Below are 72,089 nucleotides of genomic sequence, written 5' to 3' on the forward strand. Positions count from 1 at the left end.
TTTCACAGGCTGCCAAACCTTCAAGTCAAGTGCTTTCAAAGGGCCGCACAGTCGCTGAGTTAAACCTTCACGCAACCTTATAAGTCGGGCCTCACATGACCAATCGTCGTTTTAACTTTAACAAGTTCAGGGTCTGTATAAGATTGACTGTCAAAAGTACGGCGAGTCATTCCAGTCAATCTGGGCGGAGTGGCAGACTTAAAAAGGCAGGATAACCCGGGTTTTTAGGTGAATACACCTGGCTTCCAAGCCTATTACAAGGGTCATAAAAACTCTTGTCCATTGAACAAAGAGCCTCCAAGTAATATTTCATTCCAGGCGTACAAGCCGGATCAATAGGGTAATCATAGTTATGCTCAATGAGCAGGAAACCCCCAAGTATTTTGTAATCATGGCGTACAAGCCGGATCAAGAGGGTAGTCATAGCTATGCTCAATGAGCAGGAAGCCCCCAAGTGATCATAATAAGATGAGCCCATAAGGCAGGATACCCATGTTTGAACCGCACAACATGGCACCAAGTTTTCTTTGGCAACCTTTAATTTTTCTAAGAACTCAAACTTGCGAGAGATGAATTATTTTTGAACCGGAATTCTAAACTGGATATTGAGAGCTTCAAAGCTTTGTGAGAGACAAATTTCTCTTGAGCCGGATTTTAAACCAGGATCCTTCATTTTAAGCCAGAAATTCTCTGACGGCCCTTTAAGTTTCATCAATATAGCAATAACCTCTGGGACTGGGTTATCTACCCTCCAATGACCCGGAGTTCTTGAATCCGCTCAAACTAGCAACATTTACTGGGTCATGTCATCATAGCCCCCGAGTCTTAAGACTACTCGAGGAGTGGGCTTGAGACTCTCCATACTTGACCGTGATATGAACCAACATATAGTTGAATAGCGGATTGCTGAAATATGTTGAATCTCGACGGGTTATAAATGACCCTATCCATTGATCCATCCGATGTAGGCAAGGGCCATAGTTTGATGGTCTCCTTTGCAATGATGAATTCTGCATAAGGATTTGCACAAACGAGAGTAATTGTTCTTGAAGAAAAATAATATGTACTAATAAAATAGATTTAGAGGGATATCACCTGATTTGTCCGGACGACAGATGATCCATATGTAATGTCCGTAGATAACCTTTCAGTACTGTTACTGAATTCCCTTTGAGGAGGCGGATTTGTGGACTATGGGGACATCTACACCCTATATGAGAAAAAAAATAGTAATTCAACAAAAATTCAAAAATCCCTGAAAATAGTTTTGAAATAAACTTGACCTTCTATTGTACTCGTGAGAAAAAATCCACAAAAAAATACTTCCTTTGACTTCTTTTCAAAAAAGACAAATTTTTGGCTAAAATAGTGTGAATAGTGACCTATAATAGCAAATAGATCAACTTTTGCTTTTTTTGTAAAAAAATATATACTAGTGCAAAAGTAAGTCAAGTGTTTTCCCAAAATATTTCAAACCTATTTTGACTTTTTATTAAAGTATTTTATAAAAATCCCCATATAGGGTGCATATACAACTAGGAACACGAGTGTATTTCCCTTCCCTTTGATCCATATGAATCGAGATTATTTTTACGTTGACCCGCTAGAGGATCCTGCCAGATACTGCCACAGCTCCTTTTTACCCACTGGGTCAACTCCTCCTCCTTTATTTTTCTTGTCTACACAAGATGAGCAGCGCAGAGCATAGAGCAGAGCAGCATGGGCAAAACCGGCAACGTGGAGGCAGCTGAACATGTGAGTAGTAAAGTAGCTTGGCGGCTCGGGACCACATGCACGGCGACTTGGCAGCGGCAAGGTGACTTAACGGGGCGGGGAAAAGATCGGTGAAGGATCCCAGCGATTTTGTGCAGAGGCAAGGCTGACTCAACATGCGGGCGGCTCGAAACAGCCACAACGGAAGCCCGCGTCGGAGGCAGCGACTTGGGCCTGCGAGGTTTGAAGGCGGCCGTAGCGGAGGCAACCCGGAGCGGCACTAAACGAGGTGCAACAGCGGCTTGGCCAGGGTGGCTTGATGGCTCAGCAGCGGCGGCTCTCCTGCTGCAGAGACGGAGGCAGGGGAGGCCCAAAGGCGACTCAGACAGACGGCGAGCGCGAAGCAGATCAGCAGTGGCGAAACTCAGCAGTGGTGGAGGAATTAGGCCCGCAGTGGCGGGTGGCTCACAGTACTGGGCGACTCGACCGGGCGCCTCAGGTAGCAGCAAGGGAGACCAACCGCGGGCGTAGCAGCACGAGGCCGAGCAATAGCTACGGAAGGCAGTAACCCGCCATCAGTGGAGATTTGAGGTAGGCGGCGGCTCGGGGCTGGAGCGGCTCGGAGTGGAGCAAAACAGAGGCCCAGCAAAGAGAAGCGGCGACTCGGTTGCCATACCCGGCACAGATGGAACGAGAGGCTAGCAACGATGACTCAAAAGCGCGATGGCGCGGGTCCAGGGCGGCTCGACAGGCGACTCTGTGGCAGAGGAGGTGCTCGAGGGCGTGAACCAGCGGCGGCCCTCGGACGGCGGCGGCTTACGCAAATAAGCGAGCCGACAGTGCGCAGGGGGGCGGCCGGCGGCTCAGCAAGGCCGAGCAAAAGGGCCGCTCAAGGCCGTGAAGGCAAACCAGTGAAGCAATAGCAAGGCCATGGTGGCTCCAGACGGGCGGCTGTTGCAGACGTGACCCGCCCAAGCGAGTGAGGTAGGGCCGCGACGAAGGCGGCTCGAGATAGATGAGGTGACCCAGAGGTCGAGTCAGCGCCAGGGCACAGCCGTCCGGGTCAAGCTCGGAGGAGAAGCCTGAGACGAGTGATTTGCCCGAGGCGGCTCAGAACCGCGTGAGGGCGAATTCAAGGCCGATTTGGGAGCCCGCAGAGTCCCGCGGATTGATGCCTTGACGAAAACAGAATCTGAAAACTGAGTCCGGCAGGTTGACGCAAAATCAGATGCGAGCACCAGCAGCTCAGGAGCGCACTGGCGGCTCACGGACGAGCTACGACGGCAGTTTAGGCAAACAGCAACTTGGAGGCGACTTAGCGCGAGACCGGATCGAATCTGCGTCAGCAGGTACGAGCAGAATCAACGGGCATGACCCGGCGGAGCAGAGAACAGAATCCGCGGGCGAAGCAGAGTGTGTACCACTGGCGAGACCAAAACAGAGCCGGCATGAGGCGGCGCCGAAAATTAATACGGACGTGGCTGATTTTTGTCTCAGCTCGCTAGGCGACCAGTGTAGCAGATGTCGATTCGTCCTCGGATTCGACGGATCGCCGGGTCATTTGAGAGCAACCCTAATTTTTCTTTTAACGCAGATCTCGCAGATTGCAAATGCAGACCCTTCCAAACCGGTTCTTCTTCATCCGAAAATTCATGAACTTCTTGAAACCCTGGGAAAGATCCCTCCAAAAACTCAACACCACCATGCGCAAGCCCCACGGTGGGCGCCAACTGTCGTGGATTTGTCACGGCAAATGTCCTTAGTGTGAGGACTTGTCGTGAGGCCAATGCAACTAGGTAGTAGCCTGAACGGATCAGAATCGAGAGAAGCGTGGTGGATTAACACACAAGACAAGGGTTTAGACAGCTTCGGGCCCTGGGAAACATCATCCGGTAACAGCCCTACATGCTGTTTGAGGCTAGGTCTCATTATGCTCATGAGGGAGTCGCCGCATAAACCGGCTCTCCTCTAATTGTGTCTAGCCTTTAAGATTATCTCTCCTCTCTTGAGGTGCCCCGCCCCTCCTTATATAAGTTGGAGGGGTGGGTTATATGTAGAGTCCTAGTCGGATTAAGACTTAAAACTATTCTGACTTCTCATCACGGGCTTCTCTCCATGGGCTTCTTAACGTCATGGGCTTCTTAACGTCTCAGGCATATTAACCCCAGACGACTCTGTCTGCCGGGTTATAACTGTTTGTCGAGTCATAACTGTCTGCCGGGTCATAACCATCTGCCAGGTTATAACTATTTGTCGACTTACAATTGTCCGTCGGGTTAAAGACTATCTGCCGGCTTACAACTGTGTGTCGGGTCAAAGACTATCTGCTAGTTTACAACTGTCTGCCGGGTCAGAGACTATCTGCCGGCTTACAACTATCTGTCGGGTCTCACCAGCCGGGTTAGCATCTGAGATGACTTAAGCCTCAGGGCGTCTTATCCTTATGAGCCGGGTCTTGGTCGTGGGGTATATCCCCAACACACTTGGTACATCTTCTACGCTTTGTGTGCTGATCAACTTGAATCACTATTTGTACATAGTTTTGATCAACCTTTAATCTTTCCAACTCTCTCCATTAAGATGATGTCTTGAAGGAGAACATGAATGTTCACACAATCTTCTTCTTCAAGACATGCTTGCAATAAGCTCAACTCACACATGATCAATCTTCGGATAAATCCTTAATAGAACCTTGGTCAACACATAAACTCCTTGAAACCAACAGATTGACTTCAAGAAAAACCTATGGACAAATCCTTCAAATATAGCTGAAGGCAACCATTAGTCCATAGAGGATGTCATCAATTACCATAACCAAAAATGGGGGCACCACGTGTCCTTTCAGGAAGGAACAAGCTAGACCAATACCAGATCTTGAAGTACTCTCTAGCTACACACTCGGTCTTACCCCTCCGAGAGGAACAAGCTTGAACAGTACCAAATGCTCAGGTGCACTCGGGTCACTGGGTCACACAAGCACCCCCAGGAGGAACAAGCTTGACCAGTACCAAATGCTCAGGTGCACTCGGGTCGATGGGTCAGACAAGCACCCCTAGGAAGAACAAGCTTGACCAATACCAAATATTGAAGTACCCCTGACCTATCCTCACTCGGTCGACCCATGAGTCAACAATGAAGAAGATAAAGGACAACAACACAAGATGGCCGCTTCATTCAGCTGACTTCTGAGTCAGCAATGAAGAAGGCTCTACCTATCATCTCGCCAATACACGAGTGTCGTCGAGCGACAATTCTAAAGACTACCATCAGTCGCCGGTAGTCTCGGGGACTACACCCAGTGGGTGCACTCAGCGTGCCCCCACTGGAAAGTGACTCGTTGATGGAGCTAAAAAAACAGCCTAAGGGCGAAATGACCAATAAGTTCTAAGACTACTGATGCGGCTTGAACTACGTCGGAATTTCCCAAAAGAGGAAGGGATGATGCAGCACATCGACGGTAGGTATTTCCATCAGTGACGAGGCCAAGGTTATCGAACCAGTAGGAGAATCATGCAACACTACGTAAATGGTACCTGCACACAAAGAACAAATACTTGCAACCCGACATGTTAAAGGGGCTGTCAATCCCTTTCGGGTAACGGTGCCAGAAATTGTCACATGGACGGGAGAAAGTTGTAATAAATTGATAAATGCAAATAAAATTCAGCGAGGTATTTTTGGGTTTTTGATAATATAGATCTGAAAATAAAAGTTGTAAATAAATAAAGAGGCAAATAGCAAAATAGATCTGGAAGTAAATGATGAGAAAATAGACCTGAGGGCCGTAGATTTCACTAGTGGCTTCTCTCAAGAAAAATAGCATACGGTAGGTAAACAAATTATTGTTGGGCAATTGATAGAACTTCAAATAATTATGACGATATCCAGGCAATGATCATTATGTAGGCATCACGTCTAAGATTAGTAGACCGACTCCTGCCTGCATCTACTACTATTACTCCACACATCGACCGCTATCTAGCATGCATCTAGTGTATTAAGTTCATGGAAAAACGGAGTAATGCAATAGAACGATGACATGATGTAGACAAAATATATTCATGTAGGAATTAGACCCCATCTTGTTATCCTTAATGGCAACGATACATACATGTCGTTTCCCCTTCTATCACTGGGATCAAGCATCGTAAGATCGAACCCATCACCAAGCACCTCTTCCCATGGTAAGAAAAATCGATCTAGTTGACCTAACTAAACCAAACATTCGAAGAAGAAATACGAGGCTATAAGTAATCATGCATATAAGAGATCAAAGACTCAAATAACTTTCATGGATAAAAACAAAGATCTGATCATAAACTCAAAGTTCAACGGATCCCAACAACCACACCGCAAAAAGAGTTACATCAAATAGATCTCCAAGAGACCATTGTGTTGAAAATCAAAAGAGAGAGAGGAAGCCATCTAGCTACTAACTACAGACCCGTAGGTTTACAATGAACTACTCATGCATCATCGGAGAGGCACCAATGAGGATGATGAACCCCTCTATGATGGTGTCAAGATTGGATCTGTGGTTTCTGGAACTTACGGTGGCTGGAATTGATTTTCGTTGCCTCCCCTAGGGTTTCTGGAATATTGGGGTATTTATAGAGCAAAGAGGCAGTGCAGGAGGCGGCCGAGGTGGGCACAACCCACCTAGGCGCGCCTGGGCCCCTGGGCACGCCCTGGTGGGTTGTGCTCCCCTCGGAGCCCCCCTTAGGTACTTTCTTGGCCCATCGTGTGTCTTTTGGTCCAGAAAAAATCACCAAAAAGTTTTGCTGCGTTTGGACTCCGTTTGGTATTGATTTTCTGTGAAGTAAAAAACAAGCAAAAAACAGCAACTGGCACTGGGCACTATGTCAATAGGTTAGTCCCAAAAAATGATATAAAGTTGCTATAAAATGGTTGTAAAACATCCAAGAATGATAATATAACAGCATGGAACAATAAAAAATTATAGATACATTGGAGACGCATCAGCATCCCCAAGCTTAATTCCTGCTCGTCCTCGAGTTGGTAAATGATAAAAACAGAATTTTTGATGTGGAATGCTGCCTAACATGTTCATTACATATTCTTTTCTTTGTAGCATGGACATTTGGAATTTTATATGATTCAAAGCAATAGTCTAGTTTTGACATGAAGATTTCAATACTCAAGCATATCAACAAACAACCATATCTTTCAAAATATCAACACTAAAGCAAGTTATCGCTAGCCCATTATGCATAATCATTGATCCATTCATGAAACACACTCGCATATTAGCTATACCCAATGCTCAAGTACGATCATAGTGCCCCTTAGATGGTGCTTTGTAAGAGAAGATGGAGACTCAAATAAAAATAAAAATGCATAAAGTAAAATAGAAAGGCCCTTCGCAGAAGGAAGTAGGGATTTGTAGCGGCGCCACAGCTCAAAGCGAAAAAGATAGAGATAATTTTTTTTGGGTAGCATGCCTTTCCTGTCAACAAAAAAGATCGAGTAGTTCCCAATACTTTCCATGCTAGATATATCATAGGCGGTTCCCAAGCAGCAAATAAAGTTTATTCCTTTTTCCACCATACTTTCACATTCCACGGCTAACCGAATCCACATGTGCCGTCCATACCAACACTTTCCAAGGAGTTTATTATTTGACAACATAAAGTTAATTCATTTTTCATTTCGGGACTGGGCATCCCTAATACCTTTGTCGTACTCTCGTGCAATGACAAGTGAATAAACACTCATCTTGAGAATAACACATCTAGAATGGGAAAAATATCAGCCACCCACTACCGTTTCATTAGTGATACGAGCACACAAAAGTGAAATTTATTTTGTAATTTAGAGATGGCACATACAAATTTTCTTAGAACGACAAAAAAATACCGCATATGGGTAGGTATAGTGGACTCATGTGGCAAAACTGGGTTTAAGGATTTGGATGCACAAGTAGTAATCATACGTAGTGCAAGTGAAGGCTAGCAAAAGATTGAGAAGCATCCAACCAAGAAACAAAAAATCTCATAAGAGAGCATTAAGCATAACTAACACCGAATAATGCACCACAAGTAGGATGTAATTTCATTGCATAACTATTGACTTTCGTGCTTGCATAGGGAATCACAAACCTTAACACCAATATTCTTACTAAAACATAATTACTCATTAACATGGCTCACATATCACTATAAACATATTGCAAAACTATTACAAAGAACCAAGTTTATTTTGTCCAATGATCTTCATGAAAGTTTTTATTATATCCCTCTTGAATATCTATCACTTTGGGACTAATTTCATATGTTTCTTTTGATAGCTCAAACAAATCTAAGTGAAGAACATGAGCATAAAAAATTCTTCTCTCAAAATAATTTAAGTGGAGCAAGAGAGAATTTCTTAAATTTTTTGCTAACTCTCAAATAAATCTAAGTGAAGCATGAGAGCATTTCTTCAAAAATAATAAAGCACACCGTGCTCAAAAAGATATAAGTGAAGCACTAGAGCAATTCCATAGCTCATAAAGATTTAAGTGAAGCATAGAGAGCAATTATAACAAGTCATAGCAAATTTTGGCTCCCTCAAATAGGTGTGTCCAGCAAGGATAGGTGACACAAAATAAAAAGCAAAACAAGCAAAGACTCATATCATACAAGACGCTCCAAGCAAAACTCATGATATGTGACGAATAAAAATATAGTTCCAAGTAAAATACCGATGGTCGTTAGAAGAAAGAGGGGATGCAACTCGGGCATCCCCAAGCTTAGTTGCTTTCTTCTCTTTTAGATAATATCTTGGGATGCCATAGGCTTTTCTTACTCCTCATTCCTTCATCCATCATGATCTCACCCAAAACTTGAAAACTTCAATCACACAAAACTCAACAAAACTTTCGTGAGATCCATTAGTATAACAAAGCAAATCACTATTATAAGTACTGTTTCAAACCCATTCATATTTTATTCTTGCATTATATCTAATGTATTCCAACTTTACTATAGCTTATACCCTCCAATACAAACCATAGATTCATCGAAATAAGCACACAACGCAAAGAAAACAGAATCTGTCAAAAACAGAACAGTCTGTAGTAATCAGGGAACTTCGTACACTTCTGTAACTCCAAAAATTCTGAAAAATTAAGACAATGTGAGCAATTTGTATATCAATGTTGTGTAAAAAATTCAGAGCAAAATCAAGTTTCTGTGATTTATGAAAATTATTTTACTGGGTGCAAAAGTTTCTGTTTTTCAACAAGATCAAAGCAACTATCACCCAACATGATCCTAAAGGCTTCGCTTGGCACAAACACTAATTAAAACACAAAATACACAATCATAACAGAGGCATAATTGTGCAAACACTCAAGAACAGAAAGAGAAGACAAAAATAAATTCTATTCATTGGGTTGCCTCCCAACAAGCGCTATCATTTTACGCCCCTAGCTAGGCATAATGCAAAGATCTAAGTGTTGTCATCTTTGTTTCCACTTCCCTTGGAAGTGTTTTTGTCAGGTGGTTTTGCAAAGACAACATAAAACACCTCATCCATAGAGACTTTAGCACTATTAAGTTGCTTATCATCGCATCCCCTTTGATTTCCGGCAACAATCCAAGAATAGTGTTGATTAACATTATTGAAAACTTGCTGGATTATGTATAAAACAGAGACTTCCTTTTAAAATTCTCATAAAAAAATTGATTATTTCCAAGCAAGTGTCTTAACATATAATCACTATTACAAAGGATCTCATCTATTACCCTTTTTTCACGGTTCGTACCATAAAAATCAAAGATCTCCCTAGCTTCTCGTATTATATAGTCAAATTTATTCATAAGAACAAGGGTAGCCAACTTTTTAGCTTTGGGATTCTTTGTAACACGTAACTCATAAAACAATCTTTGCAAGGTAGGATGAGTACGGATGAACTTGTTCTCAAGTTTCAGAACTAGTGCTGAAATAGCTTCTGCATGTGATTTTGTTCTTTTAAGTATAATAGTTGTTGGGGAACGTAGCAAAAATTCAAAATTTTCCTACGTGTCACCAAGATCTATCTATGGAGAAACCAGCAACGAGGGGAAGGAGTGTGCATCTACATACCCTTGTAGATCGCTATGCGGAAGCGTTCAAGAGAATGGGGTTGATGGAGTCGTACTCGTCGTGATCCAAATCACCGATGATCCTAGTGCAGAACGGACGGCGCCTCCGTGTTCAACACACGTACAGCCCGGTGACATCTCCTACGCCTTGATCCAGCAAGGGGAGAAGGAGAGGTTGGGGAAGACTCCATCCAGCAGCAGCACAACGGCATGGTGGTGGTGGAGGAGCGTGGTACTCCAGCAGGGCTTCGCCAAGCATCGCAAGAGACGAGGAGGGAGAGGGGTAGGGCTGCGCCAAGAAGGAGAGGAACTCGTGTGTATTGGGCAGCACAAACCTCAAGTATATATAGGGGGAGGGGAGGGGCTGCGCCCCCATCTAGGTTTCCACCCCTAGGGGTGGCGGCCAGCCCTAGATCCCATCTAGGGGGGCGGCCAAGGGGGGAAGAGAGGGAGGCGCACCACTAGGTGGGCCTTAGGCCCATCTGAGCCTAGGGTTTGCCCCCTTCCACTCTTCCTTGCGCCTTGGGCCTTGGTGGGGGGCGCACCAGCCCACCTGGGGCTGGTCCCCTCCCACACTTGGCCCATGCAGCCCTTCGGGGCTGGTGGCCCCACTTGGTGGACCCCCGGGACCCTCCCGGTGGTCCCGGTACGTTACCGATAAACCCCGAAACTTTTCCGGCGACCAAAACAGGACTTCCCATATATAAATCTTTACCTCCGGACCATTCCGGAACTCCTCGTGACGTCCGGGATCTCATCCGAGACTCCGAACAACATTCGGTAACCACGTATATCTATTCCCTATAACCCTAGCATCATCAAACCTTAAGTTTGTAGACCCTACGGGTTCGGGAACCATGCAGACATGACCGAGACGTTCTCCAGTCAATAACCAACAGCGGGATCTGGATACCCATGTTGGTTCCCACATGTTCCATGATGATCTCATCGGATGAACCACGATGTCGAGGATTTGATCAATCTCGTATACGATTCCCTTTGTCTAGCGGTACGATACTTGCCCGAGATTCGATCGTCGGTATCCCGATACCTTGTTCAATCTCGTTACCGGCAAGTCTCTTTACTCGTTCCGTAACACATCATCCCGTGATCAACTCCTTGATCACATTGTGCACATTATGATGATGTCCTACCGAGTGGGCCCAGAGATACCTCTCCGTCACACGGAGTGACAAATCCCAGTCTCGATTCGTGCCAACCCAACAGACACTTTCGGAGATACCCGTAGTGCACCTTTATAGCCACCCAGTTACGTTGTGACGTTTGGCACACCCAAAGTATTCCTACGGTATCCGGGAGTTGCACAATCTCATGGTCTAAGGAAATGATACTTGACATTAGAAAAGCTTTAGCATGCGAACTACACGATCTTGTGCTATGCTTAGGATTGGGTCTTCTCCATCACATCATTCTCCTAATGATGTGATCCCGTCATCAACGACATCCAATGTCCATGGTCAGGAAACCGTAACCATCTATTGATCAACGAGCTAGTCAACTAGAGGCTTACTAGGGACATGGTGTTGTCTATGTATCCACACATGTATCTGAGTTTCCTATCAATACAATTCTAGCATGGATAATAAACGATTATCATGAACAAGGAAATATAATAATAATCAATTTATTATTGCCTCTAGGGCATATTTCCAACAGTCTCCCACTTGCACTAGAGTCAATAATCTAGTTCACATCGCCATGTGATTAACACTCACAGGTCACATCGCCATGTGACCAACATCCAAAGAGTTTACTAGTGTCGCTAAACTAGTTCACATCATCATGTGATTAAGACTCAATGAGTTCTGGGGTTTGATCATGTTTTGCTTGTGAGAGAGGTTTTAGTCAAGGGTCTGCAACAATCAGATCCGTATGCACTTTGCAAATCTCTAGGTCATATTATAAATGCTGCTTCCACGCTCCACTTGGAGCTATTCCAAATGGATTCTCCATTATACGTATCCGGTTTGCTACTCAGAGTCATTCGGATAGGTGTTAAAGCTTGCATCGATGTAACCTTTTACGCCGAACTCTTTATCACCTCCATAATCGAGAAACATGTCCTTATTACTCCAAGGATAATTTTGACCACTATCTAGTGATCCACTCCTGGATCACCTTTGTCCCCTCTTGCCAGACATGTGGCAAGGCACACATCAGGTGCGGTACTCAGCATGGCATACCGTATAGAGCCTATGACAAAAGCATAGGGGACGGCATTCGTCCTTTCTCTTTCTTCTGCCGCGGTCGAGCTTTAAGTCTTAACTTCATACCTTACAACTCAGGCAAGAACTCCTTCTTTGACTGATCCATCTTGAACACCTTCAAGATCATGTCAAGGCATGTGCTCATTTGAAAGTACCATTAAGCGTTTTGATCTATCCTTATAGATCTTGATGCTCAACGTTCAAGTAGCTTAATCCAGGCTTTCCATTGAAAAACACTTTCAAATAACCCTATATGTTTTCCAGAAATCCTACGTCATTTCTGATCCATAATATGTCAACAACATATACTCATCAGAAATTCTATAGTGCTCCCACTCACTTCTTTGGAAATACAAATTTCTCATAAACTTTGTATAAACCCAAAATCTTTGATCATCTCATCAAAGCGTACATTCCAACTCCGAGATGCTTACTCCAGTCCTTAGAAGGATTGCTGGAGCCTTGCATACTTATTAGCATCTTCCAGGATTGACAAAACCTTTCGGTTGTATCACATACAACCTTTCCTCAAGAAAATCGTCGAGGAAACAATGTTTTGACATCCTATCTGCAAGATTTCATAAATAATGCAGTAATCGCTAATATAATTCCAACAGACTCTTAGCATCGCTACGAGTGAGAAAGTCTCATCGTAGTCAACTCATTGAACTTGTCGGAAAACATCTTAATGACAAGTCGAGCTTTCTTAATGGTGATACTTACCATAATTGTCCGTCTTCCTTTTAAAATCCATATGTACCTAACAGCCTTACGACCATCAAGTAGTTCTTCCAAAGTCTACACTTTGTTTTCATACATGGATCCTTTCTTGGATTTTATGGCCTCGAGCCATTTATCGGAATTCAGGCCCACCATTGCTTCTCCATAGCTCGTAGGTTCATTGTTGTCTAGCAACATGACTTCCAAGACAGGATTACGCACCACTCTGAAGTAGTACGCATCCTTGTTATCCCACGAGGTTTGGTAGTGACTTGATCTGAAGTTTCATGATCACTATCATAAGCTTCCACTTCAATTGGTGTAGGTGCCACAGGAACAACTCCCTGTGCCCTGCCACACACTAGTTGAAGAGACAGTTCAATAACCTCATTAAGTCTCCACCATCCTCCCACTCAATTCTTTCGAGAGAAACTTTTCCTCGAGAAAGGACCCAATTCTAAAAACAATCCCTTATTGCTTTCGGATCTGAGATAGGAGGTATACCCAACTGTTTTGGGTGTCCTATGAAGATGCATTTATCCGCTTTGGGTTCGAGCTTATCAGCCTGAAACTTTTTCACATAAGCGTCGCAGCCCCAAACTTTTAAGAAATGACAGCTTAGGTTTCTCTAAACCATAGTTCATATGGTGTCATCTCATCGGAATTACGTGGTGCCCTATTTAAAGTGAATGTGGTTGTCTCTAATGCCTAACCCATAAACTATCATGGTAATTCGATAAGAGACATCATGGTATGCATCATATCCAATAGGGTGCAGTTATGATGTTCGGACACACCATCACACTATGGTGTTCCAGGCTGTATTAGTTGTGAAACAATTTCCACAATGTCTTAATTCTGTGCCAAATTTGTCATTCAGATATTCATCTCTATGATCATATCATAGATATTCTTGTCACGACGATCTTTCAACTTCACCCTAAAATTACTTGAACCTTTCAATAATTCAGACTCGTGATTCATCAAGTAAATATACTCAACATCTACTCAAATCATCTGTGAAGTAAGAACATAACGATATCCACTACACGCCTCAGCACTCATTGGACTGCACACATCAAAATGTATTACTTCCAACAAGTTGCTTTCTAGTTCCATTTTACTGAAAACGAGGCTTTCAGTCATCTTGCCCATGTGGTATGATTTTGCATGTCTCAAGTGATTCAAAATCAAGTGAGTCCAAACGGTCCATTTGCATGGAGTTTCTTCATGCATATACACCAATAGACATGGTTCGCATGTCTCAAACTTTTCAAAAACCGAGTGAGCCCAAAGATCCATCAACATGGAGCTTCTTCATGCGTTTTATACCGATATGACTTACGTGGCAGGGCCACAAGTAGGTGGTACTATCATTACTATCTCATATCTTTTGGCATGAACATGTGTATCACTACGATCGATATTCAATAAACCATTCATTTTAGGTGCAAGACCATTGAAGGTATTATTCAAATAAACAGAGTAACCATTATTCTCCTTAAATGAATAACCGTATTCCGATAGACATAATCCAATCATGTCTATGCTCAACGCAAACACCAATCTTGATGGTAGAGGGAGCGTACGATATTTGATCAACCTTGGAAATACTTCCAACACATATCATCATCTCACCTTTAGCTAGTCTCCGTTTATTCCGTAGCTTTTATTTCGAGTTACTAACACTTAGCAATCGAACCGGTATTTAATACCCTGGTGCTACTAGGAGTACTAGTAAAGTACACATTAACATAATGTATATCCAATATACTTCTATCGACAGCCTTCTCATCTACCAAGTATCTAGGGTGATTCTGCTCCAGTGGCTGTTTCCCTTATTACAGTAGCACTCAGTCTCGGGTTTGGGTTCAACCTTGGGTTTCTCCACTAGAGCAGCAGCTGATTTGCCGTTTCATGAAGTATCCCTTCTTGCCCTTGCCCTACTTGAAACTAGTGGTTTCACTAACCATCAACAATTGATGCTCCTTCTTGATTTCTACTTTTGCGGTGTCAAACATCACGAATATTTCAAGGATCATCATATCTATCCCTGATATGTTATAGTTCATCACGAAGCTGTAGAAGCTTGGTGGCAATGACTTTGGAGAAACATCACTATCTCTGGAAGATCAACTCCCACTCGATTCGAGTGATTGTGGCACTCAGACAATCTGAGCACAAGCTCAACGATTGAGCTTTTCTCCCTTAGTTTGCAGGCTAAGAAAATCGTCGGAGGTCTCATACTTCCTGACGTGGGCACGAGCCTGAAATCCCAATTTCAGCCCTCGAAACATCTCATATGTTCCGCGACGTTTCGAAAACGTCTTTGGTGCCTCAACTCTAAACCGTTTAACTGAACTATCGTGTAGTTATCAAAATGTGTATGTCAGATGTTCGCAGCATCCACAGACGACGTTCGAGGTTCAGCACACTGAGCGGTGCATTAAGGACATAAGCCTTCTATGAAGCAATGAGGACAATCCTCAGTTTACGGACCTAGTCCGCATAATTGCTACTATCAACTTTCAACTAAATTTTCTCTAGGAACATATCTAAACAGTAGAACTGAAGCGCGAGCTACGACATAATTTGCGAAGACCTTTTGACTATGTTCAGGATAATTAAGTTCATCTTATGAACTCCCACTCAGATAGACATCCCTCTAGTCATCTAAGTGATTACATGATCCGAGTCAACTAGGCCGTGTCCGATCATCACGTGAGACGGACTAGTCAACATCGGTGAACATCTTCATGTTGATCGTATCTTCTATACGACTCATGTTCGACCTTTCGATCTTCTGTGTTCCGAGGCCATGTCTGCACATGCTAGGCTCGTCAAGTCAACCTAAGTGTTTGCATGTGTAAATCTGTCTTACACCCGTTGTATGTGAACGTTGGAATCTATCACACCCGATCATCACGTGGTGCTTCGAAACAATGAACTGTCGCAACGGTGCACAGTTAGGGGAAACACTTTCTTGAAATTATTATGAGGGATCATCTTATTTACTACCGTCATTCTAAGTAAACAAGATGCATAAACATGATAAACATCACATGCAATCAAATAATAGTGACATGATATGTCCAATATCATATAGCTCCTTTGATCTCCATCTTGGGGCTCCATGATCATCTTGTCACCGGCATGACACCATGATCTCCATCATCATGATCTCCATCATCGTGTCTTCTTGAAGTTGTCTCGTCATCTATTACTTCTACTACTATGGCTAACGCTTTAGCAATAAAGTAAAGTAATTACATGACGTTTAAGTTGACACGCATGTCATAAATAAATAAAGACAACTCCTATGGCTCCTGCCGGTTGTCATACTCATCGACATGCAAGTCGTGATTCCTATTACAAGAACATGATCAATCTCATACATCACATATCATTCATCACATTCTTCTTGGCCATATCACATCACATAGCATACCCTGCAAAAACAAGTTAGACGTCCTCTAATTGTTGTTTGCATGTTTTACGTGGCTGCTATGGGTTTCTAGCAAGAATGTTTCTTACCTACGCAAAGACCACAACGTGATATGCCAATTGCTATTTACCCTTCATAAGGACCCTTTTCATCGAATCCGATCCGACTAAAGTGGGAGAGACAGACACCCGCTAGCCACCTTATGCAACTAGTGCATGTCAGTTGGTGGAACCAGTCTCACATAAGAGTACGTGTAAGGTCGGTCCGGGCCGCTTCATCCCACAATACCGTCGAAACAAGATTGGACTAGTAACGGTAAGCATATTGAACAAAATCAACGCCCACAACTACTTTGTGTTCTACTCGTGCATAGAATCTATGCAATAAACCTAGCTCTGATACCACTGTTGGGGAACGTAGTAGAAATTCAAAATTTTCCTACGTGTCACCAAGATCTATCTATGGAGAAACCAGCAACGAGGGGAAGGAGTGTGCATCTACATACCCTTGTAGATCGCTAAGCGGAAGCGTTCAAGAGAACGGGGTTGATGGAGTCGTACTCGTCGTGATCCAAATCACCGATGATCCTAGTGCCGAACGGACGGCACCTCCGTGTTCAACACACGTACAGCCTGGTGACGTCTCCTACGCCTTGATCCAGCAAGGGGAGAAGGAGAGGTTGGGGAAGACTCCATCCAGCAGCAGCACAACGGCGTGGTAGTGGTGGAGGAGCGTGGTACTCCAGCAGGGCTTCACCAAGCATCGCAAGAGACGAGGAGGGAGAGGGGTAGGGCTGCGCCAAGAAGGAGAGGAACTCGTGTGTATTGGGCAGCCCAAACCTCAAGTATATATAGGGGGAGGGGAGGGGCTGCGCCCCCATCTAGGTTTCCACCCTAGGGGTGGCGGCCAGCCCTAGATCCCATCTAGGGGGGCGGCCAAGGGGGGGAGAGAGGGAGGCGCACCACTAGGTGGGCCTTAGGCCCATCTGAGCCTAGGGTTTGCCCCCTTCCACTCTCCCTTGCGCCTTGGGCCTTGGTGGGGGGGCGCACCAGCCCACCTGGGGCTGGTCCCCTCCCACACTTGGCCCATGCAGCCCTTCAGGGCTGGTGGCCCCACTTGGTGGACCCCCGGGACCCTCCCGGTGGTCCCGGTACGTTACCGATAAACCCCGAAACTTTTCCGGCGACCAAAACAGGACTTCCCATATATAAATATTTACCTCCAGACCATTCCGGAACTCCTCATGACGTCCGGGATCTCATCCGGGACTCCGAACAACATTCGGTAACCATGTATATCTATTCCCTATAACCCTAGCGTCATCGAACCTTAAGTGTGTAGACCCTACGGGTTCGGGAACCATGCAGACATGACCGAGACGTTCTCCGGTCAATAACCAACAGCGGGATCTGGATACCCATGTTGGTTCCCACATGTTCCATGATGATCTCATTGGATGAACCACGATGTCGAGGATTCGATCAATCCCGTATGCGATTCCCTTTGTCTAGCGGTACGAAACTTGCCCGAGATTCGATCGTCGGTATCCCGATACCTTGTTCAATCTCGTTACCGGCAAGTCTCTTTACTCGTTCCGTAACACATCATCCCGTGATCAACTCCTTGATCACATTGTGCACATTATGATGATGTCCTACCGAGTGGGCCCAGAGATACCTCTCCGTCACACGGAGTGACAAATCCCAGTCTCGATTCGTGCCAACCCAACAGACACTTTCGGAGATACCCGTAGTGCACCTTTATAGCCACCCAGTTACGTTGTGACGTTTGGCACACCCAAAGTATTCCTACGGTATCCGGGAGTTGCACAATCTCATGGTATAAGGAAATGATACTTGACATTAGAAAAGCTTTAGCATGCGAACTACACGATCTTGTGCTATGCTTAGGATTGGGTCTTGTCCATCACATCATTCTCCTAATGATGTGATCCCGTCATCAACGACATCCAATATCCATGGTCAGGAAACCGTAACCATCTATTGATCAACGAGCTAGTCAACTAGAGGCTTACTAGGGACATGGTGTTGTCTATGTATCCACACATGTATCTGAGTTTCCTATCAATACAATTCTAGCATGGATAATAAACGATTATCATGAACAAGGAAATATAATAATAATCAATTTATTATTGCCTCTAGGGCATATTTCCAACAGTAGCATCATCAAGAGTTAAATTTCCGACACAATTGAAAAATTCTTGGATATGTTCTTTTCCCATAATATTCTCTTGCCCCAAAACAAAAGTTTTAGCATCCAGATTGCTAGATCGTCCAATTTTAGGAGTTAGGCCATCATCAGTTTCTGCCATGCCAAAGTGACTCATGGTGACAAATTCAAGCAAATATGAGATATGACGAGAAAACGGCGAACGAAAAAGAGGGCGAATAAAACGACAAAATTTTATGAAGTGGGGGAGAGGAAAATGAGAGGCAAATGGCAAATAATGTAAATTGCAAGGAGATGAGATTTGTGATTAGGAACCTGGTATATGTTAATGATGTCTCCCCGGCAACCGTGCCAGAAATTGGCGAGTGGCCGGGAGACTATCTTGACTTGATCCTCCCCGGCAACGGCGCCAGAAATTCCTTTTGATGCGGCTTGAACTACGTCGCTATTTCCCCAAAGAGGAAGGGATGATGCAGCACAGCGAAGGTAGGTATTTCCCTCTGTGATGAGACCAAGGTTATCGAACCAGTAGGAGAATCACGCAACGCTATGTAAACGGTACCTCACACAAAGAACAAATACTTGCAACCCGACGTGTTAAAGGGGTTGTCAATCCCTTTCGGGTAACGGTGCCAGAAACTATCACGTGGATGGGAGAAAGTTGTAATAAATTGATAGATGCAAATAAAATTCAACGAGGTATTTTTGGGTTTTTGATAATATAGATCTGAAAATAAAAGTTGCAAATAAATAAAGAGGCAAATAGCAAAATAGATCTGAAAGTAAAGGATGAGAAAATAGACTCGGGGGCCGTAGATTTCACTAGTGGCTTCTCTCAAGAAAAATAGCATATGGTGGGTAAACAAATTACTGTTGGGCAATTGATGGAACTTCAAATAATTATGAAGATATCGAGGCAATGATCATTCATGATATAGGCATCACGTCCAAGATTAGTAGACCGACTCCTGCCTGCATCTACTACTATTACTCCACACATCGACCGCTATCCAGCATGCATCTAGTGTATTAAGTTCATGGAAAAATAGAGTAATGCAATAAGAACGATGACATGATGTAGACAAGATCTATTCATGTGGGAACTAGACCCCATCTTGTTATCCTTAATGGCAACGATACATACGTGTTGTTTCCCCTTCTGTCACTGGGATGAAGCACCGTAAGATCGAACCCATCACAAATCACCTCTTCCCATGGCAAGAAAAATCGATCTAGTTGGCCTAACTAAACCAAAGATTCGAAGAAGAAATACGAGGCTATAAGTAATCATGCATATAAGAGATTAAAAGACTCAAATAACTTTCATGGATAAAAACAAATATCTGATCATAAACTCAAAGTTCATCGGATCCCAACAAACACACCGCAAAAAGAGTTACATCAAATAGATCTCCAAGAGACCACCGTACTGAGAATCAAAAGAGAGAGAGAGAGAGAGAGAGAGAGAGGAAGCCATCTAGCTACGAACTACGAACCCGTAGGTCTACAATGAACTACTCACGCATCATCGGAGAAGCACCAATGAGGATGATGAACCCCTCGTGATGGTGTCTAGGTTGAATATGTGGTTTCTAGAACTTGCGGTGGCTGGAATTGATTTTTGTGGCCTCCCCTAGGGTTTCTGGAATATTGGGGTATTCATAGAGCAAAGAGGCGGTGGGGGAGGCGGCCGAGGTGGGCACAACCCACCTGGGCGCGCCTGGGCCTCCAGGCGCGCCCTGGTGGGTTTTGCTCCCCTCGAAGCCCCCCTCATGTACTTTCTTGGCCCATCGTGTGTCTTCTGGTCCAGAAAAATCACCAAAAAGTTTCGCTGCGTTTGGACTCCATTTGGTATTGATTTTTTGCGAAGTAAAAAACAAGCAAAAAACAGCAACTGACACCGGGCACTATGTCAATAGGTTAGTCCCAAAAAATGATATAAAGTTGCTATAAAATGATTGTAAAACATCCAAGAATGATAATATAACAATATGGAACAATCAAAAATTATAGATAGGTTGGAGACGTATCAACTACCGCCTACTGTTCCAGTCAACGGTAGCCTCAGGGACTACACCCAGTGTGTGTACTTAGCGTGCCCCTACTGGATCTTGTCCACTTGGCTATGCTCCGGCTAGACTCCGAGTGAATATAAAAAGAAAAGCACATGAAAAAGGTTCAAAGACTCATGCCAACAGGAGCCTCGGGGACCACACCCAGTGGGTGCACTCAGCGTGCCCCCACTAGATCCTGAACACCCAATGGGTTTGCCCTGCACCAACCCACCGACAGAAATCTTACCCAATGAGAAAAGAAAAACTTCGACTAGAAATCATACTCATAATGGTACTTACTCGGACGTTGGTCTGCAGCGCCGCGCTGGCGTCATAAGCCTCCTTCGGTCGGTCGCACATCAGCCCCACATGGATCAGCGCCTCCTTGCTCGCCCCCACCTGATCTTTAGGGACATGGTATAGGGGGAAGGAGGTAGCTGGGGTCGATGGAGCCGCAGGCGTCGGCCTCGGGGCCGGAATCACCGCTGCCTCACTCGGAGGGGTCTGGGTAGACCCTGCAGGCGGCACCACCGCTGGCGAAGACGCTGAGCCACCTTGAGCCAAAGGACTCAGCCGCACAGTCTTGGCAGCAACGACCTTCGACGGAGAGGTACGGGCCACTCGGCTAGGGGAGGCGTCCAACATGGGTGTGTCAGCACTCAGTGCTCCCTCCTTGACGGCATCTGGATTGGGAAGTTCGGCCCTCCCATCATCGTCCAGCTGGATGACCTTGGGTGGAGCTACACGAATTTACGAACCAAGAGATCATTAGAATTCTGTCGGAGAAGGCCTGGCTTGCGGGCGTAACATACCTTTGGAAGTGGCAGCTTCCGCCGCATTAGCGTCATTCGGGCCTGGCTTGCGGGTGTGCGGGTCCGCTAAAGTCGTCGAGGTGTCATTGTTGCGGAAGTCAGAGAACACTCGGTCAGCAACCGAACCAACACAAAAATAAACAAGGGATTGACTAGGGCACTCACGGCGAGCCCACGGGCACTGCCACCTTGATCCGAGGCACCGCGACCTTTCGAGGCTTGGAGGAGATCTTCTTGGGCAACTTGGACTGCTTCTCCGCCGAGCTCTCAGCCTCGGCACGAGCGTGCTTCGTGCTTCGAGCTCCGTGTCGACCGACCAGAGGCAGTCGGTTGCTGAGCTGCACTCGTCTTCCCCTTGGGGTCATGCAATGCCTTGGAGCGGGGTTCCTTGGGAGCCTCATAGGACGGAGAGTGACTTCGCCTCCTCTCCCTCCTCAGAGCTCTCCTCATCACTCTCCTCCTCGTCATCACTCTCGTCGTTGTTGGATTCCTTTGAGTACCGTTGCTCGGTGTCACTCGTCAAGTCTTCGGGTGACCGGTCCACCTCTGGGATCTTGGAGATCATCTTCAGGAAGTCCTGAAGGGTAAGTTCATCACAACAATAAAGTTAGGTACACATAAAATGACGCACGCATGGACCGACTGAGCATCACGTACATACCTCTAGGGGTTGCAAGTCTTTGGAATATGGAGGCACCCTCCTAGTCCCCCTTGGGTTGTCTCGGGCGCAAGTGATGGCCTTGATCTTGGCCCCCACGTCCGTCTCGGCAAGCTCTTCAGGATGCACTCGGGTGGGATCACTCGGCCCCTCATACACCCACATCGGATGAGCCCTGGCCTGCAATGGCTGGATTCGCCAAGTGAGAAATGCCTCCAGCAAGTCCATCAGGTTGACACCGGCGTTCACGATGCTAATGAGGGCAGTGGACAAGATGTCGACCTCCGCCTTATCCTCCTTCGCCACAGAGACTGATGGGGAGCCCTCACTCTCTCCGAGGAGTACGGTGGAAGACCTGACCGGGTGCTGATGCTGGGGACATCCCTGCAGTAGAACTAGGCGCCCTGCCATCCCTTGACGGAGTCAGGGAAACTCATTTTTGGGAAAGATCTCCCTCCACGAACCTAGATGCCCAGACCCCCGCACAACTAGGTGGCGTTGGTCTTCTCACCAATCGGCGAGTCTTTCTTGACGGTCATCGATCGACAAGTGAAGATATACTTGAAGAGGCCCCAGTGGGGTGGCAAACCCAAGAAGTTCTCGCAGAGAGAGACAAAGGCCGAGAGGTAGATAATGGCGTTGGGAGGAAGATGATGAAGTTGTGCTCCGAAATAATCAAGAAACGCCCGAAGAAAGGGTGGGGAGGCATGGAAAAACCCCACTCAACGTGGGTGCAGAGCAGGACGCGCTCGTCCTCCTGAGGCACTGGCTTGACCTCCCCCGCGCCCGAATGACGCCACCTTTCATGCGGGATCAGACCCTTTTCCGCAAGCTCCTCCAGTCGTCGGGCCGAGACGCGTGACGGGATCCAGCCTCCTGCCCGTGCCGCCGCGCCAGAGCTAGAGGAGGAAGACTTCCCCGCCTTCTTCGCTTTCTCTGCCTTGGCCGTGGAATCCCTCGCCATCGCTGCACACTCGAGAGGAGGAAGGAGGCGGAGGAGGCGGAGTGAGGAGAAGGGGATCTGAGGCCCGGAGCTCTGCCCCCAAATCTTTTATACCTCCAGACAAAATCTTCAGCCATATCTCCCACCGCGAATCCCCGGATCAACGGCCCACACGGCAAGGCTTTGCACAGGGCAGACGCGACACGTGGCAGGGATCGTGTGCACAAATCGAGGAGCCACTCCCCCACTTTCCCACTAACGCATGACGTTACCGCTTCAGCGCGTGAACACGTAAATTCAAATCCCGAGTTTTCCAGACGAATCAATCCGATTGATCACCAGCGGTTCCTTTCCTAAAAGGACGCGTGTTAGTCCGACCGACTACCCTCTGCGGGGACCCGTGCACTCGGCCACGTTAAGCACCCGACTGAAGTCTTCATTAGGATCGTTATGTGACGAGCTTGATGCCCCTCCGTGGGTTCACTTGGCCCTCTCAGTAGGCTCCAAGGCGCATGACTCATAAACCTGGACTCATAGGAGGCCTGCGCTGGCGTTCCCCTGGGATAAGGAGTGCCATCTCTCTGGAGAGTCAAACCACACGCCGGCATTGCCACTCGAGTTGTGATGGCATGCCCTCACTCGGCCCCCTAGTCTATCTCCTCCGAGAGACAAAACGAATGCCGCCGAGTTTTTTCTCGATGATCAATAACACCCAGTCATTTGGGTAAACCTAAAGTCCAGAATCCGTTTTGTTTTCATCTAAGGAAAAAACAAACCATGGTACAAAAACATATTTCGAGTGCCCCTGCAGCACTCGGACTCAACCAAAGGGCCGGTCTGTTTGTCCTACGAAATCCCAACCGATTTAGGCGGCTAATGATGTGGTCACCTATTACAGGTAGGGTCAAGGACCCATCATTTGGGACCCACATAGGGCCCATCACCATCATAGGTAGGTCCCTGGACCATGCCAACATTCGGATGCATACATCAGGAGGTTCACTCAGACGGCTCTGTGGCACTCGGACGATCACGTGTCACTCGGCTGATGGACCACCACTCGGACGTAGAGGACATGATGGCATTGTAGGAGCTGCAACGGTCGAGGAATCCTAAGTCATCCACTAAATAGAGTTATAGCTACCGTTACCTGTAACTGTTGTAGTAGAGGCTCATTACACTAGTAATTGTCTCATTCAATGACATTAATTGCCTCGGCGGCGTGGGAGACATGGGGCTGCAGCGCACTCTATATAAGCCGCACCCCTCTCCATAGCCGGGCACGTTCAATCTCTGTAACCATATCCATCAAATCAAAGCAAGCCTCAAGGCATGAGACGTAGGGATTTTACCTCCGCCGAGAGGGGCCTAAAATCGTTAAACACCGAGTGTTACACCTACGCTGTAGCTAGTCTCTGCCCCTTATTCATGACCCTAGTACTCATCGTCAGGATCATAACTCCGACACGTGCCGCCTTGACCGGGCATGGATTCACGCGCGGCGTCGATTCACACAGCGATTGCTTGCTTGTGCACGGCACGCGGGCCGCCATCAATCGCTATTCACATAACTCCCCCTACTCGCCGCTATAAAACCGTCCTACATCGGTGCGCCGCAGCAATCGCCTTCCATCCCCAATCCTTGCCCTCCCTCGCTCTCCGGTGTTATCCCCCTGTCAATGGTGCTACTTGTGAGCTACGTTGGGATTTCCCCGAAGAGGAAAGGATGATGCAGTATAGTAGAGATAAGTATTTCCCTTAGTTAAGAATCAATGTTATCAATCCTATAGGAGAACCACGCGAAACCTCGTTAGCAGCACCTACACACAAAAGAGCAAATACTTGCATCCAACGCGATCAAGGGGGTTGTCAATCCCCTTGGCGGTTGTTTGCAAGAATCAAATCTGATAGTGATAGATAGGTAAAATAAAACACAAAATAAAATAACGGTAAATAAATTACAGCAAGGTATTTTTGGATTTAATACATGATAAAGGTAGACCCGGGGACCATAGTTTTCACTAGAGGCTCAATTGATAGAAACGCGCATATTTATGACGATATTGAAGTCAATGATCATGTATATAGGCATCACGTTCGAGACAAGTAGACCGACTTCTGCCTGCATCTACTACTATTACTCCACCCATCGACCGCTATCCAGCATGCATCTAGGTTATTAAGTTCATGAAAAACGGAGTAACGCCTTAACCAAGATGACATGATGTAGATAAAGTAAACCCAAGCAATATGAATAAACCCCATCATTTTCCCCTTAATGACAACAATACAAATACATGCCATGTCCCCTTCTGTCACTGGACTGAGCACCGCAAGATTGAACCCATTACAAAGCACCTCTCCCATGCAAGATAAATCAATCTAGTTGACCAAACTAAACGGATAGATCAGAGAGGAATACAAAACTATAATAAACATGCATAAAAGAATTCAAAGGAGACTCAATTAATATTCATGAATAATCTGATCATAAACCCACAATTCATCGGATCCCAACAAACACACCACAAAAAAATTACATCGAATAGATCTCCAAGAACATCGAGGAGAACATTCTATTGAAGATTAAAAAGAGAGAAGAAGTCATCTAGCTACTAGCTATGGACCCGTAGGTATGTGGTAAACAATTCACACATCATCGGAAGGGCAGCAAGGTTGATGTAGAAGGCCCTTCATGATTGATCCCCCCTCCGACAGAGTACCGAAAAAGGCCTCCAGATGGGATCGCGGAAGAACAGAAACTTGCGGCGACATATTTTGGGTGGCTCTCTGATATGTTGGGAATATTTGAGAATTTATAGAGGTGGAATTATGTCAAGAGGTGCCACGAGGGGCCTACAAGGGCACGCCTACCCCCTGGGGCACGGCTCCTGAGCTTGTCACTCCCTCATGGCTCTTCAGGTCTTCTTCCGAACTTTCTATGATCCCTTCTAGTCCAGGAAAAATTAATCCACAGACTCTATTTGATATTGATTTTCCGAAAAGCCAAAAACAAGCAAAAGACAGCAAGTGACACTGGGCACTAGGTTAATAGGTTAGTCCCTAAAAAATGATATATAATCACATATAAAACATCCAAGATTGATAATATAATAGCATGAAACAATAAAAAATTATAGATACGTTGCAGACGTATTAGACGGGGATGGCATGCCTCAACCTCACGCTCGAGGAGGCGGACGAGCCCGTCCACTAACGCATCCCCGCCGCGCCGAACGTGCGGCTGCCGTCGAGGTGACGCCTCAGCGTCGACGACGTGCTAGTGCCGCCGGTGGGCACCCACCTCTTCACGCGCGCCATTGGGCTGTACCGGGCGGGACTGCCGGCGGAGATGCTGCAGGACCCCCGGTACGCCATCAACATCCTGCACTGTCCAGACCTGCTCGCCAAGGAGCACGAGCTGCGGCCGCCGATGAAGCACAACCGACGGCGCCGCCACGAGCTTTGGGACGGCCGCACCTTTGAGGAGGTGGTCGCCCCGTACCGCGCACAGGCGGCCACGGGCGCCCTGCCAGCCCCGCCCGGCCCCGACTACCAACTCTTCTGCCGTGACAATGATAATGGGCAACGGGTTTTCGCCTGGGGGCGGTGGCTGGGCAAGCGCTCTATTTTTTTAGTTGTATTGGGTGGGCGGACGTACGATTGGCGGGTATTCTATACGACTTGTGAAATGACCCCTTGCCCTTTATACGTTTTTTGGGTGTGTGTGTGTGGGGAGGGGTTTGTACCAGAGCGCGTCTCATACGTATATTGGTGAAACTGTTGAGTATCATTGTTATTATGAAAACATAGGATAGCGTAGAATTTATTCCACCTTGCCTTGTACTCCAAGACGACCTTGTACTCCTATATATATGCCCACGAGGCTCAAACAATACAACAACGATTTCCACCAAACCCCTCTCTCCCTTCTAACAGAAACCAACTCTTTTACGTGCAGTTTGCGTACAGCCGAAAAGTACTCGGCCGGCTCGACAACAGCAGAAGTGCTCTCGACAGAAAGAACTCGTTTAACGAGGGACCTGGGCCAACAACCACAACCGATGAGCTCCAAAGTAAAGTCCTGCCAAAGGAATGAAGAAGCAAGGTACATGTGAATTTGCCATCGAAACTTGATTCACAAATGATCTGATTGCTCTTTGTTCGAAAAACAAACATGTTCTGATTGCTCTTTGTTAGAAAGGAGAGAGGGATTTGGTGAATAGTTCGATGTATTGCTTGAGCCTCGTGGGCATATATATAGGAGTACATGATCTATTTGGAGTACAAAGCAAGCCAGAATAGTTACTAGTCTAACCCATGTTTCCTAATACAATCACATTACTCAACACTCTTTGTTGAAAAACAAACATTTTCTGATTGCTGGCCATGAGGGTTAACTTGTCGTATAAACTATAAAGAAACATGATTCATATCATCAGATGTTAAATTAGTCAACCACTTCCTGTTTATATCAATTAATTAAAGAGACTTGAATCTGAGAAGGAGCATTGATTACCGAATTATCGTTTCAGATAACAATGACTATTTTTTTGTTGTAATTTTACATTGCGAGTCACGCCTGCTTTCGACATATTTCTCTTTCGGTTTGAAAAAATCTTGCCCCCTAGTTGCTGGTCACGCTCCGCCACTGCCAACATGGGAGACCGGGATAAGAGCATCTTCCCCGTATTCTATTCCGGAGCCGCCATTTCCCCAGCAGTGCGCCATGCCTTGGAACGCCTTGCAAGCAACGACAAGCAGGCAAGGCTCGGGCTCCCCCCACGTCCACGCACTCCCGTCTCCCGGCGCGCGACCCGCCGCACCCACTCGCACCGCCCCCCTCGCCGCGAACCGCCACTGACGCCCGGGCCCGCCAGACGAGACAAAACAATGGGCCCCGCGCGCAGCGCCAGCCTTTTCCCAGCTAAAGGGCGAGGCGAGTCCAGATTTCGTTCGCAGCGCCCGAGCCCGGCACCCGCAGCAACGGAAACAACGGCCCTGGGGGAGAGACAGAGAACCGGCCGGAGAAATATAAAGAAAACAGGCCGCGCGACGGGAGCCACCACGCCATTACTTCGGCGCCCCGCCCCGCCCCGCCCTCCTCCAACCGCCAGCCCCCCTCCCCCCGATCTCGCCGCGCGATCTCCGACCGCCCGCCGAGCCCCCGCGGGAGGAGCTTCGAGCCCGCGCCCCCGGCGTCCCATGGTGGGTCCGGCACATCGGGGCCGCGAGATCTAGGGTTTTCGCGCCGCGGCGGGAGCGATGGGGCGCCGGAAGGCCACGGCGGCGGGGCCGGCTCGGGGCTCCTCGAGGGCCGACCACAGCGTAATCTCCGGTGAGATCCGCGCCTCCGTTTTTTCTCTTTGCGTGTGTCGTGGTGCCAATGCGTTGCCATTCTTCTGTATGAAGCTAGCTGCTACCGGCCGTAATCGTAGTTGGATTTGGAATGGGGCTGTAGCTGTCCGGCTGAGCTGGGGCGGGGATGCCCGCGGAGGGCAAGTGCTAGACGTCAGCTATTTGTCAGTGTTAGCATGGTGATGTCATTTATTAGCAGGATGCCAATTTGCTCGGATTTAAATGTGGCCTGCGCACTGTCACATAGCGTGTACGTGGTACATCATGATTTTGTTTTATCAGCGTTTGTGAGCGCAGAGTTTCAGTATGAACCTGCACATTATGTGTGCACATGCGCTATTATAGCTGCATATATTTGAGTAATGAGGTAGAAGTGTTAAAAGAAAAATCACACTCGTATTTTATGGAAAGTTAGTATATATACTCTGATTGGATGTCTGTTTCCTTCAGTACTTGATACATCAAGTTTGTATCTGAGGCGAAGCATTAATTTAGGATCACGGGAACGGGAGTCAGTGATTTACAGGCGGCTGGCAGCCCACCTAGGCACTAGGAGCCACCCTCTCGCATTGCCGCCTAGGTGCCTGTGGCCTTAGCTCACATACGTGCTAAGCGGGGTACCATGCAGCATCATTTCACTTGTGATAAAACCTGGTTGCACTGCAAATGACTTTGTTACAACTCAAACCAATGTGTTCATAATTTGACAACCATTTTGTGGTTTCTTCGATTCAGTGACGTCTAGCAGGGAATGCTGGATATCTAAGTTGGTTCTGAATTCCATACCATTAAATTTTTTGAACTTGGCTGCATTGCAAATACTCAAACCAGAGAAAAGCTAATCAAGTCCTTCCAATTTACTATTTGGTTGCATGTGACTACTATATCATGTTAAAGAGCTTTGCCATGTCTACTTCTCAACTGCTGTGCCTGTATCGTTCCTCCTTACATAGCAAATCAACTTGTGAGTTCAAAATAAAGTTTACATTCCATTTATCTAATGACTGGCTAGACAAATAATTTTCTGTCTGGTTAATGAAAAAACCGTTTACATTCCATTTATCTTCTTTGTTGACTCAAAATCTGCCAGCTTGGTATCTTCTACCCGATACATGTTGCTTTAGTTAGATCCGTCATAGTAACACGGCTTCTTAAAGTTGGGTATTGTATTTAACAAATTTGAAGTTGACATACTGTGTTTTGTATCCTAACTGTTTGTTTATTTTCAGAAATCCGGGAGAAACATAAATTGGAATTGGAGAATTTGACGCTGACAAAGCACCCATTCAGGACATTGCACTTCTTCAATTTAGCTATGTTGCAATACTTGAAAAGATCAGTAGCATATATCCTGAGTAAAAGAGCTTTGTTTGTTCTCCTAATTGTTATGGTGGTAATTCCTGGAGTTGCACTTCTGGTTACCGATGGTCTGCACAAAAAGGTGTGGGCAACTTTACTACATTTGTGGAGTATACTGACATAATAACAGTTGATAGTGCATTTTGTAAACTACATGAGTGCTAACGTTTGTTTTCTGATTTCTATGCAGCATGTGCAGGAGTTCCTTAATTATGCTAGATTTGTGTTGTGGTGGGTTTCATTAGGTGTGGCCTCTTCAATCGGACTAGGCAAGTGTCATTAACTTCTCTCAAGATTATGTAGTGTGATCACATATAATAAAGGAGGCGCAAATGAATCATGTGTTAACATAGTTAATTTATCCTTTTTGTCCTACAAATACTTTACCTTTTATAGCTAAACAGTTAAACCATACCGTCTGGTGGCTGAAGCATCTAGTGAACATGAACCAGCTCGCTAGAAACTATTTTTTAAAGTTGGCACATCCTTTATTTTTAGTTATAATATCATTAGTTATTTCTGTGTTAGTAAAAAGTAAATACCAGCAGCAAAATTATAATATATGGACCTTATTTGACCTTGAGAAAAAAAGGCTAAAGGTCCGCGAAAATTGGAGAGCTGTATTGCCAAGTTGTATAGTAGAAGTTAGAAGTTCTGACATTTTAGGGTGTTGGGTTTAAGTTTTTGCAGTGACTGTGTGTGGCACTAAGACATCTTGGAGGTTGACTACCTCATGATATATCACTAATATCGTGCTCTTTTGCACCCAAAGAAAGACACTGTTACCATATTCATGTTTCTAGCAGAATATGTGGATATTTGGAATTGTCAGATGGTTTTGAGACATTATTTAGGCAAAATGTCAGAACAATATTTGGTCATCTTAGAGACTTAGGCATGATAAACCAACTATAAGTTACTTTTGTATACTTTCTTAGTTAGCAGTTGTCTTGTGCTGTAGTACATGATAGGTTCCCCTTTATCATATGCCAAGACATGTAACAATGAATGCTGCCAAGTGTTAAATTTGGAAAATAGAACTTTGAAGTTTATTTGTTTGCCTGGAGTAAGGAGTTCGTTTTTGAAAATTGATGGATTAGTATTTGAAATGCAGGTTCAGGTTTGCATACCTTTGTGCTGTATCTTGGGCCCCACATTGCTCTCTTCACTATTAAGGCTGTTCAATGTGGCCGTGTTGATTTGAAGACCGCTCCATATGATACCATACTGCTTAAACAGGCGCCATCATGGCTTGACAAGAAGTGTTCGGAATTTGGATCGCCCATGTACCCTTCATCAGATCATTCAGTGATGATCCCAGTTATTGATTTACTCCCTCAGGTTCAGCTGGAAGCTGTTCTTTGGGGTATCGGGACAGCACTTGGCGAGCTCCCTCCTTATTTTATATCACGAGCTGGTAATTGTTGAATGCATTTTGTTCTGAAGTAATTGTGATATTCTGTTAGATACTTTACAGCTGTACAGTATATTATATTCAATCTATGTGCAGATAATATTAGTTCTTTCTGTATTGTTTCTTAACTGATTTCCCTTGAACACTACCTGTAGTGCCTACTTTTTACTGTACTATGTAACATGTGTGTGTGCCATCAGCCCATCATTATTATATCCATTTAGCTTTTGTCCCTACAAACATCATAAAAACATTCATCGACATTGTCAATCTGCAAACATCATAAAAACATCATTGTCTCACATAGAGAACGGGCCGAGCGGCGTAACAAAAATAAAAAAGGACAGCTCCATGTAGAGAAGTTGTGCTGCTGTGGAAGCTAATCAGCATGAAACTATAACATTCATATATAATTAGCTTCATTGGGGAGTGGTTGTTACAGACACTCATCGACACTGACTGATGCTGACGAAACTGAACAAAACACTAGTTCAACAGGGATAAGATGCAACAGGGGGTGAGTACAAAAACTCAATCTGCATCTGGTGGACTCCTAACGATAACACACGCTCCCAGATCCTACACACACTTTTGTCTACTGGGTGTTCGCACCCAGGTACATTAGCAGCACAATACTAGTATGGTGGCCATCAGGTTGGTGCACGCTATCAGTAGACTAGCAGCAGCCATGACTTGGGATGATCAGCCTAGAACGTGATCTGTGTGCAGATCTGCTGGCATGTGCGCGGCAAGCCTGCTGGTTGACGTGTGGTGCTGAGTGGCATTGGGGGTTGTAGCCCTTGTGATCTGGACAGCGGGATCCAGGCGTGTGGGCGTGCGTTGGGAGTACCGCCGGCGCTGGGAATCTTGCTCGGCATCCTCTGACGAGAGCACGAGCGACTGCGGGGACGGCTAGACAGAGGAGTGGCGGGGTGGGGCAGAGCAGAGGGAGGCGGGGGAGGAACGCGTCTACCCAGCACCAACAGGATCCATGTCGTTGTCGCCGGAGTAGGGCGGCGTCGGAAGGCGGGGGAGGAACGCGTCTACCCAGCACCAACAGGATCCATGTCGTCGTAGCCGGAGTAGGGTGGCGTCGGGAGGCGCGGGCGGCGTTAACGGGGAAACCCTATTTCACAGGAGGAGAGGGCCGAGAGGATCGTTCGGGTTGATACATGGGGGGATAAGGGCAGTGGCATTTCCTTCGTAATTGTGCGCAAGTGGGAGGACAAGGGGATATACCAGTTTGTTTTTAAGTGACTGCTCGCAGGAAGTAGCTGCTAAAAGCCACAAAATAACTGGCCCTTTATTGTTGGTAAACAGTACTGGTTTCATTCTCAGTAGTGAGATACAATACAACTTCTGAGACTGTTTGTTACTATAGTCGTGTCTTATGAAACTCTCTTTATTCTTGTTTGTTCTCTTTCCTTGCATGCTGGAGTTGATTATTTAAGGGCTATTTATATGGTCGAATGTTAAACTCTAGAAATTATTTTGTAGCAAACCATAGCTTGCGCGTTCTTGAAATCTGCAACCTTCTTATCTCAAGGTTCATTTTTTAAGCTGTCCATACTGAGCAAGTGATCTCTGATGTTGCAGCTCGTTTGTCAGGAAGTGAGTTAGAAGCTGTCAAGGAGCTAGATGTTGCTCCTTCGTCAGAAGATGGTCCAATAGCATCCACTGTGAATCGTACAAAACGCTGGCTGCTTTCTCACTCACAACATCTCAACTTCTTCACTATCTTGATACTTGCTTCGGTTAGTCTTTGTCCTGTCTGAATCTTTGAATAACGATTTCTTACACAAAAAAGTAGATGCAGAATTTTGCTTTGGCAGTATATCGTTAATGCAGCTCTTGCAGGCTTCGGCCCTAATTTTTCTATTTGGTGCCAAAATATGCTAATTGGACATTTTTTATACCAAAATGAACACATGTAACTAGTTCCAAGTATGGATATATAATGCATCATGTAACTTATATTCTTTGTGTTTACTAGGTTCCAAACCCTCTGTTTGACCTTGCTGGTATTATGTGTGGTCAATTTGGTATACCCTTCTGGGAATTCTTCTTTGCAACGTTGATCGGGAAGGCCATCATCAAGACTCATATTCAGGCTTGTGATCTATACATTTTATTGAAAATCCTGGCATTAATTTGTGTTTCTCTTGGTACCACATGCTTATTTTTTCTCTTGGTCTGCTAATGATTTGGTATGCCAGTCTGCTTTCAGATCCTATGAGATAATCATGTATTAACTTCATCATTTTAATATATTCTTAGGCATACTTTATGTGATCTGTCTTTTCGGTTCTGTCCAGTTAGAACCAAAATCTTGAAATCTTACAAGCTACCCTTACAACCCATGCAAAATCGTAGTTGCAACCTACATGGCTACATTGATTATTCTGTGTGATCTCTGCAGAGATTTCACTCAAATACTATCTTTACTGTTATCAAATAATAATGTCATTAATGCTTGCATCAAAAGTACATGATGTACCTGCCATACCAATTGCTGTTTCTTTTTAAATTTTGATTTTTATTCTTACCTTGTTTTATTCTTTCCTCACAACAGAACAAACGAACTATGAGTGATACAATTTTGCTTCTTTTTGTGCTCCTATTCTTCCTGAAAATCAAACGAACTTAGGTGGAAAACTATCAATTTTCTACTATGTTGAACTGAGCTTCTTATCATTTTGGTTTATTGTCAGTTTGACACCTTATTTATCTGGTTGGATTGAAATGAATATTTGCAGTCTCTCTGTACTGACACATGAGTTGTACCCTCTCACTTCTGCAGACACTGTTTATCATCTCGTTATGCAACAACCAACTCTTGTATTTTCTGGAAAAGGAGTTGATCTGGATATTTGATCACATACCTGGGTTTTCAGCAACCCTGCCATCTGTAATTGCCAAACTCCACAGTGCTAAGGAGAAGTATTTATCACCACCTGTGTCAGTCTCACCTTCTTCACAAATGGAGGTTGGTATCTTCATTTTCATGTCATTTGAGCTCTCCAGACTTATTGTTTGTGTCTCCATTAATCAACGTTCGTACTTTAATCTTCAGTTTTTTCTTGCCTGTTCATTGATGTTCTGTAACTGTCATGTGTACAGGATAAACAGTGGAATTTCTCTTTTGCGTTGGTCTGGAACACTGTAGTCTGGCTTGTGCTTGTGAACTTCTTCATTAAGATCGTCACATCAACAGCTCAGGATTATCGCAAAAGGCAGCAGGACATAGAGATGGAGCTCATTACTGATTCCTCACCCCAGAATCATTCTAAAACTAACTAACAGCAAACATGGTTGTATTTATTCAGCTGCACATTGCGAATATTCTCCTTAGTAGCCTTTGCGCCTGGCTAAGCCCTTGCGGATGATCCCAATGCTGGTAGAAGTTGTGTTCTTCTGTACAGTGAACAGAAACATGGGCCTCTCCAACCCGCCACAAAAGTGATGGCTGCGACTTTTTGTCATTGCGCCTCTACTGGCAGTTCCTGGAGGAGAATCAGTCCTGTTATTTTTCAGGCGCCAAGTTGGATGAACTTTAGGGATTGCTTGTTTGTTTAGCACGATTTCATTACTAAGATGTAATTTACCAGTACCTTTTTTACCTTCTTATGTTGGAAATACGGTAGCTGATAGGGCACCCGAGAGGATTCAAAGGTGATATGTTTTATTGTTACATTCACAATGCAAATGCATATTCTCAATTGGAGCCAGCTAGATTTAACGGAGCACTTCAACTACAAGTTCACCCTGGCAAATAATAAAGCCGCTGATACCAAGATTGCCTTTGTTTTTTTTTTTTTGGGCGGGGATCTGCATCACGTCGTCGATTCGAAAACTGTGTCAGAAGTTGTTACCTTGTGACTAGCTCAGGCTGGGAAACTTGTGATTCTCAGCAATCACGTTATCTTTTGCAAGCTCCTTGGCTTGTAGCTTTGTGGTTATTAAGCAAAGCGGACGCATCTGAAGGTCAGTCAGGGAGGTGAAAGGCGAGGTGCGATTACACATCATCAGCAGATAAAAATGCTACTGTACTGCAACCTCTTTACACCCGCCCAAGTGTTGCCAATGCAACAGAGATGGTCGTGGGCAGTTGTCCGAGTTCGCTTGGGCGTGCTCGCTAGTGGAATCCAGCGAGCGCCGTGCACCACGTAAGTTGGAGCACACGCGGGGCAAATTCCGTAGATACTCGAGCACGCGACTCCAAGGCGCGTCCTCGTGTACATTGCCTTTCACAAAGACGATCTCTACTGCCACGAGATGAGAGAGCAGCGATTTCTAAGATGGAGGAGACAAAAGCCAGACTACTCGCACGGCACGATGAATTGTCATGCCTACCTCTACGTTTCTTCCAAATTTGTTGCTATTTATATGCCAACACGACCCGGCTAGGGACCGCCGAGAGCCGAGGAGTACTCAGAACCGGGGAGGGACCCCCTCGCCGTCGCGGGCACGTCATTCGCCGGTGGAAAAAAGGCGTTCGTCATCTAGCACCATCGCAACCGCGCAACAGACGTCTCCCATCCGGCCATCCCAGCATCAAAGTGAAGTTCACCTCGGTTCGGACTTGAGAGTTCAGACTCCTCCCGGCTCCCGCAGCCGCAAGCGAAGCCGAAGGCCGAGGCCACCCACCCCCCTGCCCTGCCCTCCATATATTAACGGGACGGCGGCAACGACAAAGCATAGTATACTAGCGCCCCCACTAGCCTAAGCCCCGAGCCTCCAATCCGCCACCGGAGACCGGAGCAAGCGCGGCTAGCGAGCGAGGAGGAGAGCCCGGCGCGCATGGCGGCGGCGGCGGGCAATGTGGAGTTCATCCGCGCGCGCAGCGACAAGCGGGAGTACCGCCGCCTGCTGCTCCCCAACGCGCTCGAGTGCCTCCTCATCAGCGACGCCGACACCGACAAGGTCCGCCCCGGCCCGCCCTCTCTCGCTCGCTGAATGCTCGCCGGTTGGTCGACGTTTTACCGCGCGTGATTCATCCGGCGTTGTTGTTGTTTGTGCGCAGGCGGCGGCGTGTATGGAGGTCGGCGTGGGCTCGTTCAGCGACCCGGAGGGGCTCGAGGGCCTCGCGCACTTCCTCGGTGAGTCCATTCACTCCCCTCCCCTCTCCGTCCACTCTCCTCGCCGTCGGCCATCTCCACACCGTGGCTCCGATTCCGGTTCGTTGCGCGGGCGCGCGTGATCTAACAAACCCACCGGATTCCTGGGGCGAGTACTAGTACTTTCTGGCCAGGCAGTGGTTGGTTGGATGGGGATTGTTCGCTGGACCCAGCGCAGCGCTCCTGCTCTCCGACTGCGCAACGGCGTCGGCGTCAGATGAATCTCCTCCCCCTTTTGGGATCCGGCTGGGGTCTCCTCCAGTTTTGTCTCCATGGAATCGAGTGACGGAGGAATGCTTCCTTCCTTGGCCACTTTTCCCCCATTGGGCAGTGCCTTGCTGCTTTAGGCGTTCCTGAGCACCAATGATGGCGTTGCAGATTTGCGGCCAGGTCAATGGATGTTTTTCCCTTTTCCAATCGAAAAGCTGATTGAATGAATCGGCCCATTGATTTGGTCCAGTCAGTGTCGCCCGGCGTGTTTTCACCGTCGGATCACGCCATTGACTGACGGTTCGGACTAAAGTTCAGAGCATCCATGATTGATCTCAGTGGTGCGGGCATCGGGCCGTACATGTTCTGCCTTCGCCGGTAGCAGAGTACGAGTGTACGACTGCCGGCTAGCTGAATGTCTTTCTTAAATGCTTCTCAGGTTTCCAGCCAAGAATCATTGATAACGTCAGTACCATGTGTTGCACATAATTCTGCATTTCTGCGTTTATTGAGCGATCCAAGAGTTTCATGCGAGACACGAATTTGGTTGGGCGGGCTCCACCGCTCCTGCAGGATATGGGAACCTGTCGCTCTCTAGATTAGCAGCCTGCTCTGCTCAACGTCCCATACACGTTGTTGCCTAGTAGGATCCCTGCAGCTTGCTGGATGCTCTCACTCCACGAGTCCGTGTTGGTATTTTCTCTGGCGTGTGAAATTCTACCCGTGGTAACAGCACAAGATAATTCTACTCGACACAGGCCCTCCGTACAACACGCAGGACAGTGCCAGTTTATGATAGAGAGAGTGGGCCATTTTTGCTTCACAACTTTTAAATTCGACGAGTGTAAGTATAGAGTAGTAAACCATTTGTATGTAGGAGACGATTAGCACGATGAATGTTGGTCGCATCAAATCAAAACTGATTTTCTCTTTAGCATTTTTCTTCTTCTGTTTTCTGTTTGTTTTGATTTATCACCATGGACTTGCTTGCAGAGCATATGCTGTTTTATGCCAGCGAGAAATACCCTGGAGAACAAGATTATACAAAATATATCTCGGAGGTACCTCTTCTCATTTTGCATATGTTTGCTTGCAATTACTACTCACGTTAATTCCACGTTTGTAAGAGTTTGAACCAGGTTTACCCTCTCCGCGTGCATCATATTAGATGATTCTGGGCCAATAAAAAAATTACACATTAGAGAACAGGCGAAAGGAATATGCATGTTAGACTATTGTAGGTGCCAGTGTGCCAGTGGCTTATGACTGATATCAGCGCTTTACAATTTACATTGTGCAAGGAAATTTACGCTTGTACAATAGGCCACCTCCTATTCCATTGTGATGACCAAATGATACCTACTTGCCATAAACTGTGGTTATGCGTAGGCCGAGCTGTTAACTGCCACACTCTTAATCAAATACACCTAACTCTGAAGGCTTAAGCTTAAGTGCATGCTATTGCCAGTTGCCAATATGCACTATGGTGTTGTGGTGCCAATACATGGCAGGACGAATGCTATGCATAAAATATCACTAATATTCCGACTGGGAACAACTTTGTGGTCCTATCATAAGCTTGTAAAGGGTTCAATGATTTTATTTCTGGGATCCGTCAATATAATTATTTGATACCAGCTTAAATATTCTATTTCGTGTGCTTTGGAAGTTACATTGAGTGTACTTGGATTATAAGTTTTTTTGAGTATTTGGCATGTCGTGAAAAATATCAGCACGGTGGTTCTTCCAATGCCTTTACATCCTCCGAGACAACGAATTTCTATTTTGATGTTAACGCGGACAATTTCGAAGAAGCCTTAGATAGGTAACTTTCTTAGTAGTATTTTCTTCAGTTAATGCATGCACATTGAATCAGGTTGTGATTTCTGTTGTGCAGATTTGCATGATTCTTTATAAAACAATAAATAAGTAGGTGATTTGTGTTGCGCAGATTTGCCCAGTTCTTCATTAAGCCACTGATGTCGCAGGATGCTGTTCTTAGAGAGATCAAGGCTGTTGATTCTGGTGAGCAGTTGCTTTATACATTCTAGTGCTATTTGCTTCTAACATAACTTCTAGCTTATCACAATTACTTTATGTTTATGTTTTATTTGGAGTAGTAAGAACTAAGAAACACATTGTGGATAATGTTATATTTCATTGTTCTCACAGAACACAAGAAAAATCTGTTGTCAGATGGCTGGAGAATGCATCAGGTACTTCAGAGTCTCAACCTTCTTAGTTAGATACATGTGATATTCTTTCGTGCAATAATGTCATATCTGCATCAGAAACTGCGTTATGAATATTTGTTCTTTTCATACAATCATATTTGGCATGATATACCAAAAAAGACTTTCGCCCTGCTTTATATATAAAGCCAATTTGGCATGATATAAGCCGGGCTTATACTCACTTACTCAGAATGCCAGTTTATTTTCAAATTAACCATATTTGGCATGATCTTAGCCTGATTTATCATCATCCTGTATATCCCGTTAGCCCTGCTGCACTGTTAGTCTGTTACTTCATTTTTGAGTATTTTTTTTCACAGCTTCAAAAGCATCTGGCCTCAAAGGATCATCCTTACCATAAATTCAGTACGGGTAAGCAATTGTTGGTATTCAGACATTTGCTAATACTCATCCAGCTAATTATGGTTGTTGTTTTGTATTACTGTATAAGTGAGTATGCAAATCAATATGACGTCTGAGTATTCCTGTGTTCTAACCCTTAATATGTTTCTACCAGATTCAGAGATCACGCTTTTTTAATTCACATACAAATGCTAACAAAAATCATGTATATTTTTTAAAAATCTTGTTGTGCATGCCTAATATACAATCTCCTTCCGGAATTTGCATCTTATTTGAAATTATGTTATTTAATGCATTAGGAAGTTGGGAAACACTGGAAACTAAACCAAAAGAGAGGGGTTTGGACATCAGGCTTGAGCTTCTCAAGTTTTACGAGAATTATTCAGCAAATCTGATGCATCTTGTTGTTTATGGAAAAGGTAAGTAGTACAGGTTCGTCAATTTTGGCATACCTGAACTTATTTGTTACTGATAAAATGATTTTGTAGAGAGTCTCGATTGCATTCAAAGCTTAGTTGAAAGCCTGTTTAGTCACGTCAAAAACATGGACCAGAGAAGCTTCAAATGTCCAAGTCAGCCCCTTTCAGCTGAACATTTACAGGTAACTTGAAACAACACCAGCCACACTAAAAGTAAATACAGGAATGGCAAAGGATATGTAATTTCGCGTACTTTCTTATGTCCTTGTCATGCAGCTTCTTGTCAAAGCAATCCCAATAATAGAAGGCGACTACCTAAAAATATCATGGCCAGTTACACCTAACATCCAGTTCTACAAAGAAGGTCCTTGCCGTTATCTCAGTCATCTTATTGGGCATGAAGGCGAGGGATCCATCTTCCATATTATAAAGGAATTAGGCAAGTTAACTTCAGCAGTATATTGTTGTAAATATTCTTTTGCCAGCTTATGTACTCAAACACTGGTCATTTTTTTGTTTCTTGTGTCAACTTGTGTGACCTGTGACAGTTCTATTTTTATTACATCAGGATGGGCCATGGATTTGGTGGCTGGTGCCGGCAGTGACAGCAATGAATACTCTTTTTTCTCAGTAGGCATGAGGCTCACTGATGCTGGTCATGGTAAGATCTCATCTTCATTATGCTCTCTTATAACATTTCCTTTTTTTTTTAAGTTTTAAGCACACCTTGAAGTACAGTTTAGTAAGCTATGTGCATATCCAACGATTTCAGACCACATGGAGGATATTATTGGGATGGTCTTCAAATACATCCACCTATTAAAAGAAGATGGAATCCATGAATGGATATTTGATGAGGTAACTGACAGACACATCGTTTAATCATGTATGTAGTTATTTGATGATTTATGCTCCTAATGTGCAGTTACTTTGATTATGAACATTGCACCCGTGGACTCTGATGTGTTCTTTTAATAAAATGATCTCATTGAGTTTAAATTTTATTACCCAAGGTTGTTTGCTGAAGCAATTCATAGTTCAAAATTTTACAACTCATAAGCAGAGTGAGGAGAAACTATGATTTCATTTAATTACATAAATATACATACTAATCGTGTTCGTTGTTTTCTAGCTTGCGTCAATAAATGAAACAGAATTCCACTATCAAGACAAAGTCCATCCAATCAGCTATGTCACAGCTACTGTCTCAAGCATGCGGGTATGTTTCTGTAGAGCTCTAATTTTTCAGCTTTTACAGTTCCTTGTGATCAATAATTTGTGAACTCTGAATCTCTGATGTATATCTCTTTGTACTTCAGTAGTATCTTTTTTCTTCTAACTGATATGCTTATGAACTGACTTGCAGTTGTTCCCACCAGAGGAATGGCTGGTTGGAGAATCATTGCCGTCAAAGTATGCGCCAAATAGAATAAATATGATACTTGATGAATTGTCACCCGAAAGAGTTAGGTAAGCATCCACCGTTCACATGACAACCTTGATTGTTCCTGCTTCTATATGCATATTCTCTCTGTATGCCAACATATGAATGTATATGCAGAAGTCTGCCATTGCTTAATTACTACAACCTCTGTAACTTAATATACTGCAAAAACGTCTTACATTAAGTTACAGAGGGAGGAACAGATACTGGGACTCATCAATAAAGAATTATTACTGGCCATGGCCTTACTTCATATCTTGAACTTCAATTTTGCTGATAAGCTTGTGTCAAATGATCCGCGGTTATGCACATAAACTAGCATACAATGCGGAATATCATGCCTTCATTCTTTCTTTGATGCAATACTTCTCTATGTCTGTAGAATACTCTGTGAATCTAAAAAGTTTGAAGGATCTACCAATTGTGCTGAGCCCTGGTACAATACATCATATTCTATTGAAAATGTCACTCCATACATGATAAAGGTTTGCACCCCACCCCCAACCCCCACCCTTACCCACACACGCACCAGCAATATCATCTTCCAATTATTATTTTCTCATCTTATGTCTCTATTTGGCAGCAATGGATTCAAAAAGCTCCTACTGAGAAGCTTTATCTCCCAAAGCCTAACATTTTCGTTCCAAAGGATTTATCTCTTAAAGAAGTGCCAGACAAGGTAAAATTTGGAGTGGCTTGTTTGTTGTGTGTTCACATTAGCACACTTTGTATGAATTATCAAAATTTATATATACTCACAAAGTATATATACTTTATCGAACATAGTATATTACGTTTGACAAAAGTAGAACTGTTTCACCAGGTTACATTTCCGACAATATTAAGGAAGACGCCACTTTCACGGCTGTGGTATAAGCCCGACATGCTGTTCTTCACTCCGAAGGTTTACATTATAATTGATTTCCACTGCCCATTGTCAAGCCACTCCCCCGAAGCAGCCGTATCTACAAGTCTCTTTGTCGATTTGTTAGTCGATTACTTGAATGCTTATGGTAAGCAACAATTCCGAAATTATGTGAATAATTGCATATTTACCATATTGAACAGACTATCTGGGGATTGTTCCCTCCAACTTTATGTATAAATATACACTGACAATTAGTTTCTGCCTTTTGTAGCTTATGATGCTCAAATTGCGGGTTTATTCTTTTCGATATATCTTACTTCTACTGGATTCCAGGTTTAGTTCTGTTGCTGCATTCTTTCTGTTTCCTATGAGTGTTCCGGACAGCTAAATTGCTCTTCATGCATTATGATGTTGCTGGTTTTTACCCAGTTTTAAATTCGAACTCAAACAATTGCCTGATTTTTTTTTGTGAAGGTGTCTGTAGGTGGTTACAATGACAAGATGAGAGTTCTTCTACATGCCATAATGAAGCAAATAGTGAACTTTGTAGTTAAACCAAACAGGTTTTCTGCCCTGAAGGTCAGATGTGGATTCTTAGTTTTCCTTGTCAACTGTCATAATTTAGCTTGGACACATTTGTATATTTATCTAGTGTCTTCTTCATCAACTTGTGTGGATCAACTTAAAAGGTGTTGAATTTTTCTTTCACTGAACACTGTCTATCCTGTGGATTGCAACTGGTAGATGATTAAAACTGAGGTATTTCAGATTTTAAGTTGCGGACACGATATTGCTAGAACCAAATTCATAAAGGGTTCCTGAACACTCTGCATACATAATTATGATTCATTATTTTGCATCTTTTGTAACATACTTCTGTGAAATTTATAGCAACCTTCTTTAAATATGAATAACAAAGGTTTTGGAGACTACATATTCATTTACACAAGCACATCAATTTAGACACTATATAAAATTAATAACTTCTTAAGATCCATTGTAGCAGATTTGTGGTGAGGGTGTTACAACACAGTACTTATTTAGTTGCAGTTATAGTACGGATTCTCACCATTGTTGATTTTTAGACTGGGAATATTCTTTCCCTTCAGATTCTTAGTGGTGCTTTTTGAAGCTGTGACTATTTCTTTCATGCCTACTTTTTTTTAACCAACATCTTGCTACCACAGGAAACTTCTGTCAAGGACTACCAAAATTTTAACTTCAGCCAACCATACTCTCAAGCTTCGTATTATCTCTCATTAATATTGGAAGAGAAAAAATGGCCTTTGGTAGAGAAACTTCAAGCTCTTTCTAAGCTTGAGTCAGATTCTCTTGCGAAGTTTGTGCCGCACTTGCTATCGAAGACATACTTGGAATGCTATGTTCAAGGTTTGGTAAACTTCCATGTTAATACTCTACTAAATGTTAAGGACAGGACTGAAATGCAATCCTGACTGTGCTTAATAATAATTAAGAACTCTTCTTGTAGGAAACATTGAGCCAGGTGAGGCTGAGTCTATTGTCCAGGAGATTGAAGATACTATATTTAATACCCCCAATTCTGTATTCAAACCCATGTCTCCATCACAATACCTGGTCAAGAGGGTTATCATGCTTGAAAAAGAGATAAAATGCTGCTACCAAATTGAAGGATTAAATCAGAAGAATGAGAATTCATCGGTTGTCCAATATATTCAGGTATAGGCTTCTTCTAAACTTTGAAGCAGTTCATGTTATCGAAGGCGATTACTTGTTGGTGATCAGTACCTTCTAATATTTGTAGCCAAACTAATGGCTGGTCATCAAGCCTGTTCCCAGATAATTACTGGTTATGATCAATCCAGTAGTAACTTTTTTAGGTAAAAACCCAGTAGTAGTTCGAACAATGTGGAGTGGACTATGGCACGACTGAACATGCATAAGAGGCATGTTCATAGGGGACAGATAATTAGTGCTACATTATTTTTGACCTGTCTGTGAGGAGAGCAATGGCATGCTTGAACCACTAAGTGAGGCCCTACTGACTCAATAACATGTCGAATCGATAAAATACAGTGATGCGACTGAGTGTGACATGACGAGGTATATAAAATACGCTGAAGGTTTTGCTCTATTAACTTCCTTTAAGAATTATTGTTCCACAGGGAGTTTTTTTATCTTTTTCGAGAAGGGGAGGCCCCGGCCTCTGCATCATCATGATGCACACAGCCAAATTTATTAGAAGTGGTTCAAGTAGTTCAAAGTACTAAAATACAAAGTGAGAATTGTTCTACAGGGAGTTGTGTAATATCCTAAGAAGTAGAAGAACTGTCTCATGTCAAATGCGTTCTATAACAAGCAGCATGCCAGGTTACTAATATAAGCATATTCAATGCATCCAGGTCCATCATGACGACGCCCTCTCAAATATCAAACTCGAGTTGTTCTCTCTAATTTCTAGTCAGCCTGCTTTCAACCAGCTGCGGACTGTTGAGCAACTTGGGTATATAACATATCTTTCTCTGAGGTACGTCTTTTCAAGAGAAACATACACATTTTGTTTGCACTGTTCATTTATAATCCTAACTTACTTTGATCCCTCAGATCTGATCGTGGAGTCTGGGCACTCGAGGTTGTTATTCAATCCACAGTGAAGGTACATGTTGAAAGATTGAGTAACAAATATGACATACTTTTTTGCCACTTTCTCCTACTGACCTTATTACGGAATCCTAGGATCCTTCATATCTTGATTCTAGAATTGATGAATTCTTTAAGACATTCGAAAGCAAAATCCATGAACTGTCCGACAAGGATTTCAAGGTTAGTGGCTTCAGAACTAATTGATGTACCATGCCAAATTGCGCATCTCTTTCATACTCAATTACTCATGATATGATCTGTTCCACATATTGGACTACATTAGCTCATTAGTGTCTTCTTCGTCGAAAGACAAAAGGTTTTGGCATTGATGAAGCATTTTGACATTGCCGTGTTTTTCTTATGACAGAGAAATGTCAAATCACTTATTGATTCGAAACTGGAGAAATTTAATAACTTGTGGGAGGAATCTGGGTTCTACTGGGGAGAGATTGAAGCCGGAACTCTCAAGTTTGATAGGGTTGAGTCTGAGGTAAGTGCTTTTGTTCGGGCAACAATACACGCTGTGATATACTCCCTCCAGTCCCAAAATAAGTGACTCAACTTTGTATTAACTTTAGTACAAAGTTAGTACAAAATTGAGTCACTTATTTTGAGACAGTGGGGTTATGAGAGAAAATTGCATAATAAAACAAAAGGCAAGCCGGAAAAGGGGGCCAAAACTAGTGCAATTTTCAAAAGTTCCGTTTCAAGAAAACACACCACTCTTTTCCGAAGGGAAAAAGGGCTGTTTCCAGGATCCGCAAGATATATGACCTCGAAAATCATTTGCAGGTTGCTCTCCTAAGAGAGCTCAAGAAAGAAGAATTCATCGAATTCTTCGACGAGTACATAAAGGTGGACGCCCCTCAAAGGAGGACAGTAAGCGTGCAGGTCTTCAGTGGCAACCATTTGGCAGAGTTCAAGAAGGCGATTGCCGAGGCTGATCCGCCCAAAACCTGCCGAATTACCGACATATTCGGCTTCAAGCGATCAAGGCCTCTGCACCGCTCGCTGAAGGGAGGTCCAGGCCTGATCACAATGGACTGACATACTACATGTTCTTTGTTTGCTGTAGTGTAGTACATAGTCTGTCACCACACTCATGAACCCAATTTTGATTGATTTCTCAATGGTCACACACGATTGCACAATGCTGTTCTTCATGTATGGAGTAACCATGTGATGCTATTTTCAGAACAAATGTACCAGCTTATAGAAATTAAACATGCATTGCTACTTTGTCTGCATCTACTTCTTCTGACAGGTATGTACATTGACATGAGCTGACGATCACAGCGGACAAGAAGGCGCCATGCATAAGCCGAGAACACGTACAACATTGTGCGCGGCACGTGCCCGCCGTAGGTGTCATGTCACCATCCTCGCACGCGTCACCGGCCGCCTCGGCTACGGCACGGCCCCGATCGCCGCCGCCCTCCCGCGGCCGCTGCCCCACGCGTAGCTGGCGCGATGCCAGCGGCAGCGGAACGAGCCCCGGTGCGCCGTGGGCGAGCACACGCAGTAGTGGTGCCGGTGCGCCTGTCGCTGCGGCGAAGGCGTGGGCGCGGGCGCGACGACCCCCGCCGGCCGCGGCCGCCGCCTGGCCGCGCAGCCCGGCGGCAGAGGCGGCAGCCCCGGGTGGCACATGCTCCGGACAAGGCCTGGCGACGGCTAAGGCTGCAGGGAGGGCTCTGTCCACCCGGCCACACGCATAAAAGGGCGACGGAATGGAATCGGGTTCTGGTGTTTTCCGGGATATGCCGGCGGTGGAGAAACGGAGATAGAGGGGGGAAAGCGAGGAATATTTGTGGGCGCGCGGGCCACTAGGCTGGTTGCCGTGGCGGCCGCTGGTTTCGTGAGGTGGTGGGCGGGGAGGCGGGGGAAAGGGAGGGGGCGGGGCCGCGTGGCGGGGAGGCGATGGGGGGTGGACTGTGGAGCGCGAGGCGTGGCGCGCGCGCGGGGAGATCGATCGCGTGGAGAGGAGCGCAATGGCGCGACATCCTGGTTTTGCCTAGTGTAGTGTGTGATGGAATGTCTAGTCGGGATCCACTCCGGGAGGGGACGGTGATTGATGGTTCCTTGCGGTGCACTTCTTTCGGCTCGCGCCCGGTCAGGACAAAAGCCGGTGGCATATAGACCTTTCCATCCTCTCGTCTCGTGGCTTCTTTGCGGCGGCCTTTTCTTATCCTCTTGGACCCATCCGACCGACATGGTAGTGCCTGAACGCCAACGGATTGTTTGGTCCATACGTTTGGCATCTACCGCGCTACGTGTCTGTTACCACTCCGTATCAGCGTGTTCTATCCTTTTACTCCGAAAAATTTATTTATGGGACGGCGAGACCTTCGACGGAACTGTTTCCGTAAATCTGTCCTGCAAATGTCTTGTGGGACACGTTTGCGGGATCTATTCCGCGCCGGAGGGCTCGCCGTCCTGCAAATACAATAATAAGCTTACACTTATCAAGTTTATCATGACAAGTTCATCATCATATATATACATCACTAGTTGATCATCATACTATTTCATCACATAAAACATTATGCGCAACAAACGAGGTATCAAGTTTAGATTCATGAATGTGCGATAAAACAAGCAAAAGATGCTCAAACGACATAGATCAATCAAGCAACATTCTCAATGTTGCAAATAACGTCGCCACCAACGCCGCCCCTAGCAACTCCATCACCATCATCCACATTGACCGGAGAGCTCGCACCACCATCTTCATGAACTTGAACCAGAGAGCTCGCACCACCATCTTCATGAACTTGAACCGGGGAGCTCGCACCACCATCTTCACAAACTTGAACATGAGAGCTCGCACCACCAGCTTCATGAACTTGAATCGGAGAGCTCGCAGCACCATCACCACCATTCATTTGGACCGGAGATTGAGCTCGACCACCATCACCATCATTCCCTTGGCTTGCCGAAGCACCACCTCCCATGCCGAAGCTACCATCACTGCCACCACCACCCATGTCGAAGCCACCTCCACCCCGAAAGAAAAGCCCCCTCCAAACCCAATACCATCACCAGCCATAAGATTTTGGAGCTCCATCTCCCTCTAGAGCATGATCTCCATTCTTTTCATCTCCCAAAATTCTCTTGCCATTGCATCCATGCCCTCCGGATTCATCATCATGAACCGGTCCTCCTCGCCAGTCCTCTCGTCCTTCCTCTTTTACTCCTCTAGGAAGAGCTTGCGCTCCTCGTAGGCACACCTCTTTTGCCATTTCTCCTCCTTGTGCTTCTCTTTCTTCTCGGCCATGGCAACTTTTGCATCCCAATGCTTGGCTAGCATAGCCTCCTTCATCTTCGCCATCTCACCAATTTGATCCCTCAAAGTGATTGCCTCGGAAGACCTCTTGACTCTTGCTTTCTCCTTCTTGTTTCCATCCGGCTTGCCCTGGTTTCTTCCTCCTCTTGGTGCATCATCACTATCATCATCATCCTCAACCTCCACTTTCATGCCTCTCTTTGAAGGGGATTCCTTGTCCCTCACCCTCCACTTCTCATTATCCCGGGGCCATTTCCAACAATGTGAATGACTGGCCATTGGAGGCCGGGATTTGCTTGTAGTACTCGTTGGCGATCCGATCCTACACGCAAACATTGAGACAACCGTGAACTCATAATCTTCCTACGAACAGGGCTAGGGACTTGAAGATGAAGAAATGTTCACATAATCATCAATAGTGGAGCCACTTGGTGGTGCATTCTGCACTTGCTCCAAGCATCCGGACCAACGGGAGCAAGCTTTGTTGATGGTGTCCCAACTGCCTTGAAGGCCCTTCAAGCTCCGACCGTATGGAAATGACATAATTTGATGAAATTTATCTTTGATCCTTTGCCAATAGTTGCCATAAGTTTGATCCTTGCCGGTGATGGAGCCAATAGAGATGCTTTCCCATGCTTTAACTAAGCACACATCCTCCGTCTCCGCGTAGTTGCCAGTCCTCCCCAACCTAGCATCATAGTCGACCTCTGGGATCTCTTGCACATCATCATCATCTACATTCTCATTGCGCACCTCCGCCTCGACCTCAACGTATGATGCATTGAAATCACCAAGAGGGGCACTCAAATTCACCATGCTCTCGGCCATCATCTACATATATGTGTAGGACACATTTTGGCTACAAAAATCGACGGCAAAAGCTCAAGCAAGTGTTGCGAAAGGCCGAAAATAAAGATGACTGGTGCAAAGCAAGCAAAAGAACTTTTTTTACCTCTCGGCCATTTCACCGAACATGTTGTGGGCATGGCTGGCGGCTTGGCCATCAATCTGGATGTTGGGGACGACCAGAGGTGGAGGAGGAGCCTGACCCCTTGACGCGATCGCCTTCTTCCTCGAAGGCTTCGCCCGCACGCTGGCGGGGTCGGTCGAGATGGTCTTCTTCCTCTTGGGCGGGTGATATGTCTCCAACGTATCTATAATTTATGAAGTATTCATGCTATTATATTATCATTTTTGGATGTTTTACAATCATTTTATAGCAACTTTGTATCATTTTTTGGGACTAACCTATTGACATAGTGCCCAGTGCCAGTTGTTATTTTTTTGCTTGTTTTTTTACATCGCATAAAATCAATACCAAATGGAGTCCAAACACAGCGAAACTTTTTGGAGAATTTTTATGGACCAGAAGACACAACTTGGGCCAAAGAAGTACCAGAGGGGTGCCCCGAGGGGAGCACAACCCACCTGGGCGCGCCTGGGCCCACCTCGATGGCCTCCCGCACCGCCTCTTCGCCCTATAAATTCCCAAATATTCCAAAAACTCTAGGGGTGTCGATAGATCAGAAGTTCCGCCGCCGCAAGCCCCTGTAGCTGAAGGAAATATGCCCTAGAGGCAATAATAAAGTTGTTATTTATATTTTCTTATATCATGATAAATGTTTATTATTCATGCTAGAATTGTATTAACCGGAAACTTAGTACATGTGTGAATACATAGACAAGCAAAGTGTCACTAGTATGCCTCTACATGACTAGCTCGTTGAATCAAAGATGGTTACGTTTCCTAGCCATAGACATGAGTTGTCATTTGATTAACGGGATCACATCATTAGAGAATGATGTGATTCACTTGACCCATTCCGTTAGCTTAGCACGATGATCGTTTAGTTTGTTGCTACTGCTTTCTTCACGACTTATACATGTTCCTCTAACTATGAGATTATGCAACTCCCGAATACCGAAGGAACACTTTGTGTGCTACCAAACATCACAACGTAACTGGGTGATTATAAAGGTGCTCTACAGGTGTCTCCGATGGTACTTGTTGAGTTGGCATAGATCGAGATTAGGATTTGTCACTCCGATTGTCGGAGAGGTATCTCTAGGCCTTCTCGGTAATGCACATCACTATAAGCCTTGCAAGCAATGTGACTAATGAGTTAGTTGCGGGATGATGCATTATGGAACGAGTAAAGATACTTGCCGGTAACGAGATTGAACTAGGTATTGAGATACCAACGATCGAATCTCGGGCAAGTAACATACCGATGATAAAGGGAACAACGTATGTTTTATGCGCTTTGACCGATAAAGATCTTCGAAGAATATGTAGGAGCCAATATGAGCATCCAGGTTCCACTATTGGTTATTGATCGAAGATGTGTCTCGGTCATGTCTACATAGTTCTCGAACCCGTAGAGTCCGCACGCTTAACGTTCGATGATGATCAGTATTATGAGTTTATGTGTTTTGATGTACCGATGGTTGTTCGGAGTCCCGGATGAGATCAGGGACATGACGAGGAGTCTCGAAATGTTTGAGATGTAAAGATCGATATATTGGAAGGCTATATTCGGACATCGGAAAGGTTCTAAGTGGTTCGGGTATTTATCGGAGTACCGGAGAGTTACATGAATTCGCCGGGAAGTATATGGGCCTCATTGGGCTTTAGGGGAGAAAGAGGGGTTGCCTAGGGCAGGCCGCGCACCCCCCCATGGACTAGTCCGAATTGGACTAGGGGGAGGGGCGGCGCCCCCTCCTTCCTTCTCTTCTCTCTTCCCCTTCCTTTTCTCCTACTCCTACTACTTGGTAGGGGGGAATCCTACTCCCGGTGGGAGTAGGAGTCCCCAGGGTGCGCCATAGTAGAGGGCCGGCCCTCCCCCTCCTCCACTCCTTTATATACGGGGTGGGGGCACCCCATAGGACACACAAGTTGATCATTGATCCCTTAGCCGTGTGCGGTGCCCCCCTCCACCATAATCCACCTCGGTCATATCGTCATAGTGCTTAGGCGAAGCCCTGCGCCGGTAGCTTCATCATCACTGTCATCATGCCGTCGTGCTGACGAAGCTCTCCCTCAACACTCTGCTGGATCGTGAGTTCATGGGACATCACCGAGCCAAACGTGTGCAGATCGCGGAGGTGCCATACTTTCGGTAATAGGATCGGTCGGATCGTGAAGACGTACGACTACATCAATCGTGTTGTCATAACGCTTCCGCTTATGGTCTACGAGGGTACGTGGACAACACTCTTCCCCTGTCGTTGCTATGCATCACCATGATAGATCTTGCGTGTGCGTACGATTTTTTTTTGAAATTACCGCGTTCTCCAACAGTGGCATCCGAGCCAGGTCTATGCATAGATGTTATATGCACAAGTAGAACACAAAGGAGTTGTGGGCATGGGTATATACATATTGCTTGCCGTCACTAGTTGATTCTTGATTCAGCGGTATTGTTGGATGAAGCGGCTCAAACCGACATTACGCGTATGCTTACGCGAGACTGGTTCTACCGACGTGCTTCGCACACAGGTGGCTAGTGGGTGTCTGTTTCTCCAACTTTACTTGAATCGGATTCAATGAATAGGGTTCTTTCTGAAGATCAAAAAGCAATCACTATACCGCGTTGTGGTTTTTGATGCGTAGGTAAGAACGATTCTTGCTCAGCCTGTAGCAGCCACGTAAAACTTGCAACAACAAAGTAGAGGACGTCTAACTTGTTTTTGCAGGGCTTGTTGTGATGTGATATGGTCAAGACGTGATGAGATATAAGTTGTTGTATGAGATGATCATGTTTTCGCTGAAGTTATCGGCAACTGGCAGAAGCCTTATGGTTGTCTCTTTATTGCATAAGATGCAAGCGCCAAATAATTGCTTTACTTTATCGCTATGCGATAGCAATAGTTGGCGAGACGACCATGTGATGACACGTTGATAGAGATCAAGATGATGGAGATCATGGTGTCATGCCGGTGATGATAGAGATCATGACGGTACTTTGGAGATGGAGATCAAAGGCACAAGATGATCATGGCCATATCATGTTACATATTTTGATTGCAAGTGATGTTTATCCTTTATGCATCTTATTTTGCTTAGTTCGGCGATAGCATTATAAGATGATCTCTCACTAAATTTCAAGGTATAAGTGTTCTCCCTGAGTATGCACCTTCGCGACAGTTCGTCGTGCCGAGACACCACGTGATGATCGGGTGTGATAATCTCTATGTTCACATACAATGGGTGCAAGCCAGTTTTGCACACGCGGAATACTCAGGTTAAACTTGACGATCCTAGCATATGCAGATATGGCCTCGGAACACTGGAGACCGAAAGGTCGAGCGTGAATCATATAGTAGATATGATCAACATAGTGATGTTCACCATTGAAAACTACTCCATCTCACGTGATGATCGGACATGGTTTAGTTGATTTGGATCGCGTGATCATTTAGATGGCTAGAGGGATGTCTATCTAAGTGGGAGTTCTTAAGTAATATGATTAGTTGAACTTTAATTTATCATGAACTTAGTCCTGATAGTATTTGCATAACTATGTTGTAGATCAATAGCTCGCGATGTAGCTCCCCGTTTATTTTTGATATGTTACTAGAGAAAAACTATGTTGAAAGATGATAGTAGCAATGATGCCGACTAGGTCCGTGATCTGAGGATTATCCTCATTGCTGCACATAAGAATTATGTCCTTGATGCACCGCTAGGTGACAGACCTATTGCAGGAGAAGATACAGATGTTATGAACGTTTGGTAAAGCTCGGTATGATGACTACTTGATAGTTTAGTGCATGATGCTTTACGGCTCAGAACCGGGACTTCAAGAATGTTTTGAACGCCACAAAGCATATAAGATGTTCTAAGAGTTGAAATTGGTATTTCATACTCATGCCCGTGTCGAGAGGTAGAAGACCTTTGACAGTGCTTTGTCTACAAGATGGAGGAGAATAGCTCAACCAGTGAGCATGTGCTCAGATTGTCTGGGTACTACAATTGCTTGAATCAAGTGGGAGTTAATCTTCCAGATAAGATAGTAATTGATAAAGTTCTCTAGTCACTATCGCCAAGTTATTAGAACTTAGTGATGAACTATAATATGCAAGGGATAACGAAAGTAATTCCCAAGCTCTTCGTGATGCTGAAATCAGCGAAGGTAGAAATCAAGAAATATCATCAAGTGTTGATGGTTAACAAAACCATTAGTTTCAAGAAAAGGGCAAAGGGAAAGAAAGAGGAACTTCAAAGAAGAAAGGCAAGCAAGTTGCCACTCCCATGAAGAAGCTCAAAGCTAGACCCAAGCCTGGAACTGAGTGCTTCTACTACAAAGGAAATGGTCACTGGAAGTGGAACTGCCCTAAATACTTGGTGGATAAGAAGGATGGCAAAGTGAACAAAAGTATATATTTGATATACATGTTATTGATGTGTACTTTACTAGTGTTTATAACAACACCTCAGTATTTGATACTGGTTCAGTTACTAAGAGTAGTAACTCAAAATGGGAGTTACAAAATAAACAGAGACTAGTTAAGGGCGAGGTGATGATGTGAGTTGGAAGTGATTCCAAGGTTGATAAGATCACCATCGCACACTCCCTTTACCTTCGGGATTAGTGTTGAACCTAAAATAAATGTTATTTGGTGTTTGCGTAAAGCATAATATGATTGGATCATGTTTATTGCAATACGGTTATTCATTTAAGTCAAGGATAATTGTTATTCTGTTTACATGAATAAAACCTTCTGAAGTCATACACCCAAGATGAATGGTTTATTGAATCTCGATTGTAGTAATACACATATTCATAATATTGAAGCCAAAAGATGCAAAGTTAATAATGATAGTGCGACTTATATGTGGCACTGCCGTTTAGGTCATATTGATGTAAAGCGCATGAAGAAACTCCATGCTGATGGGATTTTGGAATCACTTGACTATGAATCATTTGATGCTTGCGAACCATGCCTCGTGGGCAAGATGACTAAAACTCCGTTCTCCGGAACAATGGAGCAAGCAACTGACTTATTGGAAATAATACATACTGATGTATGCAATCCGATGAGTGTTGAGGCTCGCAGCGGGTATCATTATTTTCTGATCTTCACAGATGATTTGAGAAGATATGGGTATATCTACTTGATGAAACATAAGTATTGAACATTTGAAAAGTTCAAAGAATTTCAGAGTGAAGTGGAAAATCATCGTAACAAGAAAATAAAGTTTCTGCGATCTGATCGTGGAGGAGAATATTTGAGTTACGAGCTTGGTCTTCATTTGAAATAATGCGGAATAGTTTAGCAACTCACGCCACCTGGAATACCACAACGTAATGGTGTGTCCGAACGTCATAACCGTACTTTATTAGATATGGTGCAATCTATGATGTCTCTTACCGATTTATCACTATCATTTTGGGGTTATGCATTAGAGACAGCTGCATTCACATTAAATAGGGAACCATCTAAATCCATTGAGACGACACCATATGAACTGTGGTTTAGCAAGAAACCTAAGTTGTCATTTCTTAAAGTTTGGGGCTATGATGCTTATGTGAAAAAGTTTCAACCTGATAAGCTCGAACCCAAATCGGAGAAATGCGTCTTCATAGGATACCCAAAGGAAATTGTTGGGTACACCTTCTATCACAGATCCGAAGGCAAGATATTCGTTGCTAATAATGGATCCTTTCTAGAGAATAAGTTTCTCTCGAAAGAAGTGATTGGGAGGAATGTAAAACTTGATGAGGTAATTGTACCTTCTCCCAAATTGGAAAGTAGTTCATCACAGAAATCAGTTCTAGTGATTCCTACACCAATTAGTGAGGAAGTTAATGATGATGATCATGAAACTCCAGATCAAGTTACTACCGAACCTCGTAGGTCAACCAGAATATGTTCCGCACTAGAGTGGTACGGTAATCCTGTTCTGGGGGTCATGTTACTTGACCATGACAAACCTACAAACTATGAGGAAGCGATGATGAGCCCAGATTCCGCGAAATGGCTTGAAGCCATGAAATCTGAGATGAGATCCATGTATTAGAACAAAGTATGGACTTTGATTGACTTTCCCATTGATCGGTGAGCCATTAAGAATAAATGGGGTTTCAAGAGGAAGATGGACACTGATAGTAGTGTTACTATCCACAAAGCTCGAATTGTTGCAAAAGGTTTTCGACAAGTTCAAGACGTTGACTACGATGAGATTTTCTACCTCGTAGCGATGCTTAAGTCTGTCCGAATCATGTTAGCAATTGCCACATTTTATGAAATCTGGCAAATGGATGTCAAAACTGCATTCCTTAATGGATTTCTTAAAGAAGAGTTGTATATGATGCAACAAGAAGGTTTTGTCAATCCTAAAGGTGCTAACAAAGTGTGCAAGCTCCAGCGATCCATCTATGGACTGGTGCAAGCATCTCGGAGTTGGAATATATACTTTGATAAAGTGATCAAAGCATATGGTTTTATACAGACTTGCAGTGAAGCCTGTATTTACAAGAAAGTGAGTGGGAGCACTACAACATTTCTGATAAGTATATGTGAATGACATATTGTTGATCAGAAATAATTTTCTGGAAAGCATAAAGGAGTGTTTGAAAAGAGTTTTTCAAATAAAGACCTCGATGAAGCTACTTACATATTGAGCATCAAGATCTATAGAGATAGATCAAGACGCTTGATATATTTTCAATGAGTACATACCTTGACAAGATTTTAAAGTAGTTCAAAATGGAAAAGTCAAAGAAGGAGTTCTTGCCTGTGTTGCAAGGTGTGAAGTTGAGTAAAGACTCAAAACCGACCATGACAGAAAATAGAAAGAGAATGAAAAGTCATTCCCTATGCCTCAGTCATAGGTTCTATAAAGTATGCTATGCTGTGTACCATACCTATTGTGTACCTCGCCATAAGTTTGGCAAGAGGGTACAATAGTGATCCGGGAGTGGATCACTGGACATCGGTCAAAAATATCCTTAGTGGAATAAGGAAATGTTTCTCGGTTATGGAGGTGACAAAGAGTTCGTCGTAAAGAGTTACGTCGACGCAAGCTTTAACACCGATCTGGATGACTTTAAGTCTCGATCTAGATACATATCGAAAGTGGGAGCAATTAGCTAGAGTAGCTCCGTGCAAAGCATTGTAGACATAGAAAATTTGCAAAATATATACGACTCTGAATGTGGCAGACCCATGACTAAATTTCTCTCACAAGCAAAGCATGATCACTCTTTGGGTGTTAATCACATAGCGATGTGAACTAGATTATCGACTCTAGTAAACCCTTTGGGTGTTAGTCACATGGAGATGTGAACTAATCACATAAAGATGTGAACTATTGGTGTTAAATCACATGACGATGTGAACTAGATTGTTGACTCTAGTGCAAGTGGGAGACTGCTACCTCTTGAGCATTGTGTTGGTTTTCCCTTGAAGAGGAAAGGGTGATGCAGCAGAGCAGCGTAAGTATTTCATTCAGTTTTTGAGAACCAAGGTATCAATCCAGTAGGAGGCCACGCACGAGTCCCTCACACCTACACAAACAAATAAACTCCTCGCAACCAACGCGATAAAGGGGTTGTCAATCCCTTCACGGTCACCTACGAGAGTGAGATCTGATAGATATGATAAGATAATATTTTTGGTATTTTTATGATAAAGAGAAATAAAGATACAAGTAAAATAAATGGCAAAGGAAATAACTAAGAATTGGAAGATTAATATGATGGAAAATAGACCCGGGGGCCATAGGTTTCACTAGAGGCTTCTCTCGAGAGCATAAGTATTACGGTGGGTGAACAAATTACTGTTGAGCAATTGACAAAATTGAGCATAGTTATGAGAATATCTAGGTATGATCATGTATATAGGCATCACGTCCAAGACAAGTAGACCGACTCCTGCCTGCATCTACTACTATAACTCCACACATCGACCGCTATCCAGCATGCATCTAGAGTATTAAGTTCAAGAGAACAGAGTAACACTTTAAGCAAGATGGCATGATGTAGAGGGATAAACTCATGCAATATGATATAAACCCCATCTTGTTATCCTCGATGGCAACAATACAATACGTGCCTTGCTGCCCCTACTGTCACTGGGAAAGGACACCGCAAGATTGAACCCAAAGCTAAGCACTTCTCCCATTGCAAGAAAGATCAATCTAGTAGGCCAAACCAAACTGATAATTCGAAGAGACTTGCAAAGATAACCAATCATACATAAAAGAATTCAGAGAAGATTCAAATATTGTTCATAGATAAACTTGATCATAAACCCACAATTCATCGATCTCAACAAACACACCGCAAAAGAAGATTACATGGAATAGATCTCCACAAGAGAGGGGGAGAACTTTGTATTGAGATCCAAAAAGAGAGAAGAAGCCATCTAGCTAATAACTATGGACCCGTAGGTCTGAAGTAAACTACTCACACTTCATCGGAGAGGCTATGGTGTTGATGTAGAAGCCCTCCGTGATCGATACCCCCTCCGGTGGAGCTCCGGAAAAGGCCCCAAGATGGGATCTCGTGGATACAGAAAGTTACAGCGGTGGAATTAGGGTTTTGGCTCCGTATCTGGTAGTTTGGGGGTACGTAGGTATATATAGGAGGAAGGAGTACGTCGGTGGAGCAACATGGGCCCCATGAGGGTGGAGGGCGCGCTTGGGGGGGGGGGGGGGGGCGGCAGGCGCGCCCCCTACCTCGTGCCTTCCTGGTTGATTGCTTGACGTAGGGTCCAAGTCCTCTGGATCATGTTCGTTCCAAAAATCACGTTCCCGAAGGTTTCATTCCGTTTGGACTCCGTTTGATATTCTTTTTTTGCAAAACCCTAAAATAGGCAAAAACAGCAATTTTGGGCTGGGCCTCCGGTTAATAGGTTAGTCTCAAAAATAATATAAAAGTGTATAATAAAGCCCAATAATGTCCAAAACAGGATATAATATAGCATGGAACAATCAAAAATTATAGATACGTTGGAGATGTATCAAGTATCCCCAAGCTTAATTCCTGCTCGTCCTCGAGTAGGTAAATGATAAAAATAGAATTTTTGATGTGGAATGCTACTTGGCATAATTTCAATGTAATTCTCTTAATTGTGGTATGAATATTCAGATCCGAAAGATTCAAGACAAAAGTTTAATATTGACATAGAAATAATAATACTTCAAGCATACTAACTAAGCAATTATGTCTCTTCAAAATAACATGGCCAAAGAAAGTTATGCCTACAAAATCATATAGTCTGGCTATGCTCCATCTTCACCACACAAAGTAATCAAATCATGCACAACCCCGATGACAAGCCAAGCAATTGTTTCATACTTTTGGTGTTCTCAAACTTTTTCAATCTTCACGCAATACATGAGCGTGAGCCATGGAGATAGCACTATAGGTGGAATAGAATGGTGGTTGTGGAGAAGACAAAAAGGGAGAAGATAGTCTCACATCAACTAGGCGTGTCAATGGGCTATGGAGATGCCCATCAATAGATATCAATGTGAGTGAGTAGGGATTGCCATGCAACGGATGCACTAGAGCTATAAGTATATGAAAGCTCAACAAAAATAAACTAAGTGGGTGTGTCTCCAACTTGCTTGCTCACGAAGACCTAGGGCATTTTGAGGAAGCCCATCGTTGGAATACACAAGCCAAGTTCTATAATGAAAAATTCCCACTAGTATATGAAAGTGATAGAATAAGAGACTCTCTATCATGAAGATCATGGTGCTACTTTAAAGCACAAGTGTGGAAAAAAGGATAGTAGTATTGCCCCTTTTTATTTATTCTTTTTTTGGGCCTTCTTTTTTTGGCCTTTCTCTTTTTTTATTGGGACAATACTCTATGAATGATGATCATCACACTTCTATTTATTTACAACTCAATGATTACAATTCGATACTATAACAAAGTATGACTCTATATGAATGCCTCCGGCGGTGTACCCGGATAGCAATGATGCATGCGTGACTTATATGAAAGAATTATGAATGGTGGCTTTGCCACAACTAAAATGTTAACTACATGATCATGCAAAGCAATATGACAATGATGGAGCATGTCATAGTAAACGGATCGGTGGAAAGTTGCATGGCAATATATCTCCGAGTGTCTATGGAAATGCCATAATAGGTAGGAATGGTGGCTGTTTTGAAGAAGGTATATGGTGGGTTTAGGATACCTGCGAAAGGTGCGCGGTATTAGAGAGGCTAGCAATGGTGGAAGGGTGAGAGTGCATATAATACATGGACTCAACATTAGTCATAAAGAACTCACATACTTATTGCAAAAATCTATTAGTTATCGAAGCAAAGTACTACATGCATGCTCCTAGGGGGATAGATTGGTTGGAAAAGACCATCGCTCGTCCCCGACCGCCACTCATAAGGAGGACAATCAATAAATACATCATGCTTCGACTTCTTAACATAACGGTTCACCATACGTGCATGCTACAGGAATCACAAAGTTCAACACAAGCATTTCTCAAATTCACAACTACTCAACTAGCACGACTCTAATATCACCATCTCCATATCTCAAAACAATTATCAAGTTTCAAACTTCTCATAGTATTCAATACACTCATAAGAAAATTTTATTATTATTCTTGAATGCCTAACATAATAAAGCAAATTACCATGCTGTTTTGCAGGACTCTCAAAATAATCTAAGTGAAGCATGAGAGAACAATGGTTTCTATAAAACAAATCCACCAACGTGCTCTAAAAGATATAAGTGAAGCACTAGAGCAAAAATTATATAACTCAAAAGATATAAGTGAAGCACATAGAGTATTCTACCAATTTCCGAATCATGAGTGTCTCTCTCAAAAAGGTGTGTGCAGCAATGATGATTGTGGAAAACTAACAAATAAAGAATCAAATAATACAAGATGCTCCAAGCAAAACACATAGCATGTGGTAAATAAAAATATATCTCCAAGTAAAGTTACCGATAGAAGTAAACGAAAGAGGGGATGCCTTCCGGGGCATCCCCAAGCTTTGGATTTTAGGTGTCCTTAGATTATCTTGGGGGTGCCATGGGCATACCCAAGCTTAGGCTCTTTCCACTCCTTGTTCCATAATCCATCAAATCTTTAACTACAAGCATGGCGATAGCGTCTGCAAGACTACTAGTTCTATGAAGGATAGAGCTACCCATAGAAGGCAAAGCACCGACACAAGTAAAGAAATCTTGGATAACTCCTTTTCCAATAATATTACCACTACCAATTCAGAATTTTTTTGTATGTAAGATAGGGGGTTCTTCAGCAGGAGCATCAGAATTTTTCATGATATTATTATTGTCCATATCGACAATAATTTCCTCGATTTCAGACATAACGACGGAAAGTGCAAGGGGCAAAAAGAGGAAAATAGAGAAAGAGAGGGAGGATGGAGAGAGAGAGGGCGAATAAAACGGCAAGGGTGAAGTGGGGGGAGAGGAAAATGAGAGGCAAATGCAAATAATGTAATGCGGGAGATAAGGGTTTGTGATGGGTACTTGGTATGTTGACTTTTGCGTAGACTCCCTGGCAACGGCGCCAGAAATCCTTCTTGCTACCTCTTGAGCACCGTGTTGGTTTTTCCTTGAAGAGGAAAGGGTGATTCAACAGAGTAGCGTAAGTATTTCCCTTAGTTTTTGAAAACCAAGGTATCAATCCAGTAGGAGGCCACGCACGAGTCCCTCGCACCTACACAAACAAATAAACTCCTCGAAACCAACGCGATAAAGGGGTTGTCAGTCCCTTCACGGTCACCTACGAGAGTGAGATCTGATAGATATGATAAGATAATATTTTTGGTATTTTTATGATAAAGAGAAATAAAGATACAAGTAAAATAAATGGCAAAGGAAATAACTAAGTATTGGAAGATCAATATGATGGAAAATAGACCCGGGGGGCATAAGTTTCACTAGAGGCTTCTCTCAAGAGCATAAGTATTACGGTGGGTGAACAAATTACAGTTGAGCAATTGATAGAATTGAGCATAGTTATGAGAATATCTAGGTATGATCATGTATATAGGCATCACATCCAAGACAAGTAGACCGACTCCTGCCTGCATCTACTACTATTACTCCACACATCGACCGCTATCCAGCATGCATCTAGAGTATTAAGTTCAAGAGAACAGAGTAACGCTTTAAGCAAGATGACATGATGTAGAGGGATAAACTCATGCAATATGATATAAACCCCATCTTGTTATCCTCGATGGCAACAATACAATACGTGCCTTACTGCCCCTACTGTCACTGGGAAAGGACATCGCAAGATTGAACCCAAAGCTAAGAACTTCTCCCATTGCAAGAAAGATCAATCTAGTAGGCCAAACCAAAATGATAATTCGAAGAGACTTGCAAAGATAACCAATCATACATAAAAGAATTCAAAGAAGATTCAAATATTGTTCATAGATAAACTTGATCATAAACCCAAAATTTATCGATCTCAACAAACACACCGCAAAAGAAGATTACATCGAATAGATCTCCACAAGAGAGGGGGAGAACTTTGTATTGAGATCCAAAAAGAGAGAAGAAGCCATCTAGCTAATAAATATGGACCCGTAGGTCTGAAGCAAACTACTCACACTTCATCGGAGAGGCTATGGTGTTGATGTAGAAGCCCTACGTGATCGATACCCCCTCAGGCGGAGCTCCGGAAAAGGCCCCAAGATGGGATCTCGTGGATACAGAAAGTTACGGCGGTGGAATTAGGGTTTTGGCTCCGTATATGGTAGTTTGGGGGTACATAGGTATATATAGGAGGAAGGAGTACGTCGATGGAGCAACGTGGGCCCCACGAGGGTGGAGGGCACGCCTAGGGGGGTAGGCGCGTGATACGTCTTCAACGTATCTATAATTTTTGATTGTTCCATGCTATTATATTATCAACCTTGGATGTTTTATATGCATTTATATGCTATTTTATATGATTTTTGGGACTAACCTATTAACCTAGAGCCCAGTGCCAGTTTTCTGTTTTTTCCTTGTTTTAGAGTATCGCAGAAAAGGAAAATCAAACGGAGTCCAATTGACCTGAAACTTCACGGAACTTATTTTTGGACCAGAAGAAGCCCATAGAGTATCGGAGTTGGACCAGGAGAGTCCCGGGCTGCCCACGAGGGTGGGGGGCACGCCCCCTGTCTCGTGGACAGCCTGGAGGTCCATCGATGTACTTCTTCCTCCCATATATACCCATATACCCTAAAAACTTTGAGGAGTAGAATAGATCGGGAGTTCCGCCGCCAGAAGCCTCCGTAGCCAACGAAAACCAATCTAGACCCATTCTGGCACCCTGCCGGAGGGGGGCAATCCCTCTCCGGTGGCCATCTTCATCATCCCGACGCTCTCCATGATGAGGAGGGAGTAGTTCACCCTCGGGGCTGAGGATATGTACCAGTAGCTATGTGTTTGATCTCTCTCTCTCTCTCTCTCTCTTGTGTTCTTGAGGTGGTACGATCTTGATGTATCGCGAGCTTTGCTATTATAGTTGGATCTTATGATGTTTCTCCCCCCTCTACTCTATTGTAATGGATTGAGTTTTCCCTTTGAAGTTATCTTATCGGATTGAGTCTTTAAGGATTTTAGAACACTTGATGTATGTCTTGCGTGGGATACCCGTGGTGACAATGGGGTATTCTATTGATCCTCTTGATGTATATTTTGGTGATCAACTTGCAGGTTCCGTGACCTTGGGAATCTAGCATAGGGGTTGGCACACGTTTTCGTCTTGACTCTCCGGTAGAAACTTTGGGGCACTCTTTGAAGTACTTTGTGTTGGTTTGAATAGATGAATCTGAGATTGTGTGATGCATATCGTATAATCATACCCACGGATACTTGAGGTGACATTGGAGTATCTAGGTGACATTAGGGTTTTGGTTGATTTGTGTCTTAAGGTGTTATTCTAGTACGAACTCTAGGATAGATTGAACGAAAAGAATAGCTTCATGTTATTTTACTACAGACTCTTGAATAGATCGATCAGAAAGGATAACTTTGAGGTGGTTTCGTACCCTACCATAATCTCTTCGTTTGTTCTCCGCTATTAGTAGCTTTGGAGTGACTCTTTGTTGCATGTTGAGGGATAGTTATGTGATACAATTATGTTATTATTGTTGAGAGGACTTGCACTAGTGAAAGTATGAACCCTAGGCCTTATTTCAATGCATTGCAATACCGTTTATGCTCACTTTTACCATTTGCTACCTTGCTGTTTTTATATTTTCAGATTACAAAAACCATTATCTACTATCCATATTGCACTTGTATCACCATCTCTTGGACGAACTAGTGCACCTATACAATTTACCATTGTATTGGGTGTGTTGGGGACACAAGAGACTCTTTGTTATTTGGTTGCAGGGTTGCTTGAGAGAGACCATCTTCATCCTACGCCTCCTATGGATTGATAAACCGTAGGTCATCCACTTGAGAGAAATTTGCTACTGTCCTACCAACCTCTGCACTTGGAGGCCCAACAATGTCTACAAGAAGAAGGTTGTGTAGTAGACATCAGCGCGCCCCCTACCTCGTGCCTTCCTAGTTGATTGCTTGATGTAGGGTCCAAGTCCTCTGGATCATGTTCGTTCCAAAAATCACGTTCCCGAAGGTTTTATTCTGTTTGGACTCCGTTTGATATTTTTTTTCTACGAAACCCTAAAATAGGCAAAAAAACAACAATTCTGGGTTGGGCCTACGATTAATAGGGTAGTCCCAAAAATAATATAAAAATGTATAATAAACCCCAATAATGTCCAAAACAGGATATAATATAGCATGGAACAATCAAAAATTATAGATGCGTTGGAGACGTATCAGAGACTGAAGGAAATATGCCCTAGAGGCAATAATAAAGTTTTTATTTATATTTCCTTATATCATGATAAATGTTTATTATTCATTCTAGAATTGTATTAACCAGAAACTTAGTACATGTGTGAATACATAGACAAACAGAGTGTCACTAGTATGCCTCTACTTGACTAGCTCATTGAATCAAAGATGGTTAGGTTTCCTAGCCATAGACATGAGTTGTCATTTGATTAACGAGATCACATCATTAGAGAATGATGTGATTCACTTGACCCATTTCGTTAGCTTAGCATGATGATCGTTTAGTTTGTTGCTACTGCTTTCTTCATGACTTATACATGTTCCTCTGACTATGAGATTATGCAACTCCCGAATACCGGAGGAACACTTTGTGTGCTACCAAACTTCACAACGTAACTAGGTGATTATAAAGTGCTCTACAGGTGTCTCCGATGGTACTTGTTGAGTTGGCATAGATAGAGATTAGGATTTGTGACTCCGATTGTCAGAGAGGTATCTCTGGGCCCTCTCGATAATGCACATCACTATAAGCCTTGCAAGCAATGTGACTAATGAGTTAGTTGCGGGATGATGCATTACGGAACGAGTAAAGAGACTTGCCGGTAACGAGATTGAACTAGGTATTGAGATACCGACGATCGAATCTCGGGCAAGTAACGTACCGATGACAAAGGGAACAACGTATGTTGTTATGCGGTTTGACCGATAAAGATCTTCGTAGAATATGTAGGAGCCAATATGAGCATCCAAGTTCCACTATTGGTTATTTACCAGAGATGTGTCTCGGTCATGTCTACATAGTTCTCGAACCTGTAGGGTCCGCACGCTTAACGTTCGATGACGATCAGTATTATGAGTTTACGTGTTTTGATGTACCGTAGGTTGTTCGGAGTCCCGGATGAGATCAGGGACATAACGAGGAGTCTCGAAATGTTTGAGACGTAAAGATCGATATATTGGAAGGCTATATTCAAACATCGGAAAGGTTCTTAGTGGTTCAGGTATTTATCGGAGTACCGGAGAGTTACGAGAATTCGCCGGGGAGTATATGGGCCTTATTGGGCTTTAGGGGAGAAAGAGAGGGGTTGCCTAGGGCAGGTCGCGCCCCCAAGGCCTAGTCCGAATTGGACTAGGGGGAGGGGCGGCGCCCCCTCCTTCCTTCTATTCTCTCTTCCCCATCCTTTTCTCCTACTCCTACTACTTGGAAGGGGGAAATCCTACTCCCGGTGGGAGTAGTAGTCCCCAGGGTCGGCACTCCCCCTCCTCCACTCCTTTATATACGGGGAAGGGGCACCCCATAGGACAAACAAGTTGATCATTGATCCCTTAGCCGTGTGCGGTGCACCCCTCCACCATAATCCACCTCGGTCATATCGTTGTAGTGCTTAGGCGAAGCCCTGTGCCGGTAGCTTCATCATCACCGTCATCACGCCGTCGTGCTGACGAAGCTCTCCTTCGACACTCTACTGGATCATGAGTTCGTGGGACGTCACCGAGCCGAACGTGTGCAGATCGCAGAGGTGCCGTACTTTCGGTACTAGGACCGGTCGGATCATGAAGACGTACGACTACATCAACCGCGTTGTCATAACGCTTCAGCTTACGGTCTAAAAGGGTACGTGGACAACACTCTTCCCCTCTTGTTGCTATGCAACACCATGATTGATCTTGTGTGTGCGTAGGAATTTTATTTTGAAATTACTGTGTTCTCCAACAATAGCCACGAAAAACCAATCTAGACCATGTTCCGGCACCCTGTCGGAGGGGGAAATCATCACCGGTGGCCATCTTCATCATCCCGGCGGCCACCATGATGAGAAGGGAGTACTCCACCCTCGGGGTTGAGGGTTTGTACCAGTAGCTATGTGTTTAATCTCTCTCTCTCTCTCTCTCGTGTTCTTGAGATGTCATGATCTTGATGCATCACGAGCTTTGTTAATATAGTTGGATCATATGGTGTTTTCCCCTCTCTATCTTGTTGTGAATTGAGTTTGCCCTTTGAGATTTTGTTCTTATCGGATTGAATACTTTTATGGATTTGAGAACACTTGATGTATGTCTTGCTATGGATACCCGTGGTGACAATGGGGTATCATATTGATTCATTCGATATGTATTTTGGCACTCAACTCGCGGATTCCCGAGGTGACATTGGGGTAATCTATGCTAGGGGTTGATGCACGTTCTCGTCTTTGTTTCTCAGGTAGTAATCTTGGGGCACTCTTTGAGGTTCTTTGTGTTGGATTGAGTATTATGAATCTGAAATTGTTTGATGCATATCGTATAATCAACTCACGGATACTCGCGGTGACATTGGAGTATCTAGGTGCCATTAGAGTTGGTTGATGTGTATCATATGGTGTTATTTTAGTACGAACTCTTGGATAGATCGACCGGAAAGAATAGCTTGGTGTTATTTTAGTACGAACTCTAGGATAGATTGATCGGGAAAAACAACTTTGAGGTGGTTTCGTACCCTACGAACAATTCCTTCGTATGTTCTCCGCTTGATAGGAACTTTGGAGTGATTCTTCATCGCACGTTGAGGGAAGGTTATATGATCAAATTATATTAGCATTGTTTAGAGATTTCACGAGCGAAAGTACGGACCCTAGGCCTCATTTCCAAGCATTGCAATACCGTTTGTGCTTCGTTTTATCAATTGCTACCTTGCTGTTTTTTATTGTTTCTATTACAAAAATCAATATCTACTATCATTACTGTGCTTTTATTACCATCTCCTCGCTGAACTAGTGCACCTATACAAATTACCATTGTATTTGGTGCGTTGGGTACACAAGAGACTTTTTGTTATTTGGTTGCAGGGTTGTTTGAGAGAGACCATCTTCATCCTACGCCTCCTACGGATTGATAAACCTTAGGCCATGCACTTGAGGGAAAATTGCTACTGCCCTACAAAACTCTGCCCTTGGATGCCCAACACGAGTCTACAAGAACAAGTTGTGTAGTAGACATCAGCGGGGCACGTGGAAACGGAGCGGGGAAGACTCTCGGTGCTGCCGCATCGGGTGCGCCGCTTTGAATTAGATGGCTCCCTTGCTGCATCCTCTTGAGGGCGACGGCGGTGGGAGGAGTTGGTGTCGTGGGAGGCCCATGCGAACAGACCGACGATGATGGCTGCGTCGGCGGATCATGGTATGGCGCACCCGGGGGCAGTGGTGGCTCCATCAGGCCGAATTCCGGCGCGACAAGGCCGGACGACGAGGTCGAAGGACAGATGGGCGGCAACATAGGGGCGGGAGGAGGGAAACGTAAGCTAGCGGAAGTGCTTTGCGCCAACCAAAAGGGGATCTGACAAAATTGGGGGGATTCCCGCGCATGGAGGAAATAGGCTCGTGGATGCGGGATCACACAATCTTTTTTCCAGGACATCCTGATTTGGCGGATCTACTCAGGCTGGCAATGCAAGATGGATCCCACAAACCTGCGGTTATTTTAGTAGATGGCCCAATTTGCGGGATCTGCTAGAGATGCTCTAAGCCCATAAACTAATTCAGGGGTGTCAACTAGAAAATTGTTATCCCCGTCTCCGAAGTGTAGTAAGTGCGCCACCTAGATTCAAAATTCAAAATCTGTTTGACCGGCCAACTGATGCCGTTGGTCCATGACAAGTCAGATAGGGACACTTACACGGGTAGCATCCGATGATGGGAAATATGCAAGAAAAGAAAATTTGCTCTCTTTTCATATCTTCATTTTTTAGATGAACGACATATGCCAGATTTTATAGATAAAGCCAAATAACGACAAACCTGGGTTCACATCAATAATCCCCCATGGACCAAGAACACAATAAGAACAACTTAAGGGCGGAGACAAGAACAATACACATCAGAAGGCACACACTATCTACAAGCAAAACAAGCTAAAACCTCAACCGGGAGCACACCAACACATCCCTAGGACATCACATCTTGATCCATGTTGCATATGGAGATAGCTGATGCCCTTACATGAGAGACCAACAACTCGGTGGCCTCCAAGTCGCAGTCCTTAGTCAATGATTTTCACAGCTGTAACAAAGAGATTTTTTTGAAGATATGATCAACATGTTTGTTAGGGAAAACATGCTCAATAGTAAATTTGTTCCTAGTAGCCCATAGCACCCAACAGACAACTGGGAACCCAAACCAAAAAATTGTTCTAACTTGCCTAGAGAGGGTACCAGCAAAATTACGGAGTTTCACAAACAAATCAGGGGCCCACTAAGCATCCAACACAGGCTAGATACAACACTAGAACACATCTGCCAAGTCACACTTAAAAATAATATGATCTGTGTCCTCTAGGTAACTAATACGTCTCCAACGTATCTATAATTTTTGATTGTTAAATGCTACTATATTATCACTTTTGTATACTCAATATATCATTTTTTCTGAACTAGCCTTTTTAATTTAGTGCCAAATGTCGGTTCCTGTTTTTTGCATGTTTTTTGCTTTGCAGAAAATCGATACATACGAAGGTCTAAACATGACGAAACCTTTGACAATTTTTTCTGAAACATAAGAGACCCTAGAAGCTTCGGGGGGTGACTAGAAGATGGAGCACGGGTGTTAGGACCAAGAGTATATCGACCAGAGGAGGGGTGAATGGGAGATTCAAATTTCTTTCGAAAGCTTTGAAACTTAACCCAATCACAACAGCAGAATAAAGTGTCGAAGGAAATATACTGAATCAGTCTTCTTTGTCAGAAGCATATTCTTCGAGAAAAGCACTGACAACAGCACAAGCTTGATAGATCATAGGTTTAATGACAAAGAGGGTTATGCAATAGGCAAACAGATGTAACAGGATAAGACACAACATAATAGATACTAAATAGAATGCTACTCACAGATTGCACAAGTAAAATAGAGGTACATGATGGTAGTGAACAAATACAAGTAATGACGAAGAACATGTAAAGAAACAGACACACGGTATGAAGACAACAGTACAGACTGATCAAGAAATTTATCGGCACAGAGTACGAATAAGAACTACTGAAGGAAATGTAGTAGAATAGAAATAACCAGTGGTGCTCGATGGTGACAAAGAGATTTGGTAGACCAGTTCAACCTTCTGCCAAAGGGCTACATCTGGTTGGAGGGGCTGTGACTTAACACGGAAGATAAACTCTCTTCACCCTATTCTCCTTCAATGCAGAGCTGATCAGACTCAGGTTGATTTCACTCGTGGTGGATCCTTGTCGGCAATCTCCAAACCTTCGGTCAACCTTCGCAAACCACGATCACTCTTGGTTGCTGAAGATCAGGCTCGGTGAAGACAACAACTCTTCAACACTCGAAGCCAAACCTATCCATCTAGAGTGTGCGCAACTCTCAAGAGTAATAGGTACAAGAACCCTCACTCAGAACTGATGTGATGCTAAACCACTGTCTAAGTTTGGGCTCTTGGTTTTTCTCTTGGTGGATCTTAAACTCAAATCACTCGGAGAGGGGTTGCTCAAATCAATCTTCTCAGAAATCTCAAGCAGAGCAGCCAACGGACAATGTTGGAGCGGGGTGGCTATTTATAGCCGTAGCCTTCCTGGATGGGAAATAACCAAATTGGACATCGGCCTCAGCCAATGGCCGAACGACACGATTCCAACGGTCGGATTCAAGCACAATGGTAACATTCCTTGCGGAGCAAGAAATGCTAACTCCTCGGTCCGAGGCAAATCTCTTGCAGCAAAGAAGATCACGGTCTCTTGCTGGCAAGTATTTGCTCGGAGCACGAAGAGGTTTCTCTTGCATCTCTCATAGGTTTTGGCTAAGCATCATAGTGGATCTAAGCATCGAGAACCTATACCCCTCTTAGTAGTATGGAGGTCCTATGACTCAAATAAATGTATGAAGAACAACTAAATGAATGCTACGTCTTCACATAGTATTCGACTTCCATCGTTGCAGTCAATCTTCAGACGACAGTACCGAATCAAAAGCTTCGCTTCAGGAGAAAATCTTCGAGGGGTCGATTTATTCTCATTAATCTTCTCGACTCTATCACTTCAACAAGTATAGCTCATTCTTCTCTGCAATGCATATGTGCTTCGATGAAGTTCCTCGAACTCAGCACCAGAGACACCATATTCTTCGGTCGTGTATGGACTTTTTCTCTCTGTATGAACTAGAAAACAAATTAGTCCATACTTGTTTCTGTCAACAATCTCCAAAACACAAGGTAGGTAGATACTGCACCAACAATCTCCCCCTTTTTGGATGATTGTTGACAAAACATATCACAGCGAATGATAGATAAGGAATGAAATGTAATGAGAAGATTTAATGAAAAGACGAGAGATAATTATGAAGATAAAATATTCTCCCCCTTAAGATATGCTTCGGTTTGGGGAACAATATTTCTCTTCGTATGAGTTTCATTGACAGCATATCATACACTTGAGTTCTTTCAATGCACTCGACAGTGTCTGAGGTGGTTCCTGTCACAAAACTTCGACAAGGGTTAGATGTGAAACAAGCATTGAGAGATTTGTGACATGGATAAGTCATGAATGTTTTCTCGTAACACAATTTTAATACACACGAGATATAGTTTTCCTACATGTTAGATATTCGATATGATCAGAGCAAGATCGAATAATAATTCGTTGCTCAAAGTGGATAAGCTTTGAAGGTGATTTTCCTGCAATAGAGATGATGCAAATGATATCTGAGAGGAAAACACTTTGTTAGTCATATAGATAGTCTTCAATAAGGCATTTGTGCATTGACCGACTTTATCTTCCTACATGGTTAGATAATGAGAGACAACAATAAGAGCATATCCAACCACAACAGTTATAGAACATATAGTGCTTGAGGTACTTTCTCAATATAATATCATCATTTGATGATTCTCTGTTCTTTTTCGAGGAGCAATTATGTGTCCCTGTAAAAGAAATGATTTCCGATGATAATCAATCATAGGGAAAACATTCAATGGCACCTGGAGACAAATAATGCGAAGCAAATGATATTGCAGGCGGGGGTTATTAACGTTACATGCCGATTGAGTTTTTCAGCACCACATGCGGTGCGATAATGTTCTTGAAGCAAATTGTTTGAGGGAAAACCAAATGGCAAATGAGAACACATGATGTCTACTACGCAACTTTATTCTTGTAGACTCGTGTTGGGCCTCCAAGCGCAGAGTTTTGTAGGACAGTAGCAATTTTCACTCAAGTGGATGACCTAAGGTTTGTCAATCCGTGGGAGGCGTAGGATGAAGATGGTCTCTCTCAAACAACCCTGCAACCAAATGCAAGAAATCTCTTGTGTACCCAAACACCTAATACAAGGCAAATTGTATAGGTGCACTAGTTCCGCGAAGAGATGGTGATAAAAGTGTAATATGAATGTAAGAATATTTTTTATAATCTGAATAAATAAAAACAGCAAAGTAGCAAATAGTAAACGAGCAAAAAATGGTATTGCAATGCTTGAAAATGAGGCATAGGGTCCGTACTTTTACTAGTGCAATCAATCAACAATGCTAATATAATTGGATCATATAACCATCCCTCAACATGCAATGAAGAATTACTCCAAAGTTCATATCTAGCGGAGAACATAAGAAGAAATCATTTGTAGCTAGGGTACGAAATCACCTCGAAGTTATTCTTTCCAATCGATCTATCCAAGAGTTCGCACTAAAATAACACCAAATAATTTCAGATTCATAATACTGAATCCAAGACAAAGAACCTCAAAGAGTGCCCCAAAATTTCTACTGGAGAAACAAAAGACGACAACATGCATCAACCCCTATGCATAGATTATCCCAATGTCACCGCGGAAATCCGCGAGTTGAGTGACAAAACACATATCAAGTGAATCAATCTGATACCCCATTGTCACCACGAGTATTCATTTGCAAGACATATATCAACTGCTCTCAAGTCCATAAAAGTATTCAATCCGATAACAACGAAATCTCAAAGGTAAAAACTCAATTCATCACAACAAGATAGAGAAGGGAAAACACCATAGGATCTGACTATATTAATAAAGCCCGCAATACATCGAGATCATGACATCTCAAGAACACGAGAGGGAGAGAGATTAAACACATAGCTAGTGGTACAAACCCTCAGCCTCGAGGGTGGACTACTCCCTTCTCATCGTGGTGACCGCAGGGATGATGAAGATGGCCATCGGTGATGATTTCCCCCTCCGGCGGAGTGCCGAAACAGGGTCTAGATTTGTTTTTCTTGGCTACAGAGGCTTGCGGTGGCGGAACTTCTGATCTAGGGTTACCCTGAGGGTCTTTGGAATATTTGACTATTTATAGGGTGAAGAGGGGGTACAGGAGGCCATCGAGGTGGGCACCAGGTGTGCCCTGGTGGGTTGTGCCCCCTCGGGGCACCCCCAGGTGCTTCTCTGGCCCACTAGATGTCATCTGGTCCATAAAAATCCATAAAAAGTTTCGCGGTGTTTGGACTCCGTTTGATATTGATTTCCCGTGATGTACTCCCTCCGTTCCGAAATAATTGTCGCTGGGAGAAATCTCCGACCAGGTGAAAATGAACGAAAGTACAGAACTACCCCTAACTTGAAATCAGATCATCGTCTTCCTCATTGTCTTCCTCCAGGGTAGCGCATCCAGGCCAGCAGCAGGCCCCTCCCCTCCTCCTCCAACTGCTCGTCCAGACCAGCAGCAAGCCCATCCTCCTCCTCCTCCGCCCTCCACTAGCCGGAGCCTCCACCA

General features: G+C 44.1%; 3 protein-coding genes across 4 annotated transcripts in view; 2 read left to right on the forward strand and 1 right to left on the reverse strand.

Annotated features, from left to right (window-relative positions):
• Positions 1 to 27,816: 27,816 nt before the first annotated feature.
• Positions 27,817 to 34,736, forward strand: LOC123062241 (vacuole membrane protein KMS1). Its single transcript, XM_044485681.1, has 8 exons — positions 27,817 to 28,191; positions 29,441 to 29,652; positions 29,761 to 29,839; positions 30,685 to 30,987; positions 32,581 to 32,738; positions 32,978 to 33,094; positions 33,785 to 33,970; positions 34,105 to 34,736. Exons 1-8 carry the CDS (start codon positions 28,119 to 28,121, stop codon positions 34,282 to 34,284), a joined length of 1,308 nt encoding a protein of 435 aa, XP_044341616.1. The 5' UTR covers positions 27,817 to 28,118; the 3' UTR covers positions 34,285 to 34,736.
• A 777-nt stretch (positions 34,737 to 35,513) lies between these two features.
• LOC123062240 (insulin-degrading enzyme-like 1, peroxisomal) lies at positions 35,514 to 45,500 on the forward strand. 2 transcript variants are annotated; one of them, XM_044485679.1, is made up of 26 exons: positions 35,514 to 35,907; positions 36,008 to 36,083; positions 37,305 to 37,372; positions 38,045 to 38,136; positions 38,263 to 38,336; positions 38,484 to 38,527; positions 38,866 to 38,917; positions 39,208 to 39,327; positions 39,397 to 39,509; positions 39,604 to 39,766; positions 39,896 to 39,988; positions 40,100 to 40,185; positions 40,460 to 40,546; positions 40,694 to 40,797; positions 41,154 to 41,256; positions 41,355 to 41,450; positions 41,595 to 41,784; positions 41,911 to 41,972; positions 42,114 to 42,218; positions 42,827 to 43,028; positions 43,129 to 43,337; positions 44,021 to 44,145; positions 44,223 to 44,274; positions 44,355 to 44,441; positions 44,629 to 44,751; positions 45,054 to 45,500. In XM_044485679.1, exons 1-26 carry the CDS (start codon positions 35,785 to 35,787, stop codon positions 45,306 to 45,308), a joined length of 2,904 nt encoding a protein of 967 aa, XP_044341614.1. In that variant the 5' UTR covers positions 35,514 to 35,784; the 3' UTR covers positions 45,309 to 45,500. The 2 variants fall into 2 exon arrangements, with proteins under 2 accessions (XP_044341614.1, XP_044341615.1); XM_044485680.1 differs by lacking the exon at positions 38,045 to 38,136.
• A 26,313-nt stretch (positions 45,501 to 71,813) lies between these two features.
• The window catches only part of LOC123058651 (uncharacterized), a 3,215-nt gene continuing 2,939 nt past the window's right edge, over positions 71,814 to 72,089 (reverse strand). Inside the window, exon 5 of the mRNA XM_044481354.1 lies at positions 71,814 to 72,089. This exon is cut by the window's right edge and continues 262 nt beyond it. Within this exon, the coding sequence (XP_044337289.1) occupies positions 72,071 to 72,089 (19 nt within the window). The 3' untranslated portion in view covers positions 71,814 to 72,070.

Source organism: Triticum aestivum, chromosome 3A (assembly GCF_018294505.1).
Source record: "Triticum aestivum cultivar Chinese Spring chromosome 3A, IWGSC CS RefSeq v2.1, whole genome shotgun sequence".
NCBI lineage: Eukaryota > Viridiplantae > Streptophyta > Magnoliopsida > Poales > Poaceae > Triticum > Triticum aestivum.

Excerpts from the sequence above, each read along its gene's own strand:
- LOC123062241 (XM_044485681.1), top strand. The coding sequence starts at position 28,119 with ATGGGGCGCCGGAAGGCCACGGCGGCGGGGCCGGCTCGGGGCTCCTCG. Across the intron at positions 29,840-30,684 it reads GGCCTCTTCAATCGGACTAG|GTTCAGGTTTGCATACCTTT; the intron begins GCAAGTGTCATT and ends TTTGAAATGCAG. Across the intron at positions 33,971-34,104 it reads CACCTTCTTCACAAATGGAG|GATAAACAGTGGAATTTCTC; the intron begins GTTGGTATCTTC and ends TCATGTGTACAG.
- LOC123062240 (XM_044485679.1), top strand. The coding sequence starts at position 35,785 with ATGGCGGCGGCGGCGGGCAATGTGGAGTTCATCCGCGCGCGCAGCGAC. Across the intron at positions 44,146-44,222 it reads ATAACATATCTTTCTCTGAG|ATCTGATCGTGGAGTCTGGG; the intron begins GTACGTCTTTTC and ends TTGATCCCTCAG. Across the intron at positions 44,752-45,053 it reads TTGATAGGGTTGAGTCTGAG|GTTGCTCTCCTAAGAGAGCT; the intron begins GTAAGTGCTTTT and ends AATCATTTGCAG.